Consider the following 72089-nt stretch of genomic DNA (forward strand, 5'->3'; position numbering starts at 1 on the left):
TATCACCTTGTGTTCCTCTCCATATGAAGTATCTATGACTCCATTTCTTAGTCCCTCATTTTTGTTTTAATTTCTCCTTTTATATAATAATATCGCTGTTTCCTCATTTTGAGCATTTTTTATCTTGATTTTTTTGTGTGTGATTTCCCTAAAGGGGTTGAATCTCGTTGCTCTGTCCCGTGTTCTAGTCTTCTGTTGATATCTGCAATTATTGATTTTCTAACCAGAGCACTCCCTTTATTATTTCTTGTAGGTTTCGTTTGGTTTTGACAAATTCCCTGAACTTCTGTTTACCTGGAAACGTCCTAATTTTGCCTTCATAATTTAGAGACAGTTTTACTGGATATATGATTCTTGACTGACGATTTTTTTTTTTTCCTTCAATGCTTTACAAGTTATCCCATTGCCTTCTTGGTGCATGGTGTCTGCTGAGTAGTCCAAGTTTATTCTTATTGATTCTCCTATGTAGGTGACTTTTTATTTATCCCTAGCTGCTTTTAAAATCCTCTTTATCTTTGGTTTTGGCAAGTTTCATTATACTATGTCTGGTGGTTTTCTTTTAAGATCTACCTTATGTGGAGTTCGATGAGCATCTTGGATAGAAATCATCTCATCTTTCACAATATCAAGGAAGTTTTCTGCCAACTAATTTTCAGCAATTCTCTCTGTATTTTCCGTTATCTCTCACTGTTCTGGTACTCCAATCACTCAAGGTCATTTCTCTTGATACACTCCCACATGATTCTTAGGGTATCTTCATTTAAAAAAAAAATCTTTTATCTGGTTTTTCTTCAAATATATTGGTGCCAACTGCTTTATCTTCAATCTCAGTAATTCTGGCTTCCGCTTCCACAATTCTGCTCCTCTGAATTTCTATTGCATTGTCTAATTCAGTAATTGTATTGTTAATTTGTATTTCTGATTGCTCTCTATGGATTCTCACACCTTATCAAACATTTCATTATCTTCTTGAATAACCTTTTTAATTTCTTCAACTGCTCTATCTGTGTAGTCCTTGACTTGTTTTGCATATTGCCTGATATCTTTTCTGATCTCATTCCTGATGTCTTGAAGAGTTCTGTATATGAATATTTTGTATTCTGCATCTGGTAATCCCAGCAAGGCACCTTCATCTAGAAGATCCCTTGATTCTTTGTTTCGAGAACTTGTTGAAGCGATCGTGGTCTGCTTCTAAATATGATTTGATATTGACTGTTGTCTTCAACCCGTCTATATGTTTTTGTATTAGTTTATCTTTGCTTACTATATCCTAGCTTCTTGCTTTGTTTTGAAATGTCAAAGTAGGTTGTTTGAGTGAGCTAGCTTGATTATTTTCACTTTTGAAGCTCTAACATCCTGTTGCCAGATGGGTAGAGCTGTTACTAGGTATATGTGCCTAGGAGTCCATTCACTTTTCTTCTGTAAATTCAGCTCAGGTGTCCAAGTAGCTTGTCATCAAGTGTGAGGTCCAATCTCTGTCTTACAGTCATAGAGAGTCAGGGGCAATTGGTGTAGGTACAGGTATCTGGTTGCAGCAGGGGGTCATGCTTCCAACAAGGCACAGGCTGAGAACTGTCGTTTGAGTTTATGCAAGGAAAATGCATCCCTGTTCCCTAGAGTGCACAGGTGGGTGGATTCTGCATTTGAACCATGGGTAACCAATGTTTTTCGTTGCAAGGAATGGGAGGTACCAGTTATCCTTGGAACCCTGTTGCAGGTGGCTGGGTGATGTGAGTGGACCCACAGGTCCTTAGGCCCCTGATGTGGGTAGGTGAGGACCCTGTTTAATAGGCAAAGTGGTATCAAACACCTGCCTCTCTACTGCACAGCTGAAACAGTTACTATCTGCCAAGAAGGGCCTATTCTCCTGAAATAGGTCCACACAGGTCCATGCAGGCGGGAAGGGTATTCAAAGTCCATGGACCATTTATGCCTGGACAGGAGCTGCTTCTGTTGTGAGCTCCCCAGTTTAGTGGGTCTGGCAAAGAATCTTTCCTCCAAGCTGTGAACTTACTCCTTCTCCTAGGCCAGAAGAATGTATCAGAGAGATCAACAGGACCTATCTCAGGCCCAGGGATATCAACAGCCACTGAAGCTGGCTTGGAGGCTGGAGGTACAGTAAAATACATTCAAGCACTTAGCTTTTGCAGAGAGCGTGATTATTCTCTGGTTCCAGAGGTGTGAGTAGGCTGCGTGGCTGGCTGTGTCTCCCTGAGGAAACTGCAGATGAGTGCTACTACCAGCCCACCAACGTTGCTCCTGGAAATGGTGCCTGAGGATTCCCACTGATTCAGGTCTGGCAATTCCTCCCCAGTTCTGAACTGTCTCTCCTCCCTCCCCCTGCTGCTTAGTCTGTTTTCTAACTTTGCCTTTGATGTTCAGGGCTCTGAGCTTGTCAGAAATACAATCATTTCACTTATTTTGGGGGTCTTTGTTGTAAGAGGGCAGGGTCTGACTACTCTGCCATCTTGGCCCCGCCTCCCCACATTATTTCTTTGAATAAAGAACTTCACTTACTGAAAAATGGTCTGTTCCTGGCAACACATTTTGTATAGTCAATACAAAAAAATGCACTGGCAAGGGAAGAACTAAAAACAATTCCGTATGAATTTTCAGGGTCACCAGATTTTCATTTTCTTGGCTTCTGCATGAAGATTCAAAAATGAGCATAATTAGATCTCTCCCAATATTTATTCTATTAATTGTAATCTGTCTTGGAGGAAGTATAGCCAGAATACTCCTTAGAAGCAAGGATGGCAAAACTTTATCTCACATACCTTGGAAATGTTATCAGGATGGTCCAGTTCCTGAAGAAGGACACCATGCTTGGTAGAGGTTCAGCAAAAAAGAGGAAGACCCTCACATAGATGGATTGACACAGTAGCTGTAACAATGGGCTCAAACATGGCAACAATTGTGAGGATAGTGCAGGGCCAGGTTGTGTTTCATTCTGTTGTACATTGGGTTCCTATGAGTTGGAACCAACATCTCGGCACCCAACAACCTACTTTATAACCTGGTGACAACTCTGGAGAAACATCATCATTTCCATAATCTACACTGTCTTCAACATTTGAGTCCAGCTTCACAATTTCACTATTTGTTTTTGATGGTGTCTCCTTTAAAGCAAGAAACTTGAAAGAGATTGCCTTCAACACTGGCAATATTATGCAGAGAATGGACTTCTCATCCTCCAAAATCGGTTGAATCCTTCAGATAACTTAGCAGCTCAATTGCCAACCATGGCAAGATGCCCTAGGAAAAGAATGTCTCTGTGTTTCCACATTCCTAAAGTAAGTTGTCTTTTTCTGTCACTATCATTCAAAAAATTCTTCTGAAATGCCAGCTGCCTGTGTCAGCATTTAGGCAGCAACAATCCGCTGAGCAATGTGAAGACAGTGCTTGGAGAATTTTCCAAAAGAAGACTTGTGGCTCAGCCAGGAAAGAAATCGACTTGCAGCCTGAGGTGAGAACCTGCTATCTTCCTCTTGTTTCCCTAACCTATAAACCACGTCCACAGCTGACACGTGGCTCCAAAAAATGCCATGAAGATTAATGAGACTACATCTGTGGGGTCCTCTGGAAATTTAATCAAAGGTGTTGCATACCTGAATGAACTGTGTTTTGATATAAACCCAAAAGAAGCAGCGTTCATATCACCTAGGTGGTTTAACACTGCTGGGAAATGGTAAGTCCTTCTCATGATCCTTTATGATTTTAACAAGTGTCCTTTGGAAATAGATGTTTAGATTTACTGGGTGTTCAGCTGTCATCGCTGTCATCAGCATTGAAAGCTAATGCCTCTATGGGCAGAGTTTCCCTACAAGTTAAAAGATGGAGACCGAAAGTCCAAAATCATGGTGTCAGTGGGACCACAACTCTCCAAAGGCTCTGCAGGAGGATCCTTCCTTGTCTCTTTCATCTTCTGGTGGCCCCAGGCATCCTTGACTTGTGGCTGCATCACTCCAATCTCTGCTTCTGTCTTCACATGGTCTCCACCCTCCCTGGGTGTCTCTCCTTTACCTCTTATAAAGTTACTAGTCATTGTATTTAAAGCCCATCAGTAGTCCAGGATGGTTTCATCTCTAGATGCTACAATTAATTGCATCTGCAACAACCCTTTTTCCAAGAAGGCCCCATTCACAGGGCCTATGGATTACAACACAGATGAATCACAAGAGCCACCATTCAAAACATTTTCTCCACTATCCTTCTCTTTGTCTCTCAATATCCTACTTATCCAACCAAGTCTGTCTTCTAAGCCTTCTCCTTTGGAAAGTCTCTCTTGATTTGCCAAAACAAACAAATCTCTTCCTCAATGGTGCTGAACAGTATGCCCCACAACCATTGCTTGACACATTTATTGTCAGGTTTACTGGCAATTTCTCACCTCTGGGTGAAATTAGCCAGAGTGTCACCAGATCTTTCCTTGGGTGAGGCATAGAAACTTATTCATAAGACACAGCCAATAAACTTTCCTTGAGTTGAGTTGCTTACCACTGACTGAAGCCTTTAATATTATAATCCAATCTTATGCTTGGACCATGGAGCAATGCATGTCCATCATCTATTGGACAATTAGTTGTTTTTATTTTCTTGGCAACCATCATCACAATCTATGTATTTGCAAACTTTTCCTACTCCAAACAGAAACTTTATACCAGTTCAGCAATAACTCCCATCCCCCAATCCCTGGTAACCACTGACCCACTTTGTCTCCATGGATTTGCCTATTCTCGATATTTCATGTGCATGGGATCATACAGTATCTTTCCATTTGTGTCTGGCTTATTTCACTGAGCATAATGTTTCCAAGGTTCATCTGTTCATAGCATGAATCAGTACTTCATTCCTGTGTGGTTGAATAATATTCAATTGTATGACTATACCTGGATTGACACAGTCACTGCAAGAGTGGGCTTGAAAACAGCAAACATCATGAAGATGGTGCAAAGCTGGGTAATGAAGAGAGCTTTACCTCAAGGCATGAGTTGGAGATGATTCGATGGCAGCTAACAACATGACTATATCATGTTTTCTTTTTATCCATTCATCAGTTAATAGACAATTGGATTTTTTCTACATTTTGGCTATTAGTAATACTGCTGTTGTAAACATTTGGGACAAATTTCTGCTTGAGTTCTAGCTTTCAATTTTTTTTTTTCAGTATATACCTAGGAGAGGAATTGCTGGGTGATATGGTCTTCTTCTGTGAGGGACCACCAAAAATGTTTTCCACAGTGGCTACACCATTTTTTATTCCCACCAGCAACAGATGAGGGTTTCAATAATTCCATTTCCTCACAAATGCTTGTTATTGTCTGGTTTTCTGATGATTGTCTTCCTACTGCGTGTGAAGTGGTATCTCATTGTGGCTTTGGTTTGTATTTTCATAATGACTAATAAAGGAGTCCTGGTGGCTCAGTGGTTAAGTGCTTTGCTGCTAACCAAAAGGATGATAGTTTGAACCCACCCAGTGGCTCTGTGGGAGAAAAACCTGGCAATCACCTCCCATAAAGATTTCAGCCTAGGAAAATTTATGCAGTTCTACTCTGACCGATAGGATCACTATGAATTGGAATTGACCTGACTGCACACAGCAACAATTGCTGGAAAACATTTGGCATCTTTTCTCAGGGACTATTAGCTTTCAAAGGAATCCTGGTGGTGCCGTGGCTAAACACTAGGCTGTTAATGGAAAGGTTGGCAGTTCAAACCTACCAGCCACTCTGTCATGGATTGAATTATGCCACCCCCAAAATATCTGTGAACTTAGCTGGGCCATGAGTCTCAGTATCTTGTGATTGTCCACCATTTTACATGATTCCTTATATGCTGTAAATCCTCTCACTATGAAGTAATAAGATGGATTAGTGGCAATTATATTTATGAGGACTACAAGATTAGATAGTGTCTTAAGCCATCTCTTTTGAGATATAAAAGAGAGAAGGGAGCAGGGAGACATGGGATCCTCACACCACAAAGAAAACAGCATCAAAAGCACAGCATGTCCTTTGGACCTGAGTTTCCTGCACTGAGTTGCTCCCAAACCAAGGGAAGGCTGATGAATCACAAGGACCTTCCTCCAGAGAAAACCTTCCCCCAGGGCCAGTGCCCTGAATTCAGACTTCTAGCCTGCTGGACTGTGTGAAAATAAACATCACTTTGTTAAAGCCATCCACTTGTAGTATTTCTGTTATAGCAGCATTAGATGACTAATACATGATCTACAGAAGAAAGATGTCTCAGTCTGCTTCCATAAAGATTACAGCCTTGGAAACCCATGGGGCATTTCTACTTTGTCCTATAGGGTTGCTATGAGTCAGCATCTACTAGATGGCAACTTTTTTTTATTTCACAGCATGGACTTAGATGCATTTCCTTTGTATGGTTCTATTATTTCCTCAAACGTAGACACAGCCAGAGAAACCAGAGCTGAATTAGATGCCCTGGCACAGGGTAACCACAAAATCCTCTGGGAAATCTCACCTCTGGGTCCACACGGATATCATCATTGGTGTCATCTGACCCATCCATATGAACTCAGCACCCACTGGTAGCAAATACAGTCCTGGACCGAGAGCCCTTGACTTCAATCTACACATTAAACTGCAGCTCAGAGGTGCCTTGAAAACTGTACAAAACAAAGGCTGAGTGGAGGACACCCAGTATAAAATATGAGTCTTCGAAGGAAGTCTTATTCTCCTTCTAATACATCACTCTTGCTAATCAAACTTTTCATGTCCTAAATTGTCTGCCAGTTCCTGGGAATCTAATAAAATAATAAATAACCATTGCCATCTAGCCAATTCCTACTCATAGTGACCCCACAGGACAGAGTAGAACTGTCCCATATGGTTCCCAAAGAGTTCCTGGTGGATTTGGACTATTGACCTTTTGGTTAGCAGCCACAGCTCTTAACCACTATGCCGCCAGGGTTCCCATGAGTCTAGACCCTGGTAAGTATGTTGGCATCAGACGTGGAAAGAGCAACACTTTGGTGGTGTCATTATTCTTAAGCCCAAGAAAATGAACTCTCAGCACCATCTGTTCATTGTGGTAGACATCAGACATGTGGTTCCCAGCGATGCAGCAGCTGGTTGCTGCTGGGTTCTTGTTGCTAGCTGCCATTGAGCCGCCCCAGCTCATGGCGACCGCATGTGCAACAGCATCGGACCTTTCTGATCCACAGGGTTTTCATTAGATGATTTTCAAAGTAGATTGCCAGGACTTTCTTCCTAGTTTGTCTTAGTCTGGAAGCTCCTCTGAGACCTGTCCAGCATCACAGCAACATGAAAGCCTCCTCTGACAGATAAGTGATGGCTTTGCATGAGCTGCACAGGCTGGGAATCGAACCCAGGTCTCCAGCTTGGAAGATGAGGATTCTACCACTGAACCACCACGGCCCTCACGTTGGATTTTCAGCAGCATCAAACCCACCTTTGGCTTGCACAACCTAATGGTAAGTGCATAAGGCTGTTCCCCAAGGACTTTTTTTCTCACTTTGGATTATAAGGAGCTCTAATGATTCGTTTTCCTCTGACACCAGTAATTGGTAATACGTACATTCCAGTTTTCCCCCAAATCTGGAAATCATCATCCTGTGTTGTTGGCACACCCAGAGCCACGTGGCTCCAAATCTCTTTGAAGCACACAGCTGGTCAACTGTAGACTGAGCCTCATGGAGAAAAGGGCATGTTATGTGCAGGGTTGAGCTGATCAAATGCACAAATCACCTCTTCTGGTTGTGCCGTCTAGGAGGAAACACCACTCAAAGGACCAGGCACATATGTTGAAAACCCACCCATTGCCGTCAGGTCGATTGGTACCCATAGCAACCATATACGTCAGAGTAGAACTGCCTCCTATGATTTCTGAGGCTATAAATCTTTATGGAAGCAGACTGCCACATCTTTCTCCTGTGGAGTGGCTGGTGGATTTGAACTGCCAACCTCTTGGTTAGCAGACTAGTGATTAAACACTGCACCACCAGGGCTCCTCAATATTGGTTTAATTTAAGCTGAAATCTGTTTTTTTCCCCAACGATCTTTTTTTCTTCACGCATTTTAATATTTTCTCGTATATTTTTACTTGCATTTAGTCAGCCATCTAAACGACAACAACCCCTAACCCAAGCACCTTTTACATATAACATAATTCATTGCACAGTAATGTCAAAAGTCACACCCCGTGTTACAGACTGAAACGGCACACTTCTGGGTTTTGGCATTTTTGCCAAAAGAACATTTCCTTAGTCACAATATCGCAGAGGACAAAGTGGATATGTTCGAACCTCGAAAGGTCATGGATTAATAAAACCATCTCATTAAGCATTTGCTCAATTGAGTAAACTCTTACTGCAGAGAATGGACAAATACTCGCTGTTTGCAAACGTTGCCTCTTATTTCCCTTTTTAAAATTTTCATAATACTTAGGGAAGAAACATAAAAGCATGCATAAAAAGCCACCTCTTTGGAAAAGAAAAAAGAAACAAAGTCTTTAAGAAGTCATTACGGGTAAAAGTGAATATGTGATTTCAGGACGTGCCATTCACAATGAACTCAGTTTGACGGTCGACTTTATATATTTTAACAACTCATAAATGAAACAGTGTTGACAATCAAGTGTGAACCACTCTTTTATGCATAAGCCTTTAATAACCAGATGGTTGCTAGGCTTCACCAGCTTAAATCTTAGAGAGATATCTGTAAGATTGAGGGTTCCCTCTACCTTTCACCAATCGAATCTTAGCTCATACAATGAGCCACGTTTGTCAGATTAACTTCAAGAAGTCTATTTTAATGAACCCAAACCCAACTTGTGGTCTGGTAAAATCAATCATTCTTAATAGCAGGCACTTGACTTTGGAACAAAGGTTATTATTAATTTGAAAAATGGACAATGGAAGAAGTGTCAGCAACTGACCTTGCCCCTAGTCTTCACTGCACCCCCACAATCTGCAAACATTTCCTCTTGGGTCCAATGTGATTGGTGCCCAGTGCCCCAGTCCTGGGTTCCTCCAGACAATGTAGCAGGAATGTTTTCTCTGCAAAGATACCATCAGGGAGAGCTGAGAGACTGGGCATATTTCTCAGGATACCAACCCTGCTTATGGAAGAGGGTATGCCCAAATTTAGGATGACACCTAGACATTTTGTAAGGCTCCCTATTAGCTTCTCAACTGAACAATCACAACAGTCTTTCTTTGTTCTCCGTATTTCAAGGTGGTCATGGCACAAACTAGTCACTGGATTATTCTGTCCCCCAAGAACCCAAAGAGAGCTAGGTGGCTTAAATATCATTTCTCCCTCCCCTTTCTTAAGTAATTTATTTTATTTTGTTGTTGTTGTTGAGAATATACAAGCAGAAATACACCAGTTCAGCTCTGACAGTGATCACAATAAAGGGTCCTGGACAAAGCTGGAGAAACATCTGGAACAAAAATCTTACTCAAAGAGAAAGACCAGATTGCTGGCCTGGCAGAGACTGGAGAAACCCTGAGAGTATGGTCCCCAGACACCCTATCAGCTCAGTAATGAAGTCACTCCTGACGTTCACCTTTCACCTAATGTTGGACAGACCCATAATACAAAACAAGACTAAAGGGGGACACCAGGCCTGGGGCAAGGACTACAAGCCAGGAAGGGACAGGAGAGCTGCTAACAGGAAGCCCAAGGCTGAGAAGGGAGAGTGTTGACATGCTGTGGGGTTGTTAAACAATGTTGTAAAACAGTATGAGTACTAACTGTTCAGTGAGAAGCTAGTTTGTTCTGTAAACCTTCATCTAAAGTACAATAAAAATAAAAAACTAAATACACCAGTTCAGCCATTTCTGCACGTACGTCTCAGTGACATTGATTACATTCTTCAAGTTGTGCACCCATTCTCACCCTTGTTTTGTGAATTGTTCCTCCACCATTAACATAAACTCACTGCTCCCTAAGCTTCCTATCTAATCTTTCCAGTGGCTGTTATCAATTTTACCCTGCATAGATAATCCTTTAAAAGAGCATAATTCTCAAGGCAGATATTCTTCCCTAATGAAGTTACATTATTTGGCTTAAAGAAGACTTCAGGGGATATTTTTGGATGAAGATTTAAAGTTTAAAGATTACCTAAGGGCAATAGTTTCTGGGGCTCAACCATGGTTCCAGAAAGCCTGGATTCCAAGAAAATTTGAAATTCTGTTCTGCATTTTCCCCCTTTTGATTGGGATTCTTCTATAGAATCTTTGATCAAAACATTCCTTAATGCTATGCTCCTTGTTCTTGATCGTACTTAATATGACAAATGTGAGCATCATGCAAGAGTTAAGGTATTGATTGCCCCATGTCACAACATTATCTCTGGTACATAAGTTAAAAAATATAAATGCCAAAGCGAATCCTAGAGTTATTTACCACCCTTTCTTCTCAAGCTGAGATGGTCATAAAACACACACTTTAAGAAATGTCACTCTCATGCAAAATCATACATGGAAAGTTCTTTAAATGGGTAGAGACACTAAGGATATATCACTCATGAAGTGATATATATTGGGTGTTATGAACTGAATTGTGTCCCCTAAAAATATTGGTGTCAATCTTAACTCCTATAGTGGTTACAGTTTCATTTGGGAATGGGTCTTCTTTGTTATGGGAAAAGGTCATATCAGTGCAGAGTGAATTTTAAGTCAATCACCATTGAGAGCCCAAAAGAGCAGAAATGGCATGGAGAATAAGGCAGAGACAGTGGACGGCAGGTGCCGTGCAAACCATGTGAAAGTCCTCAAGGAACCAAGGAACAAAGACGTTCCTGGAGCTGACAGAGAGAGAAAGACTTCCCCTACAGCTGGCACCCTGAATGTGAACTTCTAGCCTCCTGAACTGTGAGAAAATAAATTTCTGCTTCTTAAAGCCACCCACTTGTGGTATTTCTGTTATAGCAGTACTAGATGACTATACCATGGACTGTCAAAAGAATGAACAAGTCTGTCTTGGAAGAAGTACAAGCCAGAATGCTCCTTCTAGGCAAGGGTGGCCAGATTTTGTCTCACATACTTTGCACATATTATCAGGAGGGACCAACCTGGAGAAGGATATTGTGTTTGGGAAATTAGAGGGTCAGCAACAAGTTATGTTTTGCACCATCTTCTTATTTCCCCATAGGTGGTTTTGCGTGCCCCAGGGAATACGCCTGCCACCTGTGGAAGCCTGTGGCCTAGATGTGAGACCCAGAAACTCAGAAGTAAATAGGCTATACAATCTACTCAGAGGTTATCAGTGGTGAGTTCTGGGTGGTGCACATGGTGAAGTGATCAACTGCTAGCTGTAAGTCTGATGGTTCAAACCCACCCGGAGGGGCCTCTGCGAAATCAGCCATTGAAATCTCTGGAGAGCACAGTTCTACACGGAAGCACGTGGGGTTGCCCTGAGTTGAAAATGCCTGGGCGGCAGCTAGTAGTGGTAACAGGGTCTGAGTTCTGACCTTATACAAAAGGAGAAGAAAGGCATTGAGACAGCCAGAGGAAAGATGGCATGTGAAGTCTCATGTGCCAGCTATGGAACTTCTGTGGCTACCAGAGCTGGGAGAAACAAGAAGGGATCCTCTACTAAAGTCTTTGTAACCTGACTCGACGAATGCTAGGAAATTTCCATTAGTCCTCAAACTGGCTCCAGCCATGCAGGGCAGGTCACTTGTGACCACTAATTGATTTCAGCAGAGGATGAAGCAACAGGTGGAGAGAATCAGAAGGAAAACCATCTCCTGGATCCTATCCCCAAATGAGAGGTCCAACAAGAACCATGTCACCTCCTGTTTCCTGGCTCCCTTCTAGAATTTTCTCTGCCCAGGACACCTGTGCCACCATCTTGCTGCCCAAATCTCATAGAAGCCCTGCTTCCGCATAGCTCAGGGTGTTGGATCTGAGGAACTTCCTCCTGGATCATTGCTCTTCACATTATGATGAAGTTATTTTCTCTTTCTCAAAGTCTGGTGTTCAGATTGTTGGCAGGTCTGAGCACACCAGACAGAACTCACCTTCTAGGGTTCAGCAACATTCAGAGTGAGCAAGGCCTGTGACACCCTGAATCTGGACTCCTGGCCACCAGAACTGTGAGGGAATGAAGGTCTAATATTTAAAAAAACAAAGACCAGTGACTTCCAAATCACCTGGCCTGAGACTTGGGCATCTTTATTATTGAAAGTTCCACAAGTGATTTCCTTGTGCAGAAAGGATTAAGAACTAACTACCAGAGGTGGGGCTGAGATGGTAGAATAGACAGAAGCTTCCAGTGAGCCCTCTTAAAACAAAGACCCAAAAACACAAGTGAAACGAGTATATTTGTGACAAGATCAGAGCCCTGGACATCAAAGGCAAAGCTAGAAAACAGAGAGGCAGTGGGGAGGAAAAGACAGTTCAAAGTGGAGAGGAGTTACCAGACTTGAACCGCTGGGAGCCCTCAGGCACCATTCCTGGGAGTTGCTGCAGCAGGCCGATACTAGCATTCAGCCGCAGTTTCCTCAGGGAGAATCAGTCAGCCACACAGCCTACGCACACATCCGGGACCACAGAAGAAAGGAACTCTGCAAAATCTAAGTACTTGAGTATATTTTACCACGACCCCCCCGCCTCCCAAGCTTGCTTCAGTGGCTGTTGATTTCCCCGGGCCTGAAATAGTCCAGTTGGAGCTCCCTGAGCCATCCTCCCGTCCTTGGGGAAGGGATAAATTCTTGGTTGTGGGAAAAGATAATTTGCCAGCTCCACTAAACAGGGAAGCTCAGGACAGAAGTGGCTCCTGTCCAAGCATAAATGGTCCGTGGACTTTGAGTAACTTTCCCTCCTGCATGGACCTGTGTGGGCTTACTTCAGGGGAATAGGCCTTGTTGGCAGACTACAACTGTTTCAACTGTACGGTGAAGAGGTAGGTATTTGAAGTTTGACACCGCTTTGTCTAGTAAACAGGGTCCTCACCTACCAACATCAGGAGGCTAAGGACTGGTGACTGCACTCAGGTCACCCAGCCACCTGTGACAGGGATCTAAGGATAACTGGTACCTCCCAGTCCTTACAACCAAAAACACTGGGTGTCCATGGTCTGTCTGCAGAACCTACCCACCTCTGTAATTAGCATTCTTCACCTGCAAAATAAATTATTCAATGCTTATCATAACATTCTCCTGCCTCAAGAAGAGATTATTGAAAATCTCTTGTCATGAAATGTTGTTACTGTCCATGGAGCTGGCCCTGAGTTATGGTGACACTGTGCAGGAGAGAACAAAATGTTGTCTGGTCCTGTGCCATCTTCACAATCCTTGGTATGTTTGAGCCTATTGCTGCAGCCTCTGCATGTTTCAAGTGCCTTCCAAACTAGGGAGCTCATCTTCCAGCATTGTATTGACAGTATTCTGTTGTCATCCATAGAGTTTTCATTGGCTGGTTTTCAGGAGTTGATCTCCAGGCATTTCTTCCTAGTCTCTCTTAGTCTGGAGGTGACACTGAAACCTGTCCACCACTGAAACCTGTTTGAAATACTAGCAGCATAGCTTCCAGCATCACATCAACATGAAAGCCACCACAGTATGGCAAACTGATAGATGGGGATGTTGTTGTTGTTGTTACGTGCCATAGAGTCAGTTCTGACTCAGAGACACTACGTACAACACATAGAAACACTGCCTGGTCTTGTGCCATCCTGCATGCTTGAGCCCATCTTTGCAGCCACTGGGTCACACCATCTCATTGAAGGGCTTCCTCTCTTTTGCTGGCCCTCTATTTTACTAAGCATGATGTCCTTCTCCAGTGATTCAGAAATTTATTTTGCCTAAACAATACAGGTAATTAAAAAGATGTTTTTGCCAACAGGCAGTCGCTATTATGCCATCATTGGCCTTTTATTTCTGTTTCATTAGAGGGCCATTCCTTCTTCTTTTTCACTACTTGGAGGACACCACTTAAAATCGTACAGGATGGTTGGAATTTCAAAGGCCTCTTTAAGAAGCAGCAAAGAGTAAGTGCTGAATGGAAAAATGAGTAAAAATGTGATTGCACTTGGATGAAATTAGAGTTCTGCCACACAGCTGGCCGTAAACTAATTTTCTCTAGAATTCTTATGTCCCTTTCCCTTGCTGCTGACCATAGAGATATCCGTGAGCAAACAAACTCCTTTTTTTTCGTATCTGGGGTCTTCTGTCTGCTCCACCTGTCCAGGAGACCATGATTGCATTTCATGGTATCTCCAATCCAACGTGTTTTCTTTAGGGGAATTGTTTAGCAGCTTCAGTCACCGTGATGGTCCCTCTCTGATGCAGGTTGTTGTTAGTTGCCGTTACGTACAACAGAACAAAATGTTGCCTGGTCCTGCTCCATCCTCACGATCTTTGGTAAGTTGGAGCCTATTGTTGCAGCCAAGGCGTCAGTACATCTCAAGACAGGTTCCCTTCTTTTTCCCTGACTCTCTGCTTTACCAACTATGATGTCTTTTCTAGCAGTTGATCTTTCCTGATGAAAAGTCCAAAGAAAGCAGCCAAAGTCTTGCCATCCTCACTTCTAAGGGGCATTCTGGCTGTACTTCTTCTGAGACAGATTTGTCCATTCTTCTGGTAGTCCGTAGTATATTTGATATTTTTTTGCCAATGCCACAATTCAAAGGTGTCAATTCTTCTTCAGTCTTCATTATTCATTGTGCAACCTTTGCATGCGTATGACGTGGTTGAAGAGACCGTGGCTTGAGTCAGGTGCGCCTTAGTCCTCAAAGTGACACTTTTGCTTTGGGGCACTTTAAACAGTATTTTGCAGCAGATTTTTCCAAGGCAATGCATCATTTGATTTGTTGCCTATGATAGTCCCACCTGTAGAAATACTTCAGGTGGTAAGGGGAGGCTAAGGGTGAACAGGAAGAAGGCCTCCCAGCCCCCACAAACTCATTACAAGGCAGTTCCCAAGACAAGAATGGCCCTTAAATGGAAATCAATCGCAGTATCCTCCTCCTAAAATTGGCTAGGGCATTTTCGAGATCTCCTGTACAGCAGTACCTTGGGTGTCATACGCTGTTTCTTTCATGGAGCCTCAGCCCAGAGTTGAATAATGACTCCACACCAGTATGATGGTTTAGCCCTATCACCAAAGAGAAAAAAAAAAAAACAGAACCAGCCACTGTGATAACATTACTTTTCATGTGACATTTCTCTTGCCTCTTTTTGTGTGAGCGCTATTTTTCCCTTTCAGTGGTCTAGAAGACCTTCCTTTCCATGGCTTGGAAATACCCGTGATAACTGATGCTGTTCAATGGATTCTGACTCACAGCAACCCTATAAGACAGAGTAGAATTGCCCCCAGACAGTGTTTCTAAGGTTGTAAATCTTTAGGGAAGCAGACTGCTGTATCTTTGTCCCCCAGAGTGGCCGGTGGATTCAAACTCACGACCTTTCTGTTATTAGCCCAGTGTTTAGCTACTATGCCATCAGATCTCCTTGGATTAGATACAGAGTTGTTGTCACTTAGATTTCTTATGCGTTGGGCATTTACTGGTGACTGGTGATGAAAATCATTCAACACTTATTAGCCTGACATTAGTTTTCCTTTTATGTTTTTAACAATGTGATTTTTCCCCCAGGTTTGTTTTGGAATACTTGGCATAACAACATTCTTCATATATTTTAAGTGTACAATCTGATACACTTTGACAAAACCTGGATAAATTTTGAAGTGAAGCTGATAAGATTGTTTTAATTGTAATAAGCATATATACATTGTTCTCGTTGTTAGGTGCCATTGGGTCAGCTCCACTCATAGCGATCCTGTGTACAAAAGAGCAAAACACTGCCCCATCCTGCGCCATCCTCACAATCATTGTTACGCTTGAACCCATTGTTACAGCCACTGTGTTAGCCCATCTCCTTGAAGGTCTTTTTCTTTCTCACTGATCTTTACTTAACAAAAGCTCAGCATCCCCTAAGATCTCACTTTCCTCTTCCTCCTTCCTCTGATAAGGACTAATAAACTTTGATCTCTATACATTTGTATATTCTATATATTATATAGAGTTCCGCTGGTGGCACAAACAGTTTGCAATGTAAAGGTTGGCAGTTCAATTCTACTTAGAGGTGCCAAATGCAGAAGAAAGACCTGATGATCTGCCTCAGTAAAGATTACAGCCAAGAAAACCCCATGGATCAGCTCTTCTCAGAATCAACCCCATGGCAACAGGTTTGGTTTAGGTATTTTATATAAGTGGAGTCATAAATTATTTGTCTTCCCGTATCTGACTTCTTTCACTCAATATGATGCCTTCAAGGTTCATCCATGGTGTATAAGAACTTTGTTTCCCTTTACCACACAGGATACTCCACTGTACATATGTGCCACGTTTTGATTATCCATTCATCTGTTGATGGTCATTTAGGTGGTTTCCACCTTTTGGGTTTTATGAATAGTGCAGCAATGAACATTGGTGTAAAAGGATCTGTTTGCATTCCCACTTTCAATTATTTTACCCAGTGTTTTAAGTTTCCCAGGGGCAGAATACCAAGATGTGTGGGGTGCCCAGGTTGGTTACCTTCTCTGTTATCCAACACTCCAGGTTCCCTCGCTTACAACCTGGATCCATAAACATAGACATCCGGTAAGGATGAGTGACTTACCTTTTTCTTAGATGCACTAGGCAACATTCCAAGAGAACGCTTAAATTGAATCAGTTTGTTAATGCTTACTATAGAGTATCTTTCAGAAGCAGATTTTTATACCAAACCACTGCCCTCCAAACCCTTGGGCTTCCTCAAGCGCATCAGTGCCCTCCAGCCAAAGATGATCAGGAACATATCTGTAGTCCAACAAGTTGGGTTGTTTGCTCATTGCAAAGAGAAAGAACGTAAACCACAGTGGATCTCAGTAAGAGAAGGTTGTTGTTGTTTGGTGCTATAGTCGATTCTGACTCGTTGTGACCCCACATGACAGAGCAGAACGGCCCCATAGGTTTTTCCAGGCTATCATTTTTATGGCAGCATCTGCCTTATGCCCAACCCGTAGTTATGAACCAGCCCCATATAGCCTACTATGTTAAAAATTTGACGTACATACAATGGTTCATAGGAACAAATAGATGCTATTTTGCACGTGCATTAAAACAATATTATTATCACTGTATGATTATGTTAAAGATTGTCTTAGTTATCTAGTACTACTATAACAGGAATACCACTAGTGGATGGCTTTGACAAAGAGGGATTTATTCTCTCACAGTCTAGGAACTAGAAGTCTGAATTCAGGGTGCCAGCTCCAGTGGAAGACTTTCTCTCTCTGTTGGCTTTGGGGGGAGGTCCTTGTCATCAATCTTTCCCTGGTCTAGGAGCTTCTCAGCACAGGGGTCTCAGGTCCAAGGACGTACTGCTCCTTGCACTTTTTTCTTGGTGGCATGAGGTCCCCCTGTCTCTCTGCTCGCTTCTCTCTTTTATATCTCAAGAGACATTAACTTAAAACACACCCGAGTCTTGTAGATTAAGCCCTGCCTCATTAATATAGCTGCCTCTAATCCTGCCTTATTAATATCATAGAGGTAGGATTTACAACACATAGGAGAATCACAGCAGATGACAAAATGGTGGACAATCACGCAATACTGGTAATCATGGCCGAGCCAAGCTGACATCTATTTTGATGGAACACAATTCAGTCCATAAAAAGGTTTTTAGTGTATGTGGAATTGTTACTTTAATGTTTTTTTAATGCACAGAAAGATACACTATATACCATATACTAATACATTTGGCTATCTGATGTTAGATACAAATCATACCTAACTGTTCTGACTTACAAATTCAAGTTAAAGACAGGCTTCGAAATGGAACTTGTTCATAATCCGGAGAGTGCCTGTATCTAGAGTAGGAAAAGGTATAGAAACCAAAGATAATTAGTAGTTAGGGAAAGGGGAGGAGGGAGTTGTAGTTTAGGAGTCATTGAGTTTTGATTTAGGGGGATGGAAGTTTAGCAACATGTATTAGTGATGGTTGCACAGCATGACTGAAGTAATTGATGTCACTCAATTGTACATGTGAAGAATGCCAAAGTGGCAAACGTGGCTTTTACGTTTTTAAAACCATTAAAAAAAAAAAAAAAGACAAAAATATCAGGTCCAACAGTCCCTGCATTGGAACTGAAATGCTCTAAACTATCTCAAAGGAACAGGGTAAAGCTACGACCGCTGAAATTCTAGACCTAAATGACATGCATTGACTTTGGACAACGATTGCAATTCTGAGCTCTCAATGTCTGGAGTTGGTGGTGGTGGAGGTACCATGCCCTACTTACTGACCCAATCTTTACTCTTCAGAACACTGCCACTAAGAGTGGAAAGATATTCACCTATCACAGGGCTGTGGCTTCAGATTTACATGGTGGACTTGACCGGCCTGTTTCCCAGTAGGCTCCCCAGTGGCCAACTTTCTTTCAATCCACCTCAAAAGGTAGCACCTTGAGCCATCTCCAAACCTGATTTTGCTCAGACCTCTCAAATCAGAATTAACCTTTACCCATGTGCAGGTAAAGAACACTGTATTTGTGCTCCCATTAAGGAATTCACCTGATTTTGCCTGATGCCACATACCCATGTACCTCTGAGGTTGGGGACTCTGATTTGTCATACTTAAGCACAGTATATCCATCAACATGTCTATTTTGTAATGTATAAATGAAAGGACATATGAATTAATGGTGCCTAAGAACATCATGTCTAATAAAACAGAGGGTCAGCAAAAATGAGGGAAACTCTCCATGAAATGGATTGACACAATGGCCACAATGATGGACTCAAACATAGCGACAATTATGAAGATGGTGCAGGACTTGACAACCTCTTGTTCTGTTGTGCATAAGGTCATCATGAGTTGGAGCCAACTCCATGGCAAGTAACAAAAATAACAACAGAACATAACAAAGTGAAATGAGTATCATATTTATTTCCCCCTGGGTTCAATATGCAGGAAACCTAGTGCCACAGTGTTTAAGCACTAGGCTGCTATCGAAAACGTTGGTGGTTCTAACCCACTCAGCAGCCCCACAGGAGAATGACCTGGTGATCTGTTCTCTATGGCGCCATTTCTACTCCTCCTACAGGGTGGCTGTAATTCAGAATGGACTTTAAGGCATTGTGTCAACACGTGGATAGAAGGCTGAAGAAGAATTGACGCCTTTGAATTATGGTCTTGGTGATGAATATTGAACACACCAGAGGAATGAACAAATCCGTGTTGGAAGTAGTACCTGTTATCATGTACTTTGGGCATGTTATCAGGAAGGATGAGCCCCTGGAGAGGGACATTATGCTTGGCAAAGTAGAGGGTCAGTGAAAAAGAGGAAAACCCTCAACAAGATGGGTTGACACAGTGGCTGCAACAAAGGGCTCAAACATAGCAAGGACTGTGAGGATGGTGCAGGAGTGGGCAGTGTTTTGTTCTTTTGTACATTGGGTCTCTATGAGTCTGAACCCACTCGCTGGCCCCGAACAGCAACAGCAACATCCTTGCCTGAATTTGTCAGTTTGACCAACTGGCTAGGGTAGTGGATTCACGTATTTTTTCAATCTCATTCTTAAAAGGTATGGTGCTATAATATGACTTATCTTGACGTTTTCAGGTACATGTACAGGCAAGAGTACCTTGTCAATACTTAAAGGTTCTTGCAATATGAAACGACACTGCTCTTTTTTTTTTTTTTTTTTTGCCCAGCTAAGGACATGTGCCATTTTGAGGATTTTTCCAATTAGCAATGGATATACTTGTCAATGGCTAATGTTAATTATGCAACCATTATGATTTATTGAAAGTACAGGAAATAATATCCACTTTAGAAAAGTGCATTTTAAATATCGAGTTAATCTTTGAGGTACTTGTGAAAACAGAATAATTTTACAGGATCATAATACTCAGTAAAAATCCTACCTATCCTCTGACTCATTATAAAAATTCACAACCAGGAAGTTCTAAGTACCAAATGATGTATTGTACATAATGACTTTCTTACTCAATTTTTCTAATCTCTATTTTTTATCCCCTAGGTTTTTTTTTTTTTGGTAATTGTCCAGAGCTTTAAATAAAAGAGTAGTAGTGACTGAATCCTCATGTGACTTTATTTTTAGACTCCCATCTTGAAGTCCGCCAATCTAGGAGAAGAGAACATAATCTGTGTGAACATAGTCTGTGATAATAATTCTCAGTTATGAGATGTCCTTCATTTCATCACACTGAAAAAGAAGTGGGAAAAGAAAATCTTCAAGGGGAAAAAACAGTCTTTCTCTTCTATTTTGGATGGGTTGCCTTCCGATTTTACTACTTATTGATTTGGTGCCTTGAGTCCTCATCAGTAACAGAATCAGAGTTACCTGGCTGATGCCATCCTGATCGCCTCTCCAGTTTAGGTGCCACGCCACGCAAGTGTGTATTGAATGAGAGAACCCAGATCACCACACCTTTTTCATATTGACTTTCACTTGTCTCTCTGACCGTAGAACCTTAGGTTCTAAATAATTCCTGGGTTTTATTGAGGATTGAATTTCGTCTGCCTAAAATTAAGTGTTGGAATCCTGACCCCTATAACTGTGGATTAAGTCCATTTGGGGATACAGTTTTCTGTGTTTTGTTACTGAGGCATTAGCAGTATTAAAAAAAAAGAAGTTCAGTGCCGTTGAGTTTTCTGACCCATAGCGACCCTACAGGACACAGTAGAATGGCCGCATAGGGTTTCCAAGGAGCAGCTGGTGGATTTGAACTGCTAGCCTTTTGGTGAACAGCCATATCACTTAATCACTGTGCCACCAGGGCTCCATATCAGTCTAGGGTGTGTCTTAAACCTACTCACTTTTGAGATATAAAAAGAACGGATTAGGCACAGGAAGAAACAAGCATAAACGGAGAAGATAGATGGCGTGGGGAGATCACCAAGGATCCAAGGAATCCTGGGCCTGCAGGAATGGCAAAAGATTTTCCCCAAAGCCAATAGAGAGCGAGCCTTGCCCTAGAGCCAGTGATCTGAATTTGGAATTCAGTCTCCTGAACTGTGAGAATATAGACTTCTGTTCTTTAAAGCCACCCACTTGTGGTACTTCTGTTACATCAGCACTCGTAACGAGGACCAGTCTCCTGGAAGCTTCTCTTACATCTGACAGTAAAGGCATACAGAGTCTGGCTGCACAATGGTGCTTTACCTCATTGTGGATGAAATAATTCCTCCCACCAAAATTGGTCATATCCTATGTGCCCACTTCAACCTAGAGTGCAGGCAGGATTATGACAGACATGTATGAATAGACTCATTGTTCAGTATCTCTTCCAGCCCTGAATTCCTTCTACAGCCAAAGCTTGGATAAATGCAAAAATCCTAGAAGAACGGTCTACAGTTTGAACATGTAAGGTTTGGTTTTAAAATGTTAACTCCTATAAAACAAAAGCTGGCAAATATTGAAAGCTTGATCGCAATGAACTGCCTTATCTAAAATGCAATTTGTGTATTGGTTTATGTGTTTATCCAAATTTGCTGAGCACTTAGTATGCGCCAGGTGAGCTTCTATATGCTGGGTACTCAGCAGTGAACAAAACGAAGTTGCTGCCCTCCTGGGCAAGTCTGGTAGGGAGATACAGTATAAAACCTTGTGCACCAACAGATAAATGAGTTAGTTCCAGTCAGTGATGAGTTCCATGAAGACGAGAAAACAGAGTTACCAAGAAGAAGCATCAGGGAAGGACTCTCTGATCAAGTATGGTTTGAGTTGAGTCTTGGATAATGAGAAAGAAGTCATCCTCCTGAAGACTGGGGGGAAGGTGTTCCAAATAGAGAAACACTTGAGCAAAGCCCATAGAGCAGGAATGACCTAGCCTGCAGGAGGTGGGGACAGAAGGTGAGAGAGAAATGAATGGCCAGATTGTGGTTGCCTGAGAAGTCAGGACAGGGGATTTTGGTTCTATTCCATCTGATGGGAAGTCCATGGTGAATTGTAAGCAGCGTTGACATATGATCAGATATACATTTTACTAAGGAGCCCTTACTGGGTAATTGTGAATTGAAATTGACTCAACTACGATGGGGTTTTTTGGTGTTTTTTAAGTAGCCCTGGCAGAGCAATGGTTAAGCACTCAGGTGCTAACTGAAAGGTTGGTGGTTTCAATTCACCAAGCGGCTTCATGGAGAAAAGACCTGGAGATCTGCTGTTGTAAAGATTATAGCCTAGAAAATGCTATGAGGCAGTGCTTACTCTCTCTGTCTCCTGGGGTTACTGTGAGCTGGAAAGGACTTGATGGAACCTAACAACAACACACTTAATAGGACCTCTATGGTCACTGTAGAGCCCTGGTGTAGAGCTTAGCTGCTAACCAAATGGTCAGCAGTTTGAATCCACCACCCGCTCCTTAGAAAACCTATGTTTGTAAGATTGTGTGCTGAAACTGATGGAGAGAGGCAGAGTTCTACACCGTCCTAAAGGGCTGAATTAAGTTGGAATTGACTCAATAGCAACAAGTTTGTTTGCTTTTTTTTTTTTTTTTGTAACTCTGACAAGTATTGTGGTAAGTGAAGAAAGGAGAGAGGAAACAGGGTATGAGTGAGGAAGTGGTTGCTATAGTCCCTGGACCAACTGCATCATAATCACACTGAGTCTGTTATAAACGCTGAGCCTGGGACTCTGCCTTAGTACCCCACTGAATGAGAATATAAATATAAATTGTACTTCAGGTGAATATTTACAGAGAAAATTAGTTTCTCATTAAACAATTAATACACATACTGTTTTGTGACATTGATTGAAAATCCCACAGCATGTCACAATGGGTTCTCCATTACTGAATTTCCTGCCTCCTCCTCCCTTCTACTCCTTGCCCCTAGGCTGGTGTGCCCATTCAGTCTGAATCAGAGTATATTTTAATAAGATCCTTGAATGGTTTGAATGCAGATTAAACTTTGTAGAGAAACCGGTAGACCGGATGTCCAGGCCATAGTTCCTATCAATTACAAGAGAATCCCTGGAGGTGGGGCCCACGCATCTGCTTCTCTCTAAAGCTGGAGCCTGTGCGAGAATGAGGTGCCAAACACACAGCAATGCTTAAGGTCATCTTGCCACAGGGTGTGCAGAGAAAGATGTGTGAAAGGACCAAGGACACAATGTTGGAAAACACCCCAACTGGAAGGGAAGATGGAGCAAGAGAAATTTGAAAAGAATATTGAGAAGGAATGAGCCAAGCAGTGGAAAGAAATCACCTCTGTGTACATTCATGAATCTAGGGAAGGAAGACTTTCAAGAAGTAGTTCTTGATTAGCCAATAAAAGCAGTCAAGTAGGGCACAGGGAGGAAGAAGAAATAGGAAGTCAAAGAGGTTATGAAGGTTGTGTGACCCTGAAGAGATCTGGGTGAAGGATTCTGAAAACAGATGTTCACGGGTTAAGTAACAATTAGGAGATGAAGACATTGTGGCAACAGGCATGGACAATTTTGCGAATGTTTGCCTGGTAACGTGTGTGCTAAAATTTCAATGATGGCATCTGGCTAGCATGGTGAGGAGCACAGAAGACTCATCCATTTATAGATGCTCCGTTCTTAGGGAGGTTGACGATAAGGAAGATAAAGAGGATGAATGATGGAGGCTCTTCTGTGATGAGATGAAACTGACAGAGCAGATAGGGAGATCCTTAGCTTTGGTCCTATGTTCTCAGGAGACTACGGGGGAGAAACAATGCAGGCATAGATCATTTCATAGGAGATGTGAAAAATCAACGGAGTGATTCTTGATAATGTCTACTTTCTCTTTGCTTTGGAAAGAAAGATTGTGTGGTTAAACTGAGGGAGAGAGGCAGAGGACCTGAAATTGGTGAACGTTGGTGAAAGCCACTCTAAGTAATAGGAGAAGGATTTTCTCAGGCAGGACTGTCAGAATGAGCTCTGGTGCACAGTGGTTAAGTGCTAGGCTGCTAACTGAAACGTCGGTGGTTGGATCCCATCAGTGGCTCTGCAGGAGAAAGATGTGGCAGAATGTTTCTCTGAAGATGATAGCCTTGGAAGCCCTCTGGGGCAGTTCTAGCCTGTCGTATAGAATCACCGTGAGTCAGAATCAACTAGACAGCTAATTGATTTGGCTTGTTTTGTTTGTTTGTTTTTGGTACTAACCAAAAGGTACTTAAGCAAAGATGTCACTTTGATGACTAAGGTGCACGTGACTCAAGCCATGGTCTTTTACATAGCCTTATATGCATGTGAAAGCTGGACAACGAAAAGGGAAGACAGAAGAAAGAACCCATGCATTCAAACTGTGGTGTTAGCAAAGAGTATTGAATACATCATGGACTGCCAGAAGAACAAATAAATCTGTCTTAGGAAAAATGCAATCAGGATGCTCTTTAGAAGCAAAGATGGTGAGATCTTGGCTAGCTTACTTTGGACATCTTCACCAATTCCTAGAAAAAAGACATTATGGTTGGGAAAGTAGTTGCTATTTTTAGATGCTCTTAAGCCAGTTCCCACTCGTAGTGACCATATACACAACAGAATGAAACACTGCCTGGTCCTGTACCACCCTCACAATTTTTGTTATGTTAATCCATCTCGTTGAGGGTCTCCCTCTTTTTTGCTGACCCTATGCATTTTTGTTGGGTTTTGGGTATACTTCTCCAAGCATGATGTCCTTCCCCAGAGAGTAGTCCCTCATCCAAACTAGATGAAATGAAGTCTCACCATCCTCACTTGTAATGAGCATCTTGGCTGCACTACTTCCAGGGAAGGTTTGCTCATTCTTCTGGCAGTCTGTGGTATGTTCAGTATTCTTCACCAGCACCATATTCAAAGAGAGACATCAATTCTTCTTCTATCTTCCTTGTTCATCGTCCAGCTTTCCCATCTATATGATGCAATCGAAAATACCATGGCTTGGGTCAGGCACACCTCAGTCCTAAAAGTGAAATGTTTGCTTTTTTTACACTCTAAAGAGGTTTTTTGCAGCAAATTTGCCAAATGCAATATGTCGCTTGATTTCTTGACTGCTTCTTCCATGACCGTCGATTATAAATCCAAGTAAAATGAAATCCTTGACAACTTCAATATTTTCCACATTTATCATGATGTTTCTTATTGGTCCAGTTCAGAGGATTTTTATAGAGGTTCAGCAAAAAACAAGAGAAACCCTCAAAGCGATGGATTGACACAACTGCCCTACAATGGACTCAACATACCAATGATCCCGAAGGTGGCACAGGACTGGGCAACATTTTCTTCAGTTGTACATGGGATTTCCATGATCAAAGCCATTTCTATTGCAACTAACAACATCACCACCACCAGAATTGGCCACAACATCAGTTAAATTTGGAGATCCAATAGTGGCAGGGGCATCAAAGTTTACTGGTTACTGTGCCCAGTGATAAAAACGGGTGATGGGATTATGTGGTTAGATAGGTCCAGTGTTAGAGACTGGTGGGACTGAACCCTTTTGGTGAAAGAATGAGTAAGGGAGATGGAGCCAATAACTCAAAAGCAAGCTTCTTGAGGGATAATCTTAACTAGCAAAGATAGTAACTAAAATTGCATTGTAGAGTATATAGAAAGAGGTCTCCACAGAGAAAAAATATGACAAGTCATGGTAGTTGTTGTTGAAGTCCTGGTGGCATAGGTTAAGCACTCGGCTGCTAACTGAAAGATTGGTGGTTTGAATTGACTAGCTGTTCTGAGGGAGAAAGATGTGGCAGTCTACTTCCATAAAGGTTACAGTCTTGACCCTGAGCATATGGCCCCTGGACACCCTTTCAGCTCAGTAGTGAGGCTGCTACTGAGGTTCACCCTTCATCCAAAGATTGAATAGGCCCATGGAATAAAACAAGACCAAAGGGGCACACCAGCCCTGGGGCAGGAATTGGAAGGCAGGAGGGGCAGGAAAGCTGGTAACAGGGAACCCAGGGTTGGGAAGGGAGAGTGTTGACATGCTGTGGTTTTATTAAGCAACATCATAGACCAATGTGTGTACTGTCTGATGAGAAACTCGTTTGTTCCATAAACCTTCATCTAAAGTACAATAAAAAAAGAAAAACTACTCCCTTAAAAAAAAAAAAAAAAAGATTACAGTCTTGGGTACCCTGTGAGGTAGACCTGCTCTGTCCTATTGGGTCTCTAGGAGTCAGAATTGACTTGAAGATAACACATATTTTTGTTGTTGTTAGTTGCTGTTGAGTCAACTCTGACTCATAACAACGTTGTGTACAACAGAACGAAATGTGACCCAGTCCTGCACCATCTTCACGATCGTTGGTTTGCATTCGTTGTTTGTGACTGTCTTGTCAATCACCTGGTTGAGGGTTTCATGGTGGACACACAGTAAATGATTGCTGAGGTGTCCCTGAAATAATGGCCGAATCCTGACATGATGACTTTCACATGACGGCTGAGTGTCAGGTGCAGGATAGGTATTTTGCTCCAGGATGCCCTCACTTAAGCCATGGGAAATGCTTCTTTTTATCCTGTATTTATGCAAATACAGTACTCATTTGTCTCAGAAGCCACTTAAAAAACACCTTCCCACATCGTGAAGGAAATGAACACGTTGTCACTAGCGTCACCTCTTCTATTTGTGCCTCCTCTGACAACCATGAAATCTTAAAACCTGGCCAAGAACCATGGAGACACAGTGCATTCATGTCTTTGATGTTTTTCCTTCCAACAAAGATTTTTCCACGAAGCATGAGATGCAATTACAAAATGGCTATTGACTAACAGCACTGGCAGATGACAGACACCAGAAGTCAAGAACAAAATAAGTAAAGTTAAATGGGACGTATTCCCACAGTGAGATTTCACAAAGGCCATAGACGGTGTCCTTGTTAAACGTTTATTGTCGTAGCATCTTGCATGGAGGGAGAACGTGCCCAGAACAGATGGGATACGTTTCAGGCAACACCAGGGTATTGTTACAGGGGCCATTTTGGAGCACAGAGCAATTCAGTTTTAAATTCTGCGTTTCACAAATGTAAAATGTGTAAACAGCCACGCTATAAAGAATGCTTCCATAGGACTGAAGCCCATCTCAGCCATCAACTGCCTGGGGACCAGGGCCACTCCCTGCCATGTCCCTCACCATCCATGCCTTTTGGTTTCACTGCTTCGATTCCTGCTAGTTATCTTGAGGCTTTGGGAAAAGCAAAGCAGCTCAAGTGTGTATGTTTGTATGTGTGCAGGAATATTGTGTGGTGTGTGTGTGCGTGTGTGTAGTGTGGTAACTGTGTGGTGTGTGTGTATGTATCTCTGAGGTGTGTGTATCTGTGTAGTGTATATGTGTGAGAGTGTGTGTATGTGTGCCATGGTGTGTACATGCCGTGTACATGTTTCTCTGCGTGTGGGTTTTGTGCATCTGATTCTGTGTGAGCATGAGTGGTGTGGTGTGTGTGTGTGTGTGCAGTGTGGTACCCGTGTAGTCTGTCTGTATGTATCTTTAGTGTATGCATGTGAGAGTGTGTGTACATGTGCTTTGGTGTGGACATGGTGTGTGCATGTCTCTATGTGTGTGAGCTATGTGTGTCTGTGTGTGTGTGAGTGTGAGTGGTGTGGTGTGTGTGTATCTGTGCAGTGTGGTACCTGTGTAGTGTGCATGTATATGTCTTTGTGTGTGTGTGTGTATCTGTATAGCGTGTGCATGTGAGAGTGTTTGTGTACATGTGCTTTGGTGCGTGCATAGTGTATGCATGTGTCCGTGTGTGTGTGTCTGTGTGAGGTATGTATGTCTGTGTGTGAGCATGTGATGTGGTGTCTGTACATGTGTATCTATGTGTGTGTACGTGTGTGTGGTATATGTGTGCTTATATGTGTGATTGTATGTTATGGTGTATGTGTGGTACGTATGTATCTGTGTGTATGCATCTGTCTATACATGTGTGTATGAGTGTTTACGTATGTGCAGTGTGGCACATGTGTGGTGTGTGTGTCTCTACCTGTGTACATATTGTCTGTGTATGTGTGTGTCTGTATATATATATGTGTGTGTGTGTGTATCCAGGTAGAGTATGTGTATGTACGTGTGCACTTTGTTCCTGAAAGACAGTGAACTCCTGAGAGTCTCCCTGATGTTTCCCTAGCATACACCCACACTGTTAAATATTTTCTATACACACTACACACTCAGTGTGTGCTGAAACCAGGCAGCTGGAGTTGTTTGTTGGAGTGCTTGACTGCTGGCCCCTTTGCTGATTAATGATAGAGTTTTTGTCCCTCTCAAAGAAACACTACCACCTGTCTGTCTATGTGTCATACTGTGATGGCTGGCATGTTGCTGTGATGCTGGAAGCTATGCTACTGGTATTCTGAATACCTGCAGGGTCACCCATGGTGGACAGGTTTCTGCAGAGCTTCCAGGCGAAGACAGACTAGGAGGAAAGTTGTGGCCATCTACTTCCAAAAATCAGGCAATGAAAACCCTGTGGATCACAACAGAACATTGTCCGACTTGGTTTGGGCACATCGTCAGGATGGATCAATTGCTACAGGAGGACGTTATGTTTGGTCAAATCTAGGGCTGGCAAGGGTAAGGGAAACCCTCACTGACATGGCCTGGCACAGTAACCACAGCGATGCATTCCAACATGCCAGTGATCATGAGGATAATTCAGGGCTGGTTAGTGTTTTTTTCTGTTTTCCATAAGGTTGTCATAAGTTGGCATCAACTCAATAACAGCTATCTATCTGTCTGCCCCTCCCTCACTCCCTCCCCCTCCACCCACACGACCATATGCCCATCCATCCACCCATCCATCCATCAATCCACTACCCACATGCCCACAAACCCAACCATCCATCCACCCACGCACCCATACATCTACCCACCCATCCATCCGTTATCCATCCATCCATCCATCCATCCATCCATCCATCCATCCATCCATCCATCCCTCCATCCACCCACCCACCCATCCATCCACCAATCCACTACCCACATGCCCACAGACCCAACCATCCATCCACCCATGCACCCATACATCTACCCACCCATCCATCCATTATCCATCCATCCATCCATCCATCCATCCATCCATCCATCCATCCATCCATCCATCCATCCATCCATCCATCCATCCATCCATCCATCCATCCATCCATCCATCCATCCATCCATCCATCCATCCATCCATCCATCCATCCATCCATCCATCCATATGTCCATGCACACATCCACCCACCCATCCACCCGTCCGTCCGTTCGTCCATCTCTCTGTCCAACCGTCTGCCCATCCATCCAACCGTCCATCAAACCACCCATCCCTCAACCCACCCACCCACCCACCCATCCATCCATCGATCCATCTGCCTATCTATTTATCCATTGATCCATGTACCTGTTTGTTTAACTTATTTTGTTAAATACTGTGACTTCCTTCATTTCTTGTTACAGGAAGATTATTAGTAAGCTGCAGAAGCCTTATTTCAAATGTTGGAATGTGTGTGTAGTAGTTTAGAGCTCAGCTGCTAACCAAAATGTCAGCAGTTGAAATCCAGCAATCTGCTCCTTGTAAATCCTATGGAGCAGTTCTACGCTGTCCTATAGGGTCATTATGAGTTAGAATCAACGCGACTGCAGTGGATTTAATTTTTATATGTGTGTGTGCGTGTTTGAATTCCACAACTATCCTAGACATTGGCTAAAGCTGTCATTTTTGTTAATTGCCATGAAGTCACTTCTGAATCAAGGCAATCCTGTCTATAGCAGAATAAAACACAAATAAAACAGATTAAATGAACAAGCAAAAGAAACAGAGATGGGGAAAGAGAGATGTGATGTAAGCTTGCCCAGGAGCAGAAGCTCAAAAGGTACAAGGACCTTCCTCCCGAGCCAAGAGACAAAGTCTTCTCCTAGAGCAGGTGTCCTGAATTCAGACTTCCAGCCTCCTCTACTGTGGGAAAATAACTTTCTGTTCATTAAGGCCACCCACTTGTGATATTTCTGTTGCAACAGCACTAGATAAAACTGGCCACAGAAAGAGATTTTTGTGACCTTCTCTTTGACCTTCTTCCAAGTTAGTTGAACTCATTCTATGAGCAGCATCCAACTTAGCCTCATGCCACCTGCTGCATTTGCAAGCAATGTCAAACCTTTTGTACACTCTCTTCACACTCTCATTTCTTTCAACAGCAGGAAACCAAAGCCCTCAACTGGCAGGGATAGCCTTTTGGGGGATCCCCATTAGAGGTTCTTTATTCATCTGTATATAAAATCCATTGACAACATATTTAGGAGTCCCTATGTAGCACAAAGAGTTAGGCACTCAGCTACTAACTGAAAGGTTGGAGGTTGGAATTCACCCAGAAGCACCTTGGAAGAAAGGCCTGGAAACCTACTTCCAAAAGGAAACAATCTTAAAAACCCAAGGAGCACAACTCTACTCTGAAACACATGAGGTTGCCATAAGTGGGAATCCACTCTACGGCAACTGGTTTGGTCTGGTTGGAATATACTTACATTATTTTTCAATGGAGAAACAAAAAGGATAACGTGTTATGCAATGAGCCACGGTCCTCAAATCAATTTCCTAAAGGACAAGTAAGATATTTGCTGGCTGCAGTCAAGTTGATTCCGACTCAGAGCTACCCTGTGTGACAAAGTAGAACTGCCCCATAGTATTTCCTTGGCTGTAATCCTTACAGAACCAGATCACCAGGTCTTTCTCCCATGGAGCTGTCGGGTGAGTTTGAACCTCCAATCTTTTGTGTAGCAGCCAAAGCCCTGAATTCGGACTTCTAGCTTCCTGAACTGTGAGAAAATAAATTTCTGTTCATTAAAGCCACCCACTTGTGGTATTTCTGTTTTAGCAGCACTAGATAACAAAGACAATAATGAAGAAAAAAGTAAGGGGATGAGTTTTGGAAACATCGTAGCAGCTCCTCAAAAGGTTGAACATAGAGTTCTCCTCAGAAGGTTGACCATAGAATTATCCATGACCCAGCAATTCCACTCTAGGTGTAAACCCAAGAGAAATAAACACATATGTCCAGACAAAATATGCACACGAATATTCATAGCAGTACTCTTCACAATAGCCATAGAGCTAAAATAATTCAAATGTCCACCACGTGATGAACGGATAAACAAAAAGCGGTCTAGCCATACAGCATAATATTATTCAGTCAAAAAGAGAAATGTCATTCTGATACAACATGGATGAGTCTTGAAAACATTGTGCTGGATAAAAGAAACCAGACACAAAGATATATACAGTATGGTTCCATTTATATGAAATGGAAAATCTAGGGAGAAAACAGTGGATTAGTAATTGTCTTGGGATGAGAAAAGGGGCATGAAGAGTGATTACAGGCCAGTTCAATGTTTCCTTTTGGCACTATGAAAATGTTCTGGAGCCACACAATGGTGACAACTTTGTGGATGTACTAAAAACCACTGAAGTGTACATTTTAAATGGGTGAAATGTGTGGTATGTGATTTATATCTCAATAAAGCTGTTTTTTTTCTTTTTTTTAACTGGGAGGAAGAAAGAGACCCAGAAATCAGAGAAGGAAATGGACTCTGGGTTCAAACATTTGATGACCTACAACCTCCATTACCATGAGATAAGAAGAAATAGATGGCGCCTGGCCACTGTTACTGAGTGTTTTGATCAAGCGCCCAACAGACGGATCCTGATCAAAAGTAGGAGAAGTGTGGAAACAGAACTTCAAATTTATATGGAAACTAAACTTAATGGCAAGACTGGGGGTGCCCCTGAATCTAATGCCCAGAAATTATCTTTAAACCTTGAACAAAAACTGTATCAGGGAACCATTGTTATATTAACCAGCAGTTTAGCACAATTAATAAAGAATGTTTGCCTTGAGCATTGTGCTCCTACAGAGAATAATCTATATGAGCATCAACTGGCAACAGTTTGTCTAAAGCACAGATAAGAATTTTAAGGGGCAGAGAACCTAGACTAATGGTAATGAAGCAATACGGGTATGTAACGAATGTCATTGAACTGTTCATATAAAAATCTTGAATGGATGTACGTTTATGTATATTGTCACCAAAAATATATAAAATATTTTTTAAAGTGGGGAAAACAAAAATTGTAATGACCCTAGATGAGCGACAGGAATAGTAGAAAAGACATTAAATTAATAATAGATAAATGTATAGAAGAGACAGAAAGATGGGTTTCTTTTGAAAGTTTAGTTTTGTTACATTTGGTTGGGTTTAATTTCATTGCTTTTATTTAAGATGACAACTACTTGAGTATAATTGCATACTGAGGGGGAAAATTGAAAGGAGTTTCCAGAAAAACTCTGAGAAGAAATAGGGGATGGTAAGATCTTTGAGGAGGTCATCAGGATGGACCAATCGCTGGAGAAAGACATCATGCTTAGAAGAGGGTCAATGAAAAGGAGGGAGACACTCCATGAGATGTACTGACACAGTGGCTGCAACAATGGGCTCAAACAGCAACTATTGTGAGGGTGGCACAGGAGCAGGTAATGTTTTGTTACCAACTCGAGCCAGAAGGTAACAATTTGTTCCGTTATACGGGTCACTGCTTGAGTCAGAACAGACCCAACAGCACCCAACAGCAAGGGTCTATAACACAGAAGAGATTTGTCTTATAATTTAGAGAGGGCAATTATTCCCTGAGACAGAGGGAAACAGCCAAAGCAGGACTAGTTACAGATCATGGCGAAAGGGCAGGGTGTAAGGTAAAAGCTCTATGGGAGATCATACCTCCTAGATTCCATGTTCTTCTTGAAGTACGGTGTAAGTTCTACTGAGAAAAAAATAGAGGGAAAATGAAAGCCTTGAGTGGCCCAAGCAAGGTTTTGAGAGTTAGAATTACCACTCTGTTGAAGAAAAAGGGGGTCATACAGTTGAAAGGAATGCCGAAGTCATTGGGCACCCATTTACGTTGGAAGCAAATAAAATGGTACGATACCAACCCCTTAAAAGGGTCCAGGGTTTCTTTTTGGGACTATGAAAATGTTCTGGAACTAAAAAATGATGATCATTGCACAAATTGTGAATATACTAAAAACCACTGAATTGTACACTTTAAATGGATGAATTGTGAGGCATATGAACTATATCTCAGTAAAGCTGTTATTAAAATAAAAAGAGAAGGAAAGAAGGAGGCCCAGGAATCAGAGAAGAAATCTCTCAGCAGTTAGGATCTGAGAAGCAAGGTGGCGTTTCCAGCCTGGGTTCAAGAGATCAAGGGGCCGGAGAGAAAGAAAAAGGAGGGGAAGGGGAATGGATACCTTGGCTGAAAGGAGAAGGTTGGAGTCAGACCTGAATGGAAATTATGATAATATTCTTGAGAGGTGCTAGGTAGGGTTGGACAGAGGACAGACTTGGACAGAGGGACTAAATAGGGACTAGATATACTGATGGGGCCAACATTCGTGAACAATAGAAATAAAGTTTTTTTTTTTTTTTCATGGAAGCAAACTCAAGGAGAATCATATGATGAGTATTTCTGCAAGAGGTGCAAAGGGTAATAAATCTTCCATTTGGTTTACAAATTATAAAATCTGCATAACGTTACACAGGAAACAGTAGAACCTTAAATTCAGATGCATACATTTAAAGATGAATAGTAGGGACAGATGTCAGTTGGCAGGAACACAGCACACGGTATCATTAGGGTTGGAGTCACCCACTATGGTAACTCATGGTATTATACTCCCCCAACAGACCTCATCCCATACCAGGCCATACAGAATCCTTATTAAGGTATTTTGGACTAAAGTTACTTGTATGTCGTAATTCCTGTACATCACTCCTTCTTTTCCTTTAATTACTACTTCATTCTCCAAAAAATTATTGATTTAGGTTCACAAACACTAATGACCACAATACTGTAGCTACAATACCAGAAGAAATGACAATATCCGTGACAATAAAAACACCGGCAGCAATTAAAACAACAGCGTGTGCTTGAAGCTTATATAGATGAAAACATGTGATTCGAAGAATCATTGTAATTGGGAATTAATGGCAGCTCTGAGTGGAGTGCATTAGAAGGTTAAAAACGTAAATTAGCAAAGCGTTTTAGCCCTGTTGTCGTATTGATACGTGTAAGCTGGGCTTAGGAAAACATTTTCTTTGTTATTACTAACTTCAGGGATATTTTTATAGACAGTCATTTTGGTGTCACCCCCTTGGACAGTGTCACCTGGTGCAGTCCACGTCCCCCCCCCACACACACACCTCCCTTGATGCCACTGACATAGTGAATTGGAATCAACTTGCCAGCAAATGGTGGGCATTGCAAATGGTTAAGACATTTGGCTGCTAACCAAATGGTTGGAGGTTCAAGTCCGCACACAGGTGCCTCGGAACAAAGGCCTGACAATCTACTTCTAAAAAATCAGGCATTGAAAATCCTGTGGAGCACAGTTTTACCCCAACATGGAGGGGATCATCATGAGTTGGAATCAACTTAGTGGTAACTGGTCCACTGACTTACCTGTATGAAGCCTGAAGCCTCAGGAACCTACTGGTTCTGAGTTAAAAAGAGACTAGAGATGACAGACAGAACCATACACACCCCCTCTATGGGATGTGGAAGAGACTCTGCCCTACCAAGGTGCTCATGGGAAGCATGGCAGAGACATGATGAAACGCAGCAGTCAACCATGAGACACCGTCATTGGCCATTGTGAAGAAGTAACAGCAGATGACCGTGGTATTGTGATCATAGCCCAAAAGGCCAGCTTCCAACAGGAGCATCTCCCAGGGAAGAAAGATAGGTAAAAACCCAAACCCCTTGCCGTCGAGTAGATTGCAACCCATAGAGACTGTACAGGACAGAGCAGAATTGCCCACAGGGTTTCCGGGGCTGAAATCTTTACAGAAGCCAATCACCACTTCTTTGTCCTAAAGAGCAGCTGGTGAGTTCGAACGGTCAACCTTTCCGTTAGCAGTCGAATACTTTAAACCCTGTACCACCAGAGCTCCCTTAGAGTAGAGCTGGTCCATAGGGTTTTCTAGGCTGTAATCTTTACAGGAGGAGATCAACAGGTCTTTCTCCTGCAGAACCACTGTGTGGGTTCACACTGCCCACTTTCAGTTAGCACCTGAGTGCGTACTTAACCACTGTGCCACGAGGCAGACAGCGAACCACAGCCTCCAGCTGAGCAGAAGATGGTCTTGCCAGCTAAATCGAGGGCAAATATGTGGAAATTCAGCCCACCTCGTGCCTGTCAGGAGCCTCCACATGCAGACAGGAGCTCCAGCAACCTTGTCACCCAAGACTACACAGGAGTAACTTCAGAGATTCATACATCCTGCCACTTAATTGGAGCCCAAGGATTTGGCTGGAATCCTTGGTACTGGGTCATCAAGCCGGCTCTATGTTTTGGGTGCTTTTGAGCAATCCGCCTAACTGAAGATTTTAGTTACTTTCTGCGGTCTTCTGGGAGCTGATGTTTAGGCAATGTTCCCTTTCTTTGTTTTCGAACTTGTTATCTTGCTAACTTTTTTTTTTTTTACTGTGGTGAAAATACATGTAATAAAACATACGCCATCTCAACAGATTCTGGATGTGTCAATCAGTGACATTGATTACATTCTCAGGTGGGGCCGCCTTTCTTGTTATCCTTTTCTGAATCATTCCACCCCCATGCACACACACTTAATGCCCTCTAAGCAATCTTGTCCACTTTTTTCCAGCAAAAAAGTCTTTTTTTTTTTTTTTCCCATTGCTATGCCATGAATTCATAAGGAATGGATTCTAACAGATTAGGATTCTTGCCACTAGTTCTCCTGAAAGGGTCATCTCTGCACAGACCCGGGTTGACCAACCTCAGTACTATTGATATTTGAGGCTTGATCATTTTTTTATAAGTGGAGGGGCAAGGGGCAGCCCTGTGCATTGTAAGATGTTTGGCAGCATCCCTGAGATCTAGCCAGTGGATGCAAGCAGCATCCAAATACCATTGCTGTCGAGTCGATTCCAACACACAGAGAGCCTATAGGACGGAGTAAAGGGCTCCATAGGGCTTCCTAACCTGTAATCTTTATGGCCTGTTGGTGCAGAGGCTAAGAACTTGGCTGTTAATCAAATGGTTGGCAGTTGGAATCCACCATCCACTCCTTAGAAACCCTTTGTGGCAGTTCTACTCCATTCTATAGGATTGCTGTGAGTCAGAATTGACTTGAAGGCAATGGTTTTGTTTTGTTTTAGAACCTTTATGCCAGCAGATTGCCACATCTTTCTATCATTGAGGAGCTTGTAGGTTTGAACCGCTGACTTGTGGGTTAGCAGCTGAGCACTTAACTGCTGCACCACCAGGACTCCTTGCAAGTATCCTAAACTAAAACCCAAGCCAAATCCACTGTTGTTGAGTCTATTCCAACTCGCCATGGCCCTATAGGACAGAGTAGAACTGCCCCATGGGGTTTCCAAGGAGCAGCTGGTAGATTTGAACTGCTGAACTTTTGGTTAGAGGCCATAGCTCCTAACCACTACGTCACCATACCCTCCCCAAACTGTGATAATAAAAAACTCCCCAGGTATTGTCCAATGTTCCCTGGGAGTCAAAACTGCCTTACATTGAGAAGCACTGGCATCGCATACAGTCACTATCAAGTCGAAGCCAGATAATTTTTTCTTTTTCTTTTACCTTTTTCTTGTCCATTACTTTGCAGAGCTGTGGGATATTCAGTTCTGGGAGCGATAGACCTGGAGCACACACAGGTCAATTGTGTTGGCAACAATACTGGCCCCAAGTTGACTGTTTTCAACAATGCTGCCAACAAGGCCTGTGACACTGTGAACACTGACATAGCTTTGGCATGGCAATGCAGGGCACTCTTTGTTGAAGTGTCTCCATGCCCTTGATGCCCACCATAGCACCCTGGTTTTCAATTCGGGAAGAAGTGGTCAAAACCAAATACCACGGTTATGAAAGGGACCCTCTCTTTCTCTCTGAGTGAATAAATTTCATTCATTACTATTTATTGAGACTTTTCAGTCAACTGGAGGTTGGGGAACACAGCCACAAGGCAATGCTACATTTCTTTAATGTGTGTCTGGTCGCACAGTCAAGATGGTTCTCATGTCAATTCAACCCTGGTGGTGTAGTGGGTAAGAGCTATGGCTGCTAACCAAAAGGTCAGCAGTTCTAATCTCCTAGGTGCTCCTTAGAAAGCCAATGGGGCAGTTGTACCATGTACTACAGGGTCCTTATGAGTTGGAATCAGCTAATGGCAATGGGTGTTTTTTTAAGGGTTGGGTGGTCAACTACTGGCTGAAAGGTTGGTAGTTCAAACTCACCCACAGCCTCCTCAGAAGACAGGTCTGGTGATTAACTTACAAAGCTCACGGCTTTAAAGATGCTTTGGGGCACAGTTATACTCTGCCCTCATGGGATTGCCATGAGTTGGAAATGACTCAGCAGCCCCTGACAACAAGAGCGGGAATCACTGAAACTCATTCAGCTGTCTTGTTACCAAGTGGGAGTGAATATACACCACTGCCGTCTGTCACACAGTCTCTGGAGCGAGCACCAATATTTCATTGTCTTTCTTCTGAGCCCTGAAGCCTCCATCCAGCACTGACTCATTGCAGTTTTATGGCTGACACCGTATGCCGACTTCTCAGAGAAATGTCATATACAGTACTGGTAAGACATAACGTAAGGTAGGTGACACTACATGGGGGGAAAGTGCCTTGAACAGCAAGCCTCAGACCTGGAGCAAGGTAAGGTCAGATGTTCGTAGTCTGCTAAGGCTTTACTGGGGCACATCACCCCACTCAAACTAGCAATCAAGCAGCCAGTTGCCATTGAGCTGAGCCCAGATCATGGCGACTCCATGTGTCAGAGTAGAACGGTGCTCCATAGGGTGGCAGTGGCTGATATTTTGGCAGTAGATGACCAGGCCTTTCTTCTGAGGCACCTCTGGGTGGACTAGATACTCCATCCTTTCAGCTTGCAGCTGGGTGTGTTAACCATTTGCACCACCCAGGGACTCTATTAAACTAGAGACTCTGACGTTTTTCAGGGTGGATTCGTGAGAACACAACATGGTGGAAGGGAACTTGTCCCTTTTGACCCGGGTGGGAGTTTTACATAAACATAAACTGTGTGTTCTCGTAGATTCCTGTACCAAAAGAACCAAACCAGACCCGGTGCCATCGAGTCAATTCCAACTGATAGCAACCCTATAGCACAGAGTAAAACTGCCCCATAGGGTTTCCAAGGAGTACCTGGTAGATGCAAACTGCCTACTTTTTGCTTAGCAGACAGTATTTTTTAACTGCTACAGCACCAGAACTCCAATTCCGGTTCAGTGGAATATTGTCCAGCCATAAAAAGGAATGAAGTTCTGATACTTGCTGCATTGTGGATGAACCTTGGAGACGTGATGCTGAGTGAAAGAAGCCAGGCACAAGAAGTAAAACCGCGTATCGCTCCATTTATAAGATGTCCAAACGCCCAAACCAAACCCTCTGCTGCTGAGTGGATTCCCACTCATACGGACCCTTAGGACAGAGTAGAGCTGCCGCACAGAGTTTCCAAGGCTGTAATCTTTATGGAAGCAGACTGCCACATCTTGAATTGCCAACATCTCGGTTAGCAGCTGTGCACTTAACCACTGTGCAGCAGGTTTTCTTATGAGGACCGTGATCCTCAGGCACCTGTCTCTCCCACCCAGGGCACAGCAAAACTTTCAGCTTAGCATCCAGCAAGTACTTTCACCATTAAAATAAGTCTGTTGCTCGTTTAACCTTTGGAAAACATTCAAACCAGGCAGGGATCAGGAAATAGGAGAGTATTAGCAGGGAGAGCCCTGCTAAGTCAGCGAAGCAGACAGAGTGATGGAGCCAGACTGCTCACAGAGCAGGTTGCAAAAGAGGTGGCTTAGCAGCCAGAATTACAAGGAATTCAAATTTCAGTGTAAAGCAGCCCTTCCTTTAACAGAACATGGGAAAGGAAGGCCTCACTGGATATCATGACTGTTTTGTTTATTAATTGAGAGCTGAAAGCAGTGGATTTTCTGTTACCTAACCAGTTTCCTTCCTGACGAGAGCATCTTTTTTCATTCGATGTGAGAGCCCTTTATGTTTTAAGAATATAAATACTTTGCCTTCCAAGTACAGTTTACATAGGATTTCTAAGTATTTTCCAACATGTTCTTGATATGTATAACTTGCAAATGCGAAATGCTGGATTAATGATGGAACCAGGCATGGAAACGGGACTTCCCTGTGTTTGTTTTTTGGCTGGTTGTGATGGATTATGTCCTTCCTGTCTGAATGTACTGAAGGTGGACACACATCACATTGTAGCACATTACCTAATGTAAATTAAATTACTAATAAGGGAAACTGGGGTCACTGGTAGTTCAGTGGTAAGTTCTCTCCTTTCGTGTGGGAGACCCCTATGGAGCCCGTTTGGTGTAGTGGTTAAGACCTCGTCTGCTACAAGTCTTAAGACAGGGATTGGACTGGAGTATACGATAGAAAATGATACTGGTGAGGAGAGAGCTTCTTGGATCAAGTAGACACATGGGGCTATGTGGGGAGCTCCTGCCTGGAGGCAAGATTAAAAGGCAGAGGGGGTCAGAAGCTCACTTACACGAAATGGACATGAAAATACAGAGTGGAGGGCAGGGGTGTGCTGTCTCATTAGGGTGAGAACAACTAGGACTATATAGCAAGGTGTATATAAGTTTTTGTACAAGAGACCGACTTGATTTGTAAACTTTCACTTAAAGCACAATTAAAAAAAGGGTTCGGCTGCTAACCCAAAGGTCAGCGGTTGGAATCCTTGGAAACACTATGGGGCAATTCTAGTCCTATATTGTCGCTATGAGTCAGAATTGGCCTGATGCAAACAAGTTTGGTTTGATTTGGTGATGTGGCAGGTCCAGGTTGGATTCCCGGCCAATGCACCTCATGCGTAGCTACCACCCATCAGTTGTTGGAGGGTTGTGTAATCTTATGGAGCTCCCAGACTAAGACAGACTAGGAAGACAGGCTGGGAGATCTACTTCCAAAAACCAGCCAATGAAAACCCTATGGAGCACAAAGGCCCAATCTGCAACTGAGCATGTGGATGTCACAGGACTGGGCAGCATTTTATTCCATTGTGCTTGGGGTCACCATGGGAAGAGAGCCACCTGGGGCAACTAACAACACCAAGAGCAACATAGAAAATATATTGTCCACTGAAGGCGAGAGAGAAAGGAGAGGATGAATGGACTGCGTGCATTTGGGTGGAGCTGTTTCCTCCCAAACACTATTTCACGCCTCTGCTTCATTTGCATGGAGCCCATCTGCATGAAAATAGAACACCAACCCCTAAATCATTCAAAGGACACAAAGTGCCAGGCTGCTGAGTGAGTGAGGACAGAAAACTCCTCTGAGAGCAAATATCTTTCATCAGGTTTCAAATGAGGAAGAAAAGGCAATGGCACCGGATCAGCTCATGGAACTTCTGTCATGAGATGTAAAATTTCCCTGCCAGAGGAATAAGCCTCTCCCCTTCCAGTCCAGTCCACTGGCCTAACATATAATAAAAAGATTAAATTATTCAGGCTGCTTGTGCTTCACTGTCTAAAAATCTTCAATATCTTTCCTCTGAGTTAGAAGCAAACTCCTCAGATATAAAAGCTGCCCCCATATTAGCCAAGCCCTATCGGCCTTGAAATCCCTGGGTGGTGGAAACAGGTAATGCGCTCACTAGTAACTAAAAAGTTAGAGGTTTGAGTCCACCCATAGGTTCTTTGGAAGAAAGGGCTGGCTATCTACTTCCAGAAGATCAGTCACTGAAAACCCTATAGAGCGGTTTTGCTCTCATGGGGCCACAATGAGTCAGAGTTGACGCAGCCACAACTGGAAAAAGAGTTAAACATCAATAAAGAGTGACACCCACCTGTGATGTAAATGGGAGCTGTGGTCATGCAGTGGTTGAGAGCTCAGTTGTTAACTAAACGTTCAGAGGTTTGACTCCACCAGCTGCTCCTTGGAAACCCTATGCAGGGAGCTCCACTCTATCCTGTAGGGTTGCTACCCTTGGAACAGACTAGACAGCAATGGGTGGTTAAGAGCTCAGCTGTTAACCAAAAAGTTGGCAGTTTAACTCCATGAGCTGCTCCTTGGGAACCCTATGGGGGCAGCTCTACTCTGTCCTGTAGGGTTGCTACGAGTTGGAATAGACTAGACAGCAACGGGTTGTTTTGGTGTTATAAAAGAAACATGAACAGGTATCAGTTATGTCCTTTTTACATTCGTAGCCCAACTCCACAAACCTTTATTGAGTATCTGTCTTGTAGTACGCAAGGTGAGGAGTTAGAAGATGAGTGAAACAGCTCTCATCTTAAGGCAGAGCTATGGTGAGATTCAAATGACTATTGATTTAAGCAGTCTTTATAAAACAGAAGTTTATTCTCTCACAATTCTGGGGGCTACAAGTCCAAAGACCTCTTTAACGTGTTGAAAAGCAAAGACGTCACCTTGAGAACTAAGGTCTGCCTGACCCAAGCCACGGTGTTTTCAATTGCCTCATGTGCATGCTAAAGCTGGACAATAAATAAGCAAGATGGAAAAATTGATGTCTTTGAATTGTGGTGTTGGCGAAGAATATTGCATATACCATGGACTGCTGAAAGAACAAACAAATATGTCATGGAAGAAGTACAGCCAGAATGCTCCCTAGAAGGGAAGATGGCAAGACTTCATCTCGTATACTTTGGACATGTTATCAGGAGGGATCAGTCTCTGGAGAAGGACTTCATACTTGGTAAAGTAGAGGGTCAGAGAAAAAGAGGAGGTGAGATGGACTGACACAGTGGCTGCAACAATGGGCTCAATCATAACAAGGCTTGAGAGGATGGCACAGGACTGGACAGGGTTTCCTTCTGTTACACATAGGGTCACTATGAGTCAGAACTGAGTCAATGGCACCTACCAACAAAATACAAATCCAAATCAGGGTCTCACAAGCCACATGGATTTCTTCCTTGTCAGTATCCCCAGTGTTCCTTGGCAACCGTCACAAGGTGCGCCTGTCTTGCCCAGTTGACGCATGTCTGTGTCTAATGTGCTCTTTTTATAACTCAGAACTGATTAGATTTAGAGCCCAACCTACTGGGATAAGGTACCCTGATGGTGCAGTGGTTAAGCACTCAAATGCTAAGGAAAAGATCAGCAGTTCAAAACCACCAGCCGATGCTGGAGAGAAAGATGTGTCAGTCTACTTCCGTAAAGATTACACAGTACCACCAAGTCCATTCCAACTCATAGCAACCTTATAGAACAGAGTAGAATTGCCCCACAGGGTTTCCAAGGCTGCAGTCTTTACAGAAGTAAACTTCCTTATCTTCTCCCAAGCAACAGCTGCTGGGTTCCAACTGCCAACCTTTGGGTTAGCAGCCAAACACTCATCCACTGCACAACCAAGGCTCCTTCCATAATGATCACAGCTTTGGAAACCCTAATGGGCAGATCTACTCTGTCTTAGAGGGTTCTGTGAGTCAGAATTGACCCAACCTCAATGGCAATGGGTTTGGGTTTGGGATCTACTAGGATTTGATTTCATTAATGTAGCAAAACACTATTCCCAAACAAGATTACAACGACAAGGGTAAGGGTTAGGATTCCAACCCATTTGTTTTCAGGACACAATTCAATCCCCAACATGAGAGCTCTTCTTTTGTCTGTAGTACAATGAGTGTTGTTTTTTTTTTTTTTCTAAAATGGCAATTTTTATGAATTCATGAATCGTGAGCAGACATGAAAGTTAGGAAACACTTTTGGTGTGAAGGTCTACAAATACAGTCATCATATCTGTCAGCTTACATAACAGATATGCAGACTGTTGAAAGTTAATATCCATTTCCTCAACTTTGGGACCAAACTCGTCTTTGACCTCAGATGTCTCCACTTATCCAAATCCTTGAATGTAGTGCATCCAGCTAAACATTCTGTTGCTATTTCCAGCCATTTTTAGAAAAACAAATTTGAGCAATTCTGGTCTGCCAGACTTTCATAGAAACACAGATGCAAAAAGATTATGGACTTGTTTATGGATATGAGCAAGGTGGCACTTGACATTCTTCCCATGAACTTTCTTTCTCATATTAGTCATTCTGGTATTTGTAGAAATTGAATCACCCCTGGGTGGATTTGAAAAAACACACATTAAATTTTCTTTTAGATGCTAGCTGAGCACAATGTGACCTAGGAGGGTTTGATAGAATGGTGAAGGAAAGTGAAGTAGGGCATTTCTTAGGAATGCGTTTGGCATGGATATGTAATCTCACTCTGACCCTGAGGTGGGTACTTCAGAGTCTTCTTGGTTTAAGTTGACAAAGAACCACGTTGTGAAGGGCCCTGTCCGCTTTCCACACTGTCTCTTGTTTTATGGCTCAAGTTTCAGCAGAGAATGTGCCTTATGTCTGTCTACAGCTTCTTACTCAATCCATTTGACACTGAAATTCAGGGTATTCTTTTTTTTTAATTTTTGTTGTGCTTTAAGTGAAAGTTTAGAAACCAAGTCAGTCTCTCAGAGAATATTTTATGTACACCTTGCTGTATACTTCTAGTTGCTCTTCCGCTAGTGAGACGGCACACTTCTTCCCTCCACTCTCTATTTCCATGTCCATTTGGCCAGCTTCTGACACCCCTGCCCTCTCATCTCCCCTCCAAACAGGAGATGCCCACATAGCTTCTTCATTGTTCTTTGTCAATGTGTAGTATTCCATTGTGTCAAAGTACCAGGATTTATTTATCCATTCATCTGTTGATGGGTACCTGGGTTGCTTCCATCTTTTTGCTATTGTAAACAGTGCTGCAATGTACATGGGTGTGAATATATCTGTTCCTGTAAAGGCTCTTGTTTCTCTAGGATAGATTTCAAGGAGTGAGATTGCTGGATTGCATGGTAGTTCTAGTTCTAGCTTTTTGAGGAAGCACCAAATCTATCTTCAAAGATGTTGTACCATTTTATATTCCCACCAGCAGTGTATAAATGTTCTCATCTCCCTACAACCTCTCTGACATTTATCGTTTTGTGTTTTTTGGATTAAAGGCAGCCTTGTTGGAGTACGATGGAATCTCACTGTAGTTTTAATTTGCATTTCTCTAAAGGCTAATGACGGTGAGCACTTCCTTGTGTATCTCTTAGCTACCTGAATGTCTTCTTTAGTGAAGTGTCTGTTCATGTCCTTTTCCTAAATTAAAATGGCTTATTTGTCTTTTTGTAGTTGAGTTTTTGCAGTATCATGTAGATTTTAGAGATCATGCACTGATCGGAAATGTCATAGCTAAAAACTTTTTCCCAGTGTGTAGGTAATCTTTTTCCCTTTTCCTGTGGATGAGCACAGGTGTTTGGTTTTTAGGAGCTCCCAGTTATCCAATTTCTCTTCTGCATTCTTAGTAATGTTTTGCATGCTGTTTATGCCATGTATTAGGGCTTCTTACATTGTCCCTATTTTTTATTCCATAATCTTTATCATTTTAGTTTTTACATTTAGGTCTTTGATCCGTTTGGAGTTCGTTTTTGTGCATGGTATGAGTTACGGGCCTTCTTTCATTTTTTTTGCAGATATATATCCAGTTACACCAGCATGCACCATTTTTTCAACAGACTGTCTTTTCCCCGTTTAACTGACTTTGGGTCTTTGTCAAATATCAGCTGCTCAAATGTGGATGGATTTCTGTCTGGAATCTCAATTCTGTTCCATTGGTCTACGTATCTGCTGTACCTGTACCAGGATGTTTTGACTACTGTGACAGTATACTAAGTTCTAAAATCGGGTAGCGAGACCTCCACTGTTCTTTTTCAGTAATGCTTTACTTATCGAGGGCCTCATTCCCTTCCATATGAACTTGGTGATTTGTTTCTCCATCTCATTAAAAAATGTCCTTGAAATATGGATCAGAATTGCATTGTATCTGTAGACAGCTTTTGGTAGAATAGACATTTTGACAATGTGAAGTCTTCCTATCCATAAGCAAGATATATTTTTCCACACATGTAGGTCTTTTTTGGTTTCTTGCAAGAGTGTCTTGTAGTTTTCATTGTATAGGTCTTTTAAGTCTCTGGCAAGACTTATTCCTAAGTATTTTATGTTCTTGGGGGCTACTGTAAATGGTATTGGTTTGGTGATTTTCTCTACAATGTTCTTTTTGTTAGTGTAGAGGAAGCCAACTGATTTTTGTATGTTTATCTTCTATCCTGACCTTCTATTGAACTCTTCTATCAGATTCAGCAGTTTTCTTGAGGATTCTTTACAGTTTTCTGTATATAAGATCATGTCATCTGCCAGTAGAGGTACTTTTACTTCCTCTTTAGCAATCTGGATGAGCCCATTGTTGCAGCCACTGTGTTAGCCCATCTCACAACTGGACCAATAAGCAACATCATGATAAACGGAGATAACAGTGAAGTTGTAAAGTATTTCCTTTTACTTGGATCCATAATCAACACCCATGGAAACAGTAGTCAAGAAATCAAAGGATGCATTGCAGTGGGTAAATCTGCTGCAAACGACCTCTTTAAAGTGTTGAAAAGCAAAGATGTCACCTTGAAGAGTAAGGTGTGCCTGACCCAAGCCATGGTATTTTCAATCGCATCATATGTGTATGAAATCTGGACAGTGAATAAGGAAGACCGAAGAAGAATTGAAGTATTTGAATTATGGTATTGGAGAAGAATATTGAATATACTATGGACTGTCAAAAGAACGAACAAATCTGTCTTGGAAGAAGTAAAACCAGAATGCTCCTTAGAAGCAAGGATGGCGAGACTGCATCTTACATACTTTGAACATGTTATCAGGAGGGATCAGTCCCTGGAGAAGAACATCATGTTTGGCAAAGAACAGGGTCAGTGGAAAATAGGAAGTCCCTCAAAGAGGTGGATTGACACAGTGGCTGCAACAATGAGCTCAAGCATAATGATTGTAAGGATGGTGCAGGACCAGGCAGTGTTTCGTACTGTTGTGCATGGAGTCACTGTGAGTTGGAACCCAGTCAGTGGCACCTAACAACAACAATGAAGCTAAAGTTTCTTATTTCTAACCCATACATTGATTCTGCAGAAGAAAGACCTGGCAATCTGCTTCTGTAAGGATTGCAGCCAAGAAAACTTGACTTTGTAGAGTTCTACCCTGAAATACATGTGATTGTCACGAGTCGGAATCCAAACAATAGCAAACTGGTTTGCATAGGGACAGAAAGTGGTTACTTTGAGCTGGGTGTAGGGATGGAACAATTGGTAGTTGAAGTGTACATGTTTCTTTTTGAGATGATAAAATGACTCTAAAATGGAACTGATACTATTTGTAGTTCCTTGGGTGGTACAAATCTCTTATGTACTTGCTAACCATAATGTTAAAAATTTGTGTTCATCCTAGAAGCATGTTGGAAGAAAGGCATCATGATCTACTTCCAAAATATCAGCCATTAGAAGCCCGGTGGGGTCCTCTGACATACATGGGGTTGTGCTGAGTTGGAATGCGTGTTAGAGTACTGGATTTGGTCATGGCTGCAGACATCTGTGAATATACTTAAAAAAACTGAATTGTACTTTATATATGAAACGTATAAATTACATCTCAATAATGCTGCTAAAAATCAGTTTCACGTGTTTGTGTAGTTTTATTTCAAGTCCTCTGTGCTGTACTTTTGATCAGTGTACCCCATTCTTCACAGATACCACACTCTTCAATTACTGTAGCTTTTAGGGAGCAACAATCTTGAGGATGGCACTGGACCAGGCAGTGTTTCTTTCTGTTGCACATAGGGTCGCTATGAGTGAGTACTGACTCAATGGCACCTAACAGCAGCAACAACACGTATATATATGTATGTGTGTTTGCTGTAAATGGCAACTCCATGTACAAATGAATGAAACAATGCTCAGTCCTGCGCCATCTTGGTGGTCATCGGTATGCTCGAGTTCATTGTTACAGCCACTGTGTATTTTTGTATCGGACAGCATTCTGTTGTGATCCACAGGATTTCCCTTGGCTGTTTTTCAGAAGCAGACCACCAGTACTTTCTTCCTAGTCTGTCTGAGTCTGGAAGCTCCACCCAAACCTGTCCACCGTGGATGACCGTGCTGGTATTTGAAATACCAGTGGCATAGCTTCCAGCATCACAGCAACATGCCAGCCACCACAGTAAGGGTGGTGCATATGTATACATACACATCCACAAAAATATACACCTACAAACACGTGTACACACAATAAGAATGTACAAATAATATGAAAATAGTTCTTGGCATAAGACAGTTTTAGTCTTCATTGCATATCTCTTCTTCCTTTTGAGTCCCCCCTATGTAGGTGTATTGCTTTTCTTTTTCTAAGTAAAAAGCAAGTTAAAAAAAAATTAAAGCCCAACATATAAATAAAAGACATTCAAGTCACCTCACTTCCATTTTTATTCAGTCACTTAATTTTGAGAGCCAGACAAAGGCTACAACCTCTGATTTTTTTTTCTTTCGCAAATAAATACAGATTAGTTACTCAGCTATAAGCTAAAATTAATCTCAGTTTTGTCCTGAGCGCATTCATAATTTAAAATTTCTGTGACAAATGGGAAGATGTACTAGGAATTTCCCGAGCCTTAGGCTCACGTGCAGGGCTATCAGTTACTGTTGTGCATTGGATGTGCTGACGTCTAGGTCAATATAAGAGGGGTGCCTTTTGACAGAATGCTAGTTAAGCTACCCTTTCCTGACATTCTTATTTTTCTCTTTCTGTTCCCATTGATGATCTATTTTTGCTTTATCTTTCCCATCCCAGGATCATCTCCATGAGCGTAGTGCCATAGCCAGACTGTTGTCCTTGTTGTCATCAGTTGCTGTCAAGTGGATTCCGACTCATGGTGTCCCCATGTGTACAGAATAGAGCTGAGCTGCTCCATAGTGTTTTCAAGGCTGTGACCTTTTGGGAGCAAATCCACAGGCCTGCATCCAAGACACATCTGGGTGGGTTTGAATAGCCAAATTTGGGCTAATAGCTGATCACTGAATTGTTTTCCCAACCCAGGGACTCCTATAGCCAATCTCCACCTAGTACTTTGGGGTATGAAATACTTAATAAACATTTGCCTAATGATTAAAAGGTGAATACATAAAACAGTATTCTTGGTAGTAATGATCATTGTTGTTAGTTGCTGTTGAGTTGGCTCCAACTCATGGTGACCCCATGCAGAACGGAGTAAAACGTAGCCTTGTCCGGCGTTATATCACAGTCACTGGTGTGTTTGAGGTCATTGTTATATAGCCACTGTGTATTTTGAGTGCCTTCCAATCTAGGGGGTTCATTTATATCAAACTATATTCTGTTATCATCCTTCAGATTTTCACTGGCCGGTTTTCATTAGCAGGTAACCAGGACTTCTTTCCTACTCCGTCCTAGTCTGGAAGTGTTGTTGAAATCTGTCTGTGATGCTGCCGGTATTCGAAGTACTTGCTGGCGTAGCTTCAAGAGTCACAGCAACACTCAAACCACCAAAGTACAACAAACTGACAGATAGGTGGTGGAATAATGATTCCTGTTAAAAACCCATTGTCATCGAGTCGATCCTGACTTACAGGGACCCTATAGACAGAGTAGAACTGCCACCATAGGGTTTCCGAGGAGTGGCTGGTAGGTTTGAGCTGCCGACCTTTTGGTTAGCAGCCATAGCTTGCCGCGAAACTCTTGGATTGTATTGTTTTCTTTTCCTGACTCTATGCCAGACTCCACTGCAGCTCAAACCTAATAACCACTGGCTGTTTTCATTGTTGCAGGATTTTTAGACATGCCTCAGGAATTTAGAGAGTGACTGGTCATTTTCTTTAGATAAAACATTTTGTTTTGGTGTAATAACTCCAACAGAAACATTCTTTCAATTTTCCTAATAATGCAACATGTTTATTTCTGCATTATTTAAGCACTATTTATCAGTAAACCAGATTCCAGCTTAAATGATTCAGCACATTGATAAAATATTCAGAACCCTTCCACTTGGAGATATGCACTTCTATAGTCATCAGTGACGATCAAAAGCAAACTAAATTGCTTAATTTTCTAACAAAAAAACATTGGTGCTTTCATGACTATTATGTAACTCAATCAATCTTAATTACTTATTCTAAACTAATCAAGTCAGTTGCTAAGACCTTAAACTGGAGAAAAAGAATGCATTTGGGAGGTGATGTTTACTTTCTCCCAAACTGAACATCAAGACTGCACCCAAAGAACCATCAACATTGATTGAATATCTGACGGCTTCAAGTTTGGTGGTGATATGCCAAGAATGCTTAGTGTTAACATAGAGCCTAAATATTTATGACATACGTATAAAAATATATACAACATAATTCTTGTTAAACATGGTAAAGACACGTTTTACTTCAACTCCTCTCTCAAAATAAGTGAAAGAAAACTTCATCTTCAATGTAAATAAGAAATGAAGCCAACTCCAGACCACTGTGCCAAGCCCCTTCCTGTCTAAGCATGAAGCCTACCCAAGAAGGAGGCACTGTCAAATAACATGTCATTATTGTCCTTCAGTAGAACAAATGTTTCTTAGAGAAAAAAGTGTCATAGATCTGAAAAGGTACCCCATAATTAAAGTGCCACTGGATATATATAAATCCTGAATCCTGTCTCTTGATAAAGCCTGTCTATCATGACTATATTGTTTGGTGTACAGATAGATGTTAGACAGATATATGGATGGATAGATACTTGGACAGATGGACGGACGAACAGATGGAAGGATGGATGGATGGGTGATGGATGGGTGAAGGGTAGATAGTGGATGGATGGATGGATGGATGGACGGACGGACGGATGGACAGACGGATAGGTAGGTAGGTAGGAGTAACAGATAGCTGTTCTTGAGTTGACTCCAACCTAGTGAGAATTATGTGCAACAGAACTTCCTGGTCCTGAGTCATTTTCATGATTAATGGCATTTGCAAGTCCATCCTTGCAGCTGTTGGGACACTCCATTTCACCAAGGGCCTCCCTCACCCTTGCTGGCCCTCTGCTTCACCAAACACAATGCTGTCCTTCAGCCATTGATCCCTCCTAACAATGTGTCTAAAGCAAGCTAGTTGGTCAGTGTTCTGTTGTGATCCATCTGCTTTTCATTGGCTGATTTTCAGAAGTATCTTACCAGGCCTTTCTTCCTAGTCTGTCTTAGTCTGGAAACTCTGCTGAAACCTATCAACCATGGGTGATCCTGCTGGTATTTGGAATACCAGTGCTGTGGCTTTCAGCATCACAGCAACATGCAAGCCACATACAGTACAACACATTGAACACATGGGTGCTGGATGTTGCATGTCAAAACCTGACTGTAAACTTCCCTCCAACTCATTCCAGTAGATAGATGCTGAGAGCTGACTCAGGACACAACCCTATGGATGGGAATAAAAGTCATAAAAGCACTTCGATTTCTTTCCTTTTATTTCTGAACCATCACTCCCATTATTTTTGTATGAAGTACAATCCTAACTCTGTGAAGCTGCCTGTTGCCAAGCAAGTTAAACTAATTTGGGAGGCAGTTGTCTCAAGATTACAAGTTTACTCACAGAACAACTATGAGTTAAGGCATTTTGCTGTAATCTATACCAACTCTTTGAATTCTTGAATTGGAAGAGATACATACTCCTCAGGGTAAAGCATAACTGATTTGATGAGACAGTTTAAAGTAAGATGTTTCAAAGCTACAGAGCACATCTCAGCATTTCATCCTTTGTGCATTGCCAAGTATCTCTTCAGGGATAAGTACATATAAAGAAGGAGCCACCAGAAAACCGTTGCTTAAAAACTGGAAAGGAAGCAGGTGGAAGCAGGATGGGAAGAAGGACATAACAAAAGAAGAAAATGAAGAATAAACTTCACATAAGGAAACCAAGTTTTCCCATAATTGATTCTTCATAGTGTATAATAAATTTTCAATGCATCGTCTCTCTTTCAAAATGAGTTTAAAGAAAATTTCTCCAAAAAAGAAAAAAGTGATTATAAAACAAAATGTAAATCATTGGAAAGCTCCTGAGAGAATTGGAAGAGGGAAAATAAGGAGTGAAAGTGTTGCAGATGCCTTTGAAATGGCCTCAAATGGGATTAAAATCAAGTCTTCAAACCAGTTCAAACCAGTTAAGTCATGGCTGATGAAGCAAAAGCAGAGCAGAGCCAAATTTTCACAATTTGGGTGATCCAGAATGGTAACCAGAATGGGAGAAATTATAGGTCCAAACCCTGGAGTGGGAGACGTGGAAAGAGCCCTTTCAAGAGACTGATGCCTATGATTGGATTATTGACAGGACTGTGAATAGCGGCACACATTCAAAGCACCATGGTCAGCAACCATCTTTTATCAGGGCACCGTTGTTCCACCTCTGCTCAAAATCCTACAGGCAAGAGATTTGGTTGCTATGTGATTTGTGTGTTGCCCTTCTTTCTCTAAGAGGGAGATTAGATTTCTAGCAGTGCTTTAACCCATAATTTTTCCCACGGTAATTATTTTTCCGGTTCACTCAAATTTTAGAAATTTGAGTCTGGTCCATTCTCTCTTCCTATGACTGAACTGGGAACAACCAGTTTGAAACTCTGATTAAAATGGTGAGAAAACTATGAAAAACATAGTTGATAGGTTTGAAGAACTCAGAATGAAACGATACAAATGTGTAGATGCAGGAAGATGATAGCAATGAAAGACAAAGAAGATAAAATGATTACATAATTGGTATCCCGAAGATGAGAAAAGAAGGTCAATTCAAAGAGAGCATAGAAAAGAAATTTCTTGAGATAGAGCAAGATTTGAATCTAGTAGTCAATACATGAGTCTGGTTAAAATTATACACAATAAATGTCTTATCAAGACATAAAAAACAAACCAAACCCATTGCCATCGTGTCGATTCCAACTCATAGCAACCGTATAGAACAGAATAGAACTGCCCTGTAGGGCTTCCAAGGAGCGGCTGGTGGATTCAAACTGCCAACCTGTTGTTTAGCACTCAAGATCTTAACCAGTGAGCCACCTGGGCTCCCACTGGGACATAGACAGAAGAACTGATGCATTTGTATGTCGTGTTGATGAAGAATATTGAACATACCGTGGACTGCCAGACGAACGAAAAAATCAGTTTTAGAAAGAAATAGAACCAGCACGCTTCTTAGAAGCGAGATGAAGAGACTTCGGCTCACTTACTTTGGACACGTCATCAGGAAAGTCCAGTCACTGGAAAAGAACACCCTGGTTGGTAAAGTACAGGTCAGCCAAAAAGAGGGAGACCCTCCATGAGATGGGGTAACACAGTAGCCTTCACATTGGACTCCAACATACCAGTGATGATGAAGGTGTCACGGGAATGGGCAGTGTTTCATTCTGTCCTACGTGGGGCCACCATGAGTCGGAGCCAGCTCAGCAGCAACTAACAACAAAAAGAACAGAATCACGTTATTGCCACCTAATGAAACTTCCGCTGAATGTTCAGCTAGATACACGGAGAGCGACAAGACAGTTTACTCACTCAGCTCAGTTAGTGATATCACAATCTCAGTAGGAACTCGGGGGCCGTGAGACATCCCCCGTTCCCTTGCCCAGAGAGCATGCAGTGACTACCTCTGGACAGATATATTTCCAGCTGCTTTTCCAGGAGTCAAAGTTCACACCCTTAGACCTATCTGTTGGTGTTCCCCTTCCACAACCCCTTGTCTTGCTGTAATGAGCTTGTCCTCACTGGAGCTCATCTCACTTCCCTCAACATCACATTTTCAACCATATAAAAACCGCATTCTGAGTCGATTCTGACTCATAGTGACCCTGTAGGACAGAGTAAAACTTCCCCATGGGGTTTCCAAGCAGTGGCTGGTGGATTTGAGCCAATGACCTTTTGGTTGGCAGCTTAACCACTGTGCTACCAGGGCTTCCCCTTGTGCCCTACGATCCTGATTTTCAGGGTTTGCATGTGAGGTTCCCTAGCATGCAAACATTCTCACCTTCTCCCTGAGAGAGCTCTCAGCCTCCCCTTCTGCCTTCCTATAACTGTCATTAACCCTGAGCTTGTGTGGATGTTTCTCCCTTGCCTGTGTCCAGTATGACCATCCTTTGCAAGCTTCCATGGGTGCTCTCTGCCCTTTTGCCTACCACAGCATCCCCCCGCATTGTCATAGCAGCTGGATTATTTCCCTGTTCCTCCTTGTCTTAGTCTCTGTGTGCTGCTGTAACAAAAATACCACATGTGGGAGGCTTTAACAAACAGAAATTTGTGTTCTCACAATTCGGGAGGCTAGAAGCCCAAATTCAGGGCACCACCTCTAGGAGAAGGCTCTCTCTCTGTTGGTGCTGGCAAAGGTCCTTGCCTCTTTCAGCTTCTGTACCTGGTTCCTTGGGGATCTCCATGTGACATCTGTCTTTCCTCATCTGTGCTTGCTTGTTTGTGTACCACATCTGCTCTTTTTAAGAGTGATTGGTTTAAGACACATCCTACACTGATAGGACCTTATTCATGTCACAAAGAAAACCCTATTCCCAGATGGGATTTCATTTATAGTCATCGCAGTTAGAAATCACAACACATACTTTACTTCGTCTTCGTGAGCCACCCTTTCAAATCTCTTATTCAGCTCTTTTTGTTCTCCCCCACGTGTCAGTTTGTCGTTCTCTGAGGGCTTGTGTGTTGCTGTGATGCTGGAAGCTATGCCACTGGTATTTAGATACCATCAAGGTCACCCATGGCCGATAGGATTCAGCTGAGCATACAGACTAAGACAGACTAGTAAGAAGGACCTGACAGTCTAGTTCTGAAAGAATTAGCTGGTGAAAACCTTATGAATTGCAGCTGAAGCATTGTCTGATATAGTGCTGGAAGATGAGCCGCTTAGGTTGGAAGACACTTAAATACATGGATGAAGTCAAGCTTTTGGGACCTTCATTTACTGATGTGGCACAACTCAAAATGAGAAGAAACAGCTGCAAACATACATAATAATAATAATAATAATCAGAACCTGGAATGTACAAAGTATGAATCTAGAAAAATTGGAAATTGTCAAAAATGAAATGCAACACATAAACATCGTTATCCTAGGCATTAGGGAGCTGAAATGGCCTAGTGGTGGCTGTTTTGAATCAGACAATCATATAGTCTTCAGTGCTGGGAATGACAACTCAAAGAGGAATGGTGTTGCATTCATCGTCAAAAAGAACATTTCAAGATCTATCCTGAAGTACTATGCTGTCACCGATAGGATAATATCCTTATTCCTACAAGGAAGACCAGTTAATATGACTGTTATTCAAATTTATGCACCAACCACTAGGGCCAAAGATGAAGAAATAAAAGATTTTTATCAGCTGTTGCAGTCTGAAATTGATTGAACATACAATCAGGGTGCATTGATAATTACTGGCGATTGGAATGCAAAAGTTGGAAACAAAGGAGAAGGATCAGTAGTCGGAAAATATGGCCTTGGTGATAAAACCAATGCCAGAGGTTGAATGATAGAATTTTGCAAGACCAATGACTTCTTCATTGCAAATACTTTCTTTCACCAACATAAACGGTGATCATATACATGGACCTTGCCGGATGGAACACACAGAAATCCAATTGACTACATCTGTGGAAAGAGACGATGGAAAAGCTCAATATCATCCTTCAGAACCAGGCCAGGGGCCAACTATGGAACAGGCCATCAATTGCTCATGTTCAAGTTCAAGCTGAAACTGAAGAAAATCAGAGCAAGTCCAAGAGAGCCAAAATATGACCTTGAGTATATCCTACCTGAATTTAGAGACCATCTGAAGAATAGATTTGACTCATTGAACAGTAGTGACTGAAGACCAGACTAGTTGTGGAATGACATCAAGGATATCATCCATGAAGAAAGCAAGAGGTCATTGAAAAGACAGGAAAGAAAGAAAAGACCAAGATGGATGTCAGAGGAGACTCTAAAACTTGCTCTGGAGTGTCAAGCAGCTAAAGCAAAAGGAAGAATTGATGAAGTAAAAGAACTGAACAGAAGATTTCAAAGGGCAGCTCAAGAAGACAAAACAAAGTATTATAATGACATGTCCAAAGAGCTTGAGATGGAAAACCAAAAGGGAAGAACATACTTAGCATTTCTCAAGCTGAAAGAACTGAAGAAAAAATTCAAGACTCAAGTTGCAATAGTGAAGGATTCTATCGGGAAAATATTAAATGACAGAGGAAGCATCAAAAGAAGATAGAAGAAATACATACAGTCATTATACCAAAAAGAATTAGTCGATGTTCAATGATTTAAAGAGGTAGCATATGGTCAGGAACCGACGGTACTGAAGGAAGAAGTCCACGCTGCTCTGAAGGCATTGGTGAAAAACAAGGCTCCAGGAATTGACGGAACATCAATTGAGATGTTTCAACAAACAGATGCAGCACTGGAGGTGCTCACTCGTCTATGCCAAGTAATATGGAAGACAGCTTCCTGGCCAACTGACTGGAAGAGATCCATGTTGATGACTATTCCCAAGAAAGGTGATCCTACCGAATGTGGAAATTATGAAACAACATCATTAACATCACATGCAAGCTAAATTTTGCTGAAGATCCTTCAAAAGCAGCTGCAGCAGTATATCGACAGGTAACTACTGGAATTTTGGGCTGGATTCAGAAGAGGACGTGGAACCAGGGAAATCACTGTTGTCAGGTGGATCCTGGGTGAAAGCAGAGAATACCAGAAGTATGTTTACCTGCGTTTCATTGACTATTCAAAGGCATTCAACTGTGTGAATCAGAACGAAATATGGATAACATTGCAAAGAATGGGAATTCCAGAACACTTAAGTGTGCTCGTAAGGAACCTGTACATAAATGAAGAGGCAGTTGTTTGGACAGAACAAGGGGATACTGACTGGTTCAAAGCCAGTAAAGGTGTGCATCAGAGCTGTATCCTTTCACCATACCTATTCAGTCTCTATGCTAAGCAAACAATCCAAGAAGCTGGACTATGTGAAGAATAACAGGGCATCAGGATTGGAGGAAGAGTCTTTTACAACCTGTGATAAGCAGATGAAACAACCTTGCTTGCTGAAAGTGAAGAGGACTTGAAATGCTTACTAATGAAGATCAAAGACCACAGCCTTCAGTATGGGTTGCACCTCAACATAAAGAAAACAAAAATCCTTACAAGTGGGCCAGTAAGCAACATCACGATAAACGGAGAAAAGATTGAAGTTGTCAAGGATTTCATTTACTTGGATCCACAATCAGCACCCATGGAAGCAGCACTCGAGAAATTAAAAGACACATTGCATTGGGGAAATCTGCAGCAAAAGACCTTTTTAAAGTGTTGAAAAGCAAAGATGTAAATTTGAAGACTAAGTTGGGTTTGACCTAAGCCATGGTATTTTCGATCACATCACATGCATGTGATAGCCGGACAATGAATAAGGAAGACCAAAGAAGAATTGAAGCTTTTGAATTCTGGTGTTGGAGAAGAATATTGAATATACCATGGACTGCCAAAAAAATGAACAAATCTGTCTTGGAAGAAGCACAACCAGAATGAACCTTAGAAGCAAGGATGGCGAGACTGCGTCTTACATACTTTGGATGTATTGTCAGGAGGGATCAATCCCTGAAGAAGGACATCATGCTCGGCAAAGTACGGAGTCAGTGAAAAAGAGGAAGACCCTCAACGAGGTGGATTGACACACTGGCTGCAACAATGGGCTCAAGTATAATGACAACTGTAAGGATGGCACAGGACTGGGGAGTGTGTTTGGTTCCTTGTGCATCTGGTCGCTATGAGTTGGAACCGACTCGACCGTACCTAACAACAGAACAGCAACAATGATGATGTGATCACCTCCATGATGAGATTTGATATCAAAGATAATCTAAGAATTTCTGTCACTTAGTAGATTAAGTTTTAATTGAACTATCGGTGGTTTGTGTCTTCAGGGATGCTGTATGAGTGTAAGTAGTAGAGAAAAGTGTTTTAGAGTGCAGATGGTAATTACCAACTCTATTAGTGTGATGGTTAGAGTTGTGTTTCACCTTAGCTGGGCCATGACTCTCAGTGGTTTGGCAGTTATTACCTAGTTGGGCAGTAATACGATAATGTGATCATCTCCATGATGATATTTGATATAATGTGATCACCTCCATGGTGGGATCTGCTGTGAGCAGCCGATCGGTTGGAAGAGAGTTTCCTTGGGAATGTGGCCTGCATCCAGTATAGGTAGATTTTCTGGCAAGTCTCAAGGTTTTCACTTGCTCTGGATCCTGCGTCTGACTCCTGTTGGTCTGATCTCTGGTTCTTGTGACTTCACCTAGCAGCTTACCTGCTGTGTTGCCTGCTGGTCTTGGCATTCATCAGACTCTGCAGCCTGTGAGCCAGAGCTCTGCTCTCTGGCCTTTCAATCTTGAGTTTGCCAGCCCATGCAGCTATGTGAATCAGGAGAAGCCTGTATCCTGGCCATTAGACTTATGATAAGATTTGGCCAATGAAAAACATTGTTTTATGAAGTCAGTGAACAATGAATGAAATGCTGTTTAAGTGCTGTCAGAAGAAGAAGTAAGCCAAGACTAGAAGCTGGGACAGAGAGTGCTCAGTGTGAATAATATGGTACATCCGAGTGGGAGGTGTAGCATACAGACAGAAGACTAAATTTGGGGAGTACTGGCCCAGGGGTTAAGAGCTCGGCTGCTAACCAAAAGGTTAGCTTTTCAAACCCATCAGCCGCTCCTTGGAAACCATACGGGACAGTTCTACTGTGTCCTATAGGGTCTCTACAAGTTGGAATTGATGCCAGCAGGTGTGTATGTATATGTGCGTGTATGTGTGAGTGGGCTAGTTGCTGTGAAGTCATTTCCAACTCATTGTGATCCCATGTGTTTCAGAGTAGAACCACATTCCATGTTGTTTTCAACAGCTCATCTTTCAGAATGAGATTGACAAGCCTTTCTTCCTAGGTGCCTTTGTGTGGATTTGAACCACCAATCTACTGGTTAACAGCTATCTCAGTTATCTAGTGCTGCTAGAACAGAAATGCCACAAGTGAATGTCTCTAAAAAAGAGAAATTAATGCTGTCATAATCCAGGAGGCTAGAATTTCAAATTCAGGTCTAGGGGAGGGATTTCTCTCTCTGTTGCCATATCATAAAACAACCATTGCAAGGCCACCTAACTCTATATAACTCAGTCCCTAACTGAGGATGAAAAGAACAGCATTATTAAAATTATTCTTTATAAATATATTAGACTATGGAGGGCAAATAACATCTTGCAGAAGTTCTTAGGCTGCCTTTCATATATGAAACCTGAGCTCCAACCAGGAGGATACCTGTGGTAATCCGATAATAAATCTGGTGTGGCTCCAGAAATTTAGAGAAAAACATTTGGCCTCCACCTTGCACAGAAATGAATCCTGACATTCAGCTCAACTTCTGGTAAGGAATTTACCTTGGAAGTCATCCAGGATGTAAACTCATGTTTTATTTTGACTACAGGGTGACTGCTTCCTAGTCATCATCACCACCATCATCATCACTACCACCGTCATCATTCTCACTACCATCATCATCATCACAATCGTCATCATCACCACCATCATCATCACCTTCATCACCATCACAATTTTCACCACCATCACTATCACTATCATCACCATCATCATCATCTTCATAATTATCACCATTATCACCACCATCACCATCATCATCGTTACCATCATCATTGCCATCATCAGGACCTTCATCACCATCACCATTCTCACAACCACCAACATCATCACCATTATCTCCACCACCACCATCACCATCATTATCACCATCATCATCAAGACCACCATCATCACCTTCATCACCATTGCCATTATCACCACCATCACTATCACTATCATCACCATCATCATCATCTTCATAATTATCCCCATTATCACCACCATCACCATCATCATTACCATCCTCACTGCCATCATCAGGACCTTCATCACCAGCACCATTCTCACAACCATCATCATCATCACCATTATCTCCACCACCATCATCGCCATCATCACCATCAATATCAACATCACCACCATCATTGTCCTCAGTACCTCCACCATCATTCGTCTGACCTTTACTGTTGAGAAAGCATTTTCATGTGATTTTCTTGTTAGATATAAATGGCATGGCTGATTTCTGTTTTCAAGAACAGCAGGTAAAATGGGTGGGAAACTTGAGACTGATTAACAGTGAACAATATTTAAGTGCTTGCTTAATTACAATATATAAACACTCAGGAGTTTATAAGGGAAAGTGCCTTAGCACTGTAGAAAAATGAAAGATGTTAGGCACAAACTTCTCGGAGAAGTGACACAGTAAAATGCATTTTGGCTTCTTTCAGACATGTCGGCAGAAAAGAGCAATCACTAGAAAAGATATCATGTTGGTAGAGGGTCAGCAGAAACAAGGGAAGCCCTCTATGAGATGGACTGACACAATAGCCACAAAAATGAGCCCAAACAACGATGGGCTCAAAAATACAGTCATGAAAATGATGTGGGATTGGGCATTTTGTTCTCTTTGTTATACATAAGGTTGCCCTGAGTCTGAGCTGACTCATCAGCAACTAACAGCAACAGGATTCCCTTGAAAGCAGAAGGAATGGTTTGAGGGCAGGCCAATTATGTAGGAATGTGATCTACGGAAGCAAGCATCTAAGACATGGGGAGTGAGAGAGTGAGAAGGGGGAACAGCCAGTACAAAGATGCTTCATGGGTGGCGCAAATGGTCAAGCACTCAACTGCTATCCAAAAGGTTGGCATTTCAAACCCACCCAGAGGATTCTGAGAAGATGGCCTGGTGACCTGCTTCTGAAAGCTAATAGCCACCGAAAACCTTATGGAACAGTTGTACTCTGTACAAACAGGGTCGCCATGAGTCAGAGTCTGCTTGATGGTAACTAACAACAACAACAGAAGACTGAATCAATCCACTGGGGACCTTCGTAGCAACGTTTTTAAATGCATCTCAGAACTGTCCACCTGCAGCCTAAAGGGAGCAACAATAATATTCTCAGTCTTGTCGACCATCAGCCAAGGGAGACCTCAGGTGTGTTTACAGCCGTGTGACTTGAAGTTGCATATCCGTGAGTACAAACTGGCTTTGCAGATGTCTCTTTTTGAGATGTCATAGGAACCCCAAGACAGGCAGAAGGAAAGGAACACTGTCCAATTGTACCCAACTGAGTCACCGGGTGGTGCGAATGCTTAATGCACTCAGCTGCTAACTGGAAGGTTGGAGGTTCAAGTCCACCCAGAGGTGCCTCAAAAGAAAAGCCTGCAGGTCTACATGCAAAAAATCATCCATTGCAAACCATATGGAGCACAGTTCTACTCTGACACATATGGGATCCACATGAATTGGAGGTGACTCTAGGACCACAGGTAAATCACCATAGCTGTGGTGGCTGGAGTTGAGAGGATACTGAAGCAGTACACAAGAGATGTGTAACAAGACCACGTTATAGAAGTATCCATTCCATTCTTTAGTAATGATACTATCTCAAAAAATGCATACTCTTCGATAATACCAAAGAGGAAGGGAATTTAACTTCGTTTTTTCCTGACAGGCAACGTTAAGATAAATGCTCAATCTCTTAAATGACAAAGAAAAGATTTGTAATATTTGGAAGATTATAAAAATAGCCAGACACTTACTTTATTTGCATATTCTACAGTCTCCTTTTGAAATAAGCTCATATATGATATACAGCTTAAACAAAGGTTTATACCGATTTTTATAAAATTTTTCTTGTAAGTTTCCAAATCAAGTCAGTCTTTCACACAAAAACTTATGTACTGCTCGCTACATACTCTCAAATGCTCTCCCTCTAATGAGGCAGCTTTCTCCCTTCCTCCCCTCTCTCTTTTTGTGTCCATTTCCCCAGCTTCTAACCTCCTCTACCCTCTCATCTCCCCTCCAGAGAGGAGATGTCAACATAGTCTCAAGTCCACCTGATCCAAGAAGCTCACTCCTCACCAGCATCCCTCTCCGTCCCATTGTCCAGTTCAATCCCTGTCTGGAGAGCTGGCTTTGGGAATGTTACCTGTCTTGGGCCAACAGAAGATCTAGGGGCCATGATCACTCGGGTCTTCCAGTCTCAGTGAGACCATTAAGTCTTTTTTTTAATGAGAATTTGGGGTCTACATCCCATTGTTCTCCTTTTCCCTCAGGGGTTCTCTGTTGCATTCCCCGTCAGGGCAGTCATCGGTTGTAGCCAGGCACCAAGTAGTTCTTCTGGCCTCAGGACAATATAGTCTCTGGTTTATGTGGCCCTTTCTGTTTCTTGGGCTCGTCATTACCTTGTGTCCTTGGTGTTCTTTATTCTCCTTTGCTCCAGGTGGGTTGAGGCCAATTGATGCATCTTAGATGGCTGCTTGCTAGCATTTAAGACCACAGTTGCCACTCTCCAAAGTGGGATGCAGAATATCTTCTTAAGAGATTTTACTATGCCAATTGACTTAGATGTCCCTGAAACCATGGTACCCTAGCCCCTGTCCCTGCTACACTAGCCTTCAAAGCATTCAGTTTATTCAGGAAAATTCTTTGCATTGTGTTGTCTTTTCTGTCACCTAAAGTAATTCTTATCTACTGTCTAATTAGTGAATACCCCCTCCGACTCTCCCGCCCTTCTCTGTCTCAAAACCATCGAAGAATATTTTCTTCTCTATTTAAAATGTTTCTTGAGTTCTTATAATATTGGTATTACATGATATTTTTCCTTTTGCATTTGACTAATTTCATTCAACATAATGCCTTCCAGATCCCTCCATGTGATGAAATGTGATGAAATGTTTCAAGGATTCATTATTGTTCTTAATCGATGCGTGGTATTCCATTGTGCAATTATGCCACAATTTATTTATCCATTCATCCCTTGATGGGCACCTTGGTTGCTTCCATGTTTTTGCTATTGTAAACAGTGCTGCAATGAACATAGGTGTGCATATATCTGTTCATGTAAAGGCTCTTATTTCTCTAGGCTATATTCCAAGGACTGGGATTGCTGGATTGTATGGTAGTTCTATTTCTAGCTTTTTAAGGAAGCTCCAAATGGATTTCAAAGGTGGCTGTGCCATTTTGCATTCCGACCAGCAGTGTAAGTGTTCCAATCTCTCCAAAACCTCTCCAATGTTTATTGTTTTGTGTTTTTTGGATTAATCCCAGCCTTGTTGGAGTGAGATGGAATCTCATTGTAGTTTTGATTTGCATTTCTCCAATGGCTAATGATCATGAGCATTTCCTCATGTATCTGTTAGCTGCCTGAATGTCTCCTTTAGTGAAGTGTCTGTTCATATCCTTTGCCCATTTTTTAATTGGGTCATTTGTCTTTTTTGTAGTTGAGTTTTTGCAGTGTCACGTAGATTTCAGAGATCAGGCACTGATCGGAAATGTCACAGCAAAGAACCTTTTCCCAGGCTGTAGGTGGTCTTTTTACTCTTTTGGTGAAGCCTTTGGATGAGCATAAGCTTTTGATTTGTAGGAGCTCCCAGTTATCTAGTTTTTCTTCTGCATTGTTAGTAATCTTTTGTACACCCTTCATGCCATGTACTAGGGCTCCTAACGTTGTCCCTATATTTTCATTCTTGATGTTTATCATTTTAATTTTATATTTAGGTCTTTGATCCACTTGAGCTCGTTTTTGTGCATGATGTGAGGTATGAGTCTTGTTCCACTTTTTTGCAGATGGATATCCAGATATGCCAGCAGCATTTGTTAAAAAGACTGTCTTTTCCCCATTTAACTGTTTTGGGGCCTTCGTGAAATATCAACTGCTCTTGGGTGGGTAGATTTGTGACTGAATTCTCAATTCTGTTCATTTGGTCTTTGTATCTGTTATTGTAGCAGTACTAGGCTGTTTTGATTACTATGGCGGTATAATAGTTTCTAAAATCAGGTAGAATAAGGCCTCTCACTTTGTTCTTCTTTTTCAGTAATGCTTTACTTATCCAGGGCCTCTCACCCTTCCATATGAAGTTGGTGGTTTGTTTCTACATGTCATTAAAAATGTTGTTGGAATTTGGATCAGAATGGCATTGTATCTATAGATTGCTTTTGGTAGAATCGATGTTTGCACAATGTTAAGTCTTCCTATCCACGAGCAAGGTATGTTTTTCCATTTATGTAGGCCTCCTTTTGTTTCTTGCAGAAGCGTACTGTAGTTTTCTTTGTATATGTCTTTTACATCTCTGGTAAGATTTATTCCAAAGTATTTTATCTTCTTGGGGGCTACTGTAAATGATATTGATTTGGTGATTTCCTCTTCGATGTTCTTTTTGTTGGAGTAGAGGAATCAAACTGATTTTTGTGTGTTTATATTGTACCCTGATACTCTGCTGAACTCTTCTGTTAGTTTCTGTAGTTTTCTTGAGGATTCCTTAGTGTTTTCTGTGTACAGGATCATGTCATCTGAAAATGGGGATACTTTGACTTCTTCCTTGCCAATCTAGATGCCCTTTATTTCTTTGTCTAGCCTAATTGCTCTGGCTAGGACTTCCAGCACAATGTTGAATAAGAGTGGTGATAAAGGGCATCCTTGTCTAGTTCCCGATTTAAAGGGGAATGCTCTCAGGTTCTCTCCATTTAGGATGATATTGGCTACTGGCTTTGTATAAATGTCCTTTAATATGCTGAGGAATTTTCCTTCTATTCCTGTTTTGCTGAGAGTTTTTAATCATGAGTGGGTATTGAACTTTGTCAAATGCCTTTTCTGCATCAATTGATAAAATCATGTGATTCTTGTCTTTTGTTTTATTTATATGGTAGATTACATTAATTGTTTTTCTTATGTTGAACTGTCCCTGCATACGTGCTATGAATCTCACTTGGTCATAGTGAATTATTTTTTTGCTATGTTGTTGAATTCTATTGCCTAGAATTTTGTTGAGGATTTTTGCATCTACGTTCATGAGGGATATAGGTGTGTAATTTTATTATTATTATTTTTTTGTTTTGTTTTGGTGTATTTACCTGATTTTGATATCAGGGATATGCTAGCTTTACAGAATGAGTTTTGGAGTGTTCCGTCTTTTTCTATGCTCTGAAATAGCTTTAGTAGCAGTGGTGTTAACTCTTCTCTGAAAGTTTGGTAGAACCCTGCAGCAAAGCCATCCGGGCCAGGGCTTTTTTTTCTTGAAAGTTTTTTGACTACCTTTTCAATCTCTTCTTTTAATATGGGTCTATTTAGTTGTTCTACCTCTGTTTGTGTTAGTTTAAGTAGGTAGTGCATTTCTAGGAATTCATCTACTTCTTGTAGGTTTTTCAAATTTGTCAGAGTACAACTTTTCATAGTAGTCTGATATGATTCTTTTAATTTCACCTGAGTCTGTTGTAATATAGCCCCTCTCATTTCTTATTTGGATTATTTCCTTCCTCTCCTGTTTTTCTTTTGTCAGTTTGGGCAATGGTTTATCCGTTTTGTTGATTTTTTTCCAAAGAACCACCTTTCAGTCTTGTTAATTCTTTCAATTGTTTTTCTGTTTTCTATTTCACTTAGTTCTGGTCTAATTTTTATTATTTCTTTAATTCTGGTGCCTGAGAGTTTCTTTTGTTGCTCTCTTTCTATTTGTTCAAGTTGTAGGGCTAGTTCCTTGATTTTGGCCCTTTCTTCTTTTTATGCATGTGCATTTATTGATACAAATTGACCTCTCAGCATCGCTTTCTCTGTGTCCCAAAATTTCTGATAGAAAGTGTTTTTATTCTCATTAGAGTCTATGAATTTCTTTATTTCATTCTTAATGTCTTCTCTAATCCAGTTTTTTGATCAGGGTATTGTTCAGTTTCCAAGTGTTTGGTTTCTTTTCCTTGTTTTTCTGTTATTGATTTGCACTTTGATGGCCTTATGGTAAGAGAAGATGCTTTTTTAATATTTCAGTGTTCTGGGTTTTGCTAAAGCTTGCTTTATCACCTAATATGTGGTCTATTCTAGAGAACCTTCCATGTGAACTAGAAAAGAAAGTATACTTGGCAGCTGTTGGGTGGAGTGTTCTGTATATGTCTATGAGTCAAGTTGGTTTACTGTGGCATTTAGATTTTCTTTGTCTTTATCGAGCTTCTTTCTAGATGTTCTGTCCTTCACTGAGAGTGGTATTTTGAACTCTCCTACTATTATTGTGGAGCTGTCTATCTCACTTTTCAATGCTGATAGAGTTTGTTTTATGTATCTCGCAGCCCTGCCATTGGGTGCATAAATATTTAATATGGTTATATCTTCTTGGGTATTGTCCCTTTAATCATTATATAGTGTCCTTCCTTATCCTTTCTGATGGATTTAACTTTAAAGTCTATTTTGTCAGAAATTAATATTGCCACTCCTGCTCTTTTTTGATTGTTGTTTGCTCAATATTGTTTTCCATCCTTTGAGTTTTAGTTTGTTTGCATCTCTAAGTCTAAGGTGTGTCTCTTGTAGGCAGCATATAGATGGATCTTGTTTTTTAATCCATTCTGCCACTCTCTGTCTCTTCACTCGTGTGTTTAGTCCATTTATATTCAGCAGAATTATGGATAGGTATGAGTTTAGTGCTGTCATTTTGATGTCTTTTGTTGTGTGCTGTTGACAGTTTCTTTGTCTCACTTAATTTTGTGTGCTGAGTAGATTACATATTGTTCTTTCCTCATATTCATTGTTGTTTATTTTGTTTCTGCTGAGTCTATTTTTTTCTTGTATTTTATTTTGATATGTAGGATAGTTTGTCTCCTTTGTGGTTACCTTATTATTTACTCCTGTTTTTCTAAATTGAAACCAAACTTTTATTTCTTTGTATCGCCTTGTCTTCTCCTCCATATGGAAGAGCTATGACTACACGTCTTAGTCCTTCTTTATTGTTTTAATGCTGTCTTCTTTTCTATAATAACATCGCAATCGTATAAAGCACACTGGAGGAGTAAACTGTTTGCTGGCCTGCTGAATAAATAAATGTGAGTGTGTGTCTTGTAGGAGCTGGAGGCTGTATAGGGCTGGGAAAAAATCAAGTGAAAAATGGGGCAAGGGGAGACTGAGGACTCAGCAGGAAGAGAGGGTAGTGGGAGGGAGGTGAAAAGACCAGCCATATGATACCCAAAACCCATTGCTGTCAAGTCCATTCCGACTCCTAGTGAACCTGTAGGACAGAATAGAACTGCCTCATAGAGTTTCCAAGGAGTGGCTGGTGGATTCGAACTGTGGACCCTTTGGTTAGCAGCCGTAGCACTTAACCACCATGCCACCAGGGTTTCTAGCCGCATGATATTCGGAGCCGTATCACAGTCACATCCATTTATTTGTGAAAGACCCCCACAAATTGCCCTTGTCATCAAAAACAAGAACTTAACAAAAATCAAATTCTGACTTTTGCTTTGCCTGTCCAAGGAAGGCTCGGACACCACCTGTCAGTGGAGGCTTGAGTGTTGCTGTCATGCTGAATAGTTTTCTGAGGTGCTTCCAACCAGATGGAGTAGGAAGAAAGGCCTGGCAATCTGCATGCAAAAATCAGCCAGTGAAAACCCTATGGATCACAATAGCTCCATTTGCAACCCATCGTGGGGATGGTACAGGACCAGCCAGCATTTTGTTTTGTTGTGTTTGGGGTCACCATGAGTCGGGGGCCAACTCGACAGCAGCTAGCAACAACAGGAGCATTCAAGGAAGGGAGATAGAAGATATGTAGTTGTCGTTGTGGGCTGCCGTCGAGTCATCCCCTGACTCATCGAGACCCCATATGTTACAGAGAAGAACTACTCCACAGCCTTCTCTTGGCTGTAATATTTACCAAATTAGATCACCAGGCCTTTCTTCCACAGAACCTGTGCGTGAATTCAAATAGCGACTCTGTAAGTTAGCCAAAAAATAAAAAATCAAACCTGTTGCCACTGAGTCGATTCTGACTCATAGTAACCCTATAGGACAGAGTAGAACTGCCCCATAGAGTTTCCAAGGAGTTCCTGGTGGATTTGAACTACCAACCTTTTGGTTAGAAGCTGTAGCACTTAACCACTGAGCCACCAAGTTTCCTTCAAGTTAGCAGCTGATGGCAAATCATTTGTACCACTCAGCCTCCTCTGATAAAGATAAACCTGTGTAATTACAGACAACAACTACGTCCCCTTTGGGAAAGCAAGCACATAATTAAAATCTGAACTGTTACGTAGTGTTATAATGGAACAAGTGGATTATTGAAGGGCCAAAACCTTTTTCTTTTTTGTAATGGGAAGCGTTTGCTTCCTTGTTTTTCTTGCTTCACTCTCCCATCGGCTGCCCCCACTACCTGCCCACATTTTTTCCCAAAAAGATGCCAGAAACAAACAAAAAACCAAACCCACTGCCATCTAGTCCTTTCTGACTCATAGCTACCGTGTAGGACAGGGTAGAACTGCCCCATAGTGCTTCCAAGGCTGCTATTTTCTTTTTATCAAACTTCAGATGAAGGCTTACAGAACAAACTAGCTTCTCCTTAAACATTTAGTGCACATATTCTTTTATGACATTGGTTAACACCCCCACGACTTGTCAACACTCTCCCTTCTCAACCTTGGGTTCCCTATTACCAGCTTTCCTGTCCCCTCCTGACTTCCATTCCGTGCCCCAGGGCTGGTGCTCCTCTTCAGTCTCATTTTGTTTTATGGTCCTGTCTAATCTTTGGCTGAAGGGCGAACCTTAGGAGTGACTTCATTATTGAGCCGAAAATGTGTCCCAGGGCCATACTCTCAGGGTTTCTCCAGTCTCTGTCAGGCCAGCAAGTCTGGTGATTTTTTTTGAGTTAGAATTTTGTTCTACATTTCTGGCCGGACCCCTGTACTGTGATCCCTGTCAGAGCAGTGAGTGGTGGTAGCCAGGCACCATCTAGTTTTATTGGACTCAGTCTGGTGGAGGCCATGGTAGATGCTCCTCTGGTCTTTTTCTTTTTTATAATTTCTGTTGTGCTTTAAGTGAAAGTTTCCAAATCAAGTCAGTCTCTCACACAAAAACCCATATACACCTTGTTATAGACTCCCAATTACTCTCCTGTAATGAGACAGCCTGCTCTCTCTTTCCACTCTGCCTTTTCATGTCCATTTCACTAGCTTATAACCCCCTCCGACCTCTCATCTCCCCTCCATGTAGAAGATGGCAACATAGTCTCAAGTATCCACCTGATCCAAGAAGCTCACTCCTCACCAGCATCCCTCTCCGATCCACTGTCCAGTCAATCCATGCCTGCAAAGTTGGCTTCAGGAATGGTTCCTGTCCTGGGCCAACAGAAGGTCTGGGGCCCATGACCACCGGGGTCCTTATAGTCTCAGTCAGACCATTAAGTCTGGTCTTAAGAGAATTTGGGGTCTGCATCCCATTGCTCTCCTGCTCCCTCAGGGCTTCTCTGTCGTGCTCCCTGTCACAGCAGTCATTGGTTGTAGCCGGGCATCTTCTAGTTCTTCTGGTCTCAGGATGATGTAATCTCTGGTTTATGTGGCCCTTTCTGTCTCTTGGGCTCATAATCGCCTTGTGTCCTTGGTGTTCTTCATTCCCTTTGATCCAGGTGGTTGGAGATTGATTGATGCATCTTAGATGGTTGCTTGCAAAGACCCCAGACGCCACTCTTCAAAGTGGGATGCACAGCGTTTTCTTAATAGATTTTATTGTGACAATTCACTTAGATGTCCCCTGAAACCATGGTCCCCAGACCCCTGCCCCTGCTATGCTGGCCTTCGAAGCATTCAATTTATTCAGGAAACTTCTTTGCTTTTGGTTTAGTCCAATTGTGCTGACCTTGGCTGTATTGTGTGCTGTCTTTCCCCTAACCTAAAGTAGCTCCTATCTACTATCCAATTAGTGAATGCCCCTCTCCCACCCTCTTTCCCTCCCCCCTGCCATAACAACAAAAAATGTTTTCTTCTCGGTTTAAACAATTTCTCAAGTTCTTATAATAGTGGTCTTATACAATATTTGTCCTTTTACAACTGACTAGTTTCACCCAGCGTAATGCCTTCCAGGTTCCTCCATGTGATGAAATGTTTCACAAATTCTTCACTGTTCTTTACCCATGCGTAGTATTCCATTGTGTGAACATACCGTAATTTATTTATCCATTCATCCACTGATGGTCACCTTGGTTGCTTCCATCTTTTTACTTTTGTAAACAGTGCTGCAATAAACATGTGTGTGCATATATCTGTTCATTTAAAGGCTCTTATTTCTCTAGGATGTATTCCAAAGGGTGGGATTGCTGGATCTTATGGTGGCTCTATTTCTAGCTTTTTAAGGAAGCGCCAAATTGATTTCCAAAGTGGTTGTACCATTTGACATTCCCATCAGCAGTGTAGAAGTGTTCCAATCTCTCCACGGCTTCTCCAACATTTATTATTTTGTGTTTTTTGCATTAATGCAAGCCTTGTTGAAGTGAGATGAAATCTCATTGTAGTTTTAATCTGCATTTCTCTAATGGCTAATGATCATGAACATTTCCTTATATATCTGTTACCTACCTGAATGTCTTTTTTAGTGAAGTATCTATTCATGTCTTTTGCCCATTTTTAAATTGGGTAATTTGTCTTTTGTAGTTGAGTTTTTGCAGTAGCATGTAGATTTTAGAGATTAGGCACCGATCAGAAATGTCATAGGTAAAAACTTTTCCCGGTCTGTAGGTAGTCTTTTTTTTCTTTTGGTGAAGTGTTTGGATGAGCATAGGTGTTTGATTTTTAGGAGCTCCCAGTTATCTAGTTTTTCTTGTGCATTGTTAGTAATGTTTTGTATACTGTTTATGCCATGTATTAGGGCTGCTAACATTGCCCCTATTTTTTCTTCCATGATCTTTATCATTTTAGGTTTTATATTTAGGTCTTTGATCCATTTTGAGTTAGTTTTTGTGCATGGAGTGAGGTATGGGTCTTGTTTCATTTGTTTGCGGGTAGATATCCAGTTACGCCAGCACCGTTTGTTAAAAAGACTGTCCAAGACTGTCTTTCTTTTAAGAAACTGGTATCGCTATGACTTTGCAAAACAAACTTGCCAGTTGAGAGATGTTGCTATTGCTATATCCATTGTGGGTGTTGAAGAATTCTGCAAGGAAATAAAATATACATTTTATAAATTTTCCATATAGTAATGATCATATTTTCCTTTTCATTTTGGACCAGTCAGGTATAAATAACCACACATTCACAGTGAGTCATGATGTGCCTCCTCCAGTCCCGTGTAAAGCAAGCCAAAACACGTCTTAAGATTAAGCGTACCTTTGTATTTGTGTCTTGCTCTTCGTGATTGCTCTCGCCACTGAAAGATATCAGCAATAGTCCAATTAAGTTTGAAGACGTGACCTCAAAGAATGGAAAGGGAATGCACAAGTTTTTAAGTAGTTCAAGATGAAAAACACCCGTGGTCTACGAAGGTCCTCCTGACAAACATCATAGGACAAACTAATGTCATTATTTCTCACTACCTTGTAAGTGCTATTCCTATTGACTATCTCAGACCTGAAGAACAAATTACATGGTCCAAATCAAATTTCTTTTTTACTTACTAATTTTCAAGGATAAATTTTGTGTTAACATCCAAATTTGAATGTAAATTTTATTTTATAAATTTTACTGGTTTCTTAAATTTTCTTTATTTTCAATTATTTAAATGCATTGGCTATGGACATGTTATCAGAAGGGATCAGTCCATTGAGAAGCATATCTTGCTTGGTAAAGCTGAGGGTCAGCAAAAAAGAAGAAGACCCTCAACGAGATGGATTGACACACTGGTTATAAAATGGACTCAAGGGTACAGTGATCGTGAGGAGGGCACAGGATTGGGCAGTGTTTCGTTCTGTTGTACGTAGGGTCGCTATGAGTCAGAACCTACTCGAAAGTACCTAACAACAATAGTGGTAGAATCAATTTTTTTTAAAGTGCCATAATATGGATATACCACATAAAATTAAACGGCAGCATCTAACTAGAGTACAATAAATGAAAACCTGCAGAAGATAAAAAGAAAAGGATATGTGAATCCCTAAAGACAATTCCAGAATTAACTTCGTTTTTAAAACATAAGGAATGAGAAGAGATTTCTTCCGCTGAACACTCAAGATTAGTGGGTGCAGATCATTGTACTAGCACCAAGAGTTCTGAAATTATGACTAGCAATACGAATATAACAGAATTTGTTCCAAATTCTGCTTCCATTCCTTGAGGTAGTAAAAAATTAGTAATAGTGTAGAAAGTGAAACATTAGGATCTAAAATTGTTGCATCTGCAGACCTTGTAAATAACAGAAACGCAGATCCTACTTTGGGGAATAACTTTTCTTCTAATGATGTAAATTATCGAATCAAAAGAAGGCCAAGTGATTGTCATATTCACAGTGAACCATTTGGAAATTCATGTCAAGATTTTCTGGATGGTAAACAAACAAAATTCTGTAGCCAGCAGATATTTCTAGGGTGCAAAGCTAGTGGTGGAAATTATGAGAGGGAGTGGCTACCATCTTCTCCATCAGTGGGCTCTGCATATTGTCTTGATTTACAACTATTCAGTCCTAAATCATTTAATTCTTGGTTTGCTAAGGGTGGATTTAGGAACTAGCACAACTCAAATATGATCGATAAACATGAAAACAGTTCAATTCACAGAGATTGTATGTTGTCATATTTAAAATGAAGACCTAGTTTTGGCTTAACTTGTGAACTAGAAACACAAATTAATGAAGATTGTCAATACTGGAAACTCATTTTGCAGTGCATTATTGTTGTCATTCTAACAATCGCTGAATGAGGACTACTGTTTTGAGAAAGAAATGAAGTGTTTGGGTTCCCACAAAATGGAAATTTTGGGGGTTTACTTGAACTTGTTGCTCAGTTTGATCTACTTTTAGCAGGTCACATCTCAAAATACGATAACACAGGAAAGCAACCCATCTGTCTACAAAAATGTATGAGAAATTAACAAACGTAAAAAGTGACAAAGTTTGATCAACTATTTTCTGCAAAATAAGTATAGCTCAATCTTTCAGTTTATACGTAGATTCCACTCATGACCCTTCTCATATAGAGCAGCTAAGTATTGTTTTAAGATACAGATCTACGACAGATGGAAAACCATGTTGAGTGATTTGTCACAATTACTAGCTTAAAAATTCATACCAGTGGAGGAGTTGCAAATCAACTACTTCACTATGTATGAGAAGTTTACAAAATCA

The sequence above is a fragment of the Elephas maximus genome (genome assembly GCF_024166365.1).
Source record: "Elephas maximus indicus isolate mEleMax1 chromosome Y unlocalized genomic scaffold, mEleMax1 primary haplotype SUPER_Y_unloc_1, whole genome shotgun sequence".
NCBI classification, from domain to species: Eukaryota; Metazoa; Chordata; class Mammalia; order Proboscidea; family Elephantidae; genus Elephas; species Elephas maximus.